Source organism: Neovison vison, chromosome 11 (assembly GCF_020171115.1).
Source record: "Neovison vison isolate M4711 chromosome 11, ASM_NN_V1, whole genome shotgun sequence".
Classification (NCBI taxonomy): Eukaryota; Metazoa; Chordata; class Mammalia; order Carnivora; family Mustelidae; genus Neogale; species Neogale vison.
The window spans coordinates 107,791,402-107,863,490 of NC_058101.1; the positions used below are offsets into that span (position 1 = coordinate 107,791,402).

General features: G+C 39.6%; 2 pseudogenes; both read left to right on the plus strand.

Moving 5' to 3' along the window:
* Nucleotides 1–25,462: 25,462 nt before the first annotated feature.
* On the plus strand, nt 25,463–26,650 carry LOC122890446 (annotated as a pseudogene).
* A 16,347-nt stretch (nt 26,651–42,997) lies between these two features.
* LOC122890666 lies at nt 42,998–43,124 on the plus strand (annotated as a pseudogene).
* The last annotated feature ends 28,965 nt before the right edge of the window (nt 43,125–72,089 follow it).

The window sequence follows — 72,089 nt, forward strand, 5'->3', positions numbered from 1 at the left end:
TCTAAAATACTTCATATCAAATACTGAAAATATTTCATATCAAATTCACAAGATGTAATTAAATCATTCTGTACAGAGAATTATATAGCCTTAAATAAATAATTTCCAAGAAGGAGAAGATATTAACAAAATGGAAAACAAATACACAATAGAGAGGTTTACAAGTAACTGAAAAGACTATTAAAATTAATAGGCTGATAGAAAAAGAGAGAAAGGTACCCAGTTTGGTAATGAAAAAGCATGGCATCATTATAGATGCCACAGACAAAAATTTTTAATTTGTATAAAATAAATTCTTAAGACATTTTAATGTTAAATTAATGAAGTCAGCAAAGTAAAACTTCCCATCACCAAACTCCAGGTCCAGATTATTTCACTGCTGAGTTCTACTGAATATTTAAGGAAAGATAATTCTAACTGTAGACAAGCTCCTCCAAAGTCTTGAAAAAGTTTTCTGTTCCTGAACAGATTCAACTGATTTTAAGAATTAGTATTTCCTGGTCCCCACAATGTCAGTAAAAGGGAAGGAAGTTAGAGGCCAGTCTTACTCATAAATATAGATAGAAAACATTCTAAATTATTAGCAACTCAGAAAGAGAAAACTATGTAAAGAATACTCTATCATGACAAAATTGGATTTATATGCAAATTACTAATTCAGTTTAATATTTAAAAATCAATCAGTTTAGGTTTATTAAGTCAAATGACCAGCAGACATATAATGCATAACTTCTAAACTAATTAAAGCAAATAAGAGAACTTTTTTAATCTTGATAAATCCAAGAAGACAGAAAAAAAATGGAGAGAGGGGAAAACACTGGAGAAAAAGAACACAGAATACGATTGTAGAAATCATTCCAGGTATACCAGCAATCATCACACATACAAATGTTCAAACTTGCCAGGTAAAGCAGTTTGTCAGATTAGAAAAAAATCAAGACCCATGAATACCAGCACATTATTTACATACATCGAAGTCGGATTCCTGCCTCACATGGAGGTCTTTTATCCATTTCGTGTTTATCTTTGTGTATGGTGTAAGAGAATGGTCGAGTTTCATTCTTCTACATATAGCTGTCTAATCTTCCCAGCACCATTTATTGAAGAGACTGTTTTTTTTTTTTTTCCCACCGTATATTTTTCCCTGCTTTGTTGAAGATTATTTGACCATAGACTTGAGGGTCCATATCTGGGCTCTCTATTCTGTTCCACTGGTAGGAATCCATAAGAATCATGGAGGAGAACATAGGCAGTAACCTCTTCAGTATCGGCCACAGCAACTTCTTTCAAGATATGTCTCCAAAGGCAAAGGAAACAAAAGTGAAAATGAATTTTGGGGACTTCATCAAGATCAAAAGCTTCTGCAAGGCAAAGGAGACAGTAAAGAAAACAAAGAAGCAATCCATGGAATGGGAGAAGATATTTTCAAATTACAGTACAGTCAAAAGGCTGATATCAAGGATCTATAAAGAACTCCTCAAACTCAACACACACAAAACAGATAATCATGACAAAAAATGGGCAGAAGACACGAACAGCTCCAATGAAGACATACAAATGGCTAACAGACACATGAAAAAATGTTCACCATCACTAGCCAATGGGGAGATTCAAATCAAAACCACATTGAGATACCACCTTACACCAGTTAGAATGACCAAAATTAACAAGACAGTAAATAACATGTGTTGGAGAGGATGTGGAGAAAAGGGAACCCTCTTACACTGTTGGTGAGAATGCAAGTAGGTACAGCCACTTTGGAAAACAGTGTGGAGATTCCTCAAGAAATTAAAAATAGAGCTTCCCTATGACCTCGCAATTGCACTACTGGATATTTATCACAAAGATACAGATGTAGTGAAAAGAAGGGGCATCTGTAACCCAATGTTCATAGCAGCAATGGACATAGTCACCAAACTGTGGAAAGAACCAAGATGCCCTTCAACAGACAAATGGATAAGGAAGATGTGGTCCATATACACTATGAAGTATTATGCCTCTATCAGAAAGGATGAATACCCAAATTTTGTATCAACATGGACAGGACTGGAAGAGATTATGCTGAGTGAAATAAGTTAAGCAGAAAGAGACAATTATCATATGGTTTCACTTAATTGTGGAGCATAAGAAATAACACAGAGGACATGGGGAGATGGAGAGGAGAAGGGAGATGGGGGAAATTGGAGGGGAGACGAACCATAAAAGACTATGGATTCTGAAAAACAATCTGAGGGTTTTGAAGGGGCGGGGAGTGGGTAAGCCTGGTGGTGGGTATTATGGAGGGCACATATTGCATCGAACACTGGGTGTGGTACATAAACAGTGAATTCTGGTACACTTAAAAGAAATTTTTTAAAATACACAGAAGTAACAACAACAGTAAGAACTGAAAAATAAAAGTTGTTGCCTCTGAGGAGTTCGATTAGGACAAAGGAGCAGTGGAGCTAGGAGTTTTCTTCTGATTTAAAGTTTTTAAATATTAGGGGCTCCTGGATGGCTGAGTCCTTAAGTCTCTGTCTTCAGCTCAGGTCATGATCCTAGGGTCCTAAGATTGAGCCCAGCATCCTGCTCCCTGCTCAGCGGGAAGCCTACTTCTCCCTCTCCCACTCCACCTGCTTGTTTTCCCTCTCAGGAAGTCTCTCTTCCTGTCAAATAAATAAATAAAATCTTTTTAAAAAAATAAATAAAATAAAAATTTTAAATATTAGAAATATCTTCATGTCACTACTAGTATTTATCAATACCTCAGTCTCATCTCCTTCCAAGTATTCCAATGATTCTCTCATTTTAAAGGTTTGCTTAAAAGTTTTTTTCTTATCTGATTTTTAATGAGTTTGAGTTTGGGTTCTTCTGTATCGCCTTATAACTATGGAAAAAAATTCTGTGCCAAGGAGTTTTAAAATAACTAAAGTCGATTCTAGTTCCCAGCAATTTTTGAAATGAGATTGCCTATGGTGGACTGTTGTCAAACATATAAGCTTTCTTCATTTGCTGACCAGGATCATAGCATGTCAAAGACATCCAGAGAATTCTGGAGTTTCTGAGACTCAAGCAAAAATAAGCCAAATGTCTCAGTTTAAGCCCAGTGGTAATCACCAAACCTCAAATTTGTGTGAGTGCCTATAAATCATATGAATCTATTGGTGTGGCTAACTGCATACAAGAAACTTTCCAAGAAATAAGATCTAATGAGAGTCTGAGTAGAGCAGGGACTGTGCATAAACTACATAAACTTACCAGTAATTTTTCCTGAGTTGTGTGGAATTGGTATATATGTGTCAAAGGGACCAAGTGATTTGATGAATCAACTTTTATATTCTTTTTATCCAAAAAAAAAAAAAAAAAAAAAGATGCAGGGGCGCCTGGGTGGCTCAGTGGGTTAAAGCCTCTGCCTTTGGTTCAGGTCATGATTCCAGGGTCCTGGGATCAAGCCCCGAATCGGGTTCTCTGCTCAGTGGGGAGCCTGCTTCCTCTCTCTGCCTGCCTCTCTGCCCACTTGTGATCTGTCTGTCAAATAAATAAAATCTTTTTTTTAAAAAAAGGTGCAGTGTTTCTATCAATAGAAAAGACATTATAGATGAGATAAGCTAAATTATTTTAAACAATAATAAATAGCAAACAGTTTTATAATGTTTGCTATATGCCATACCCTCCCATCTATGTGATTTTTTATATATTAATTCATTAAATCTTCACAACCTCTGAGAGAGTTGCTAAATTTATACTCATTTCAGAATTTATACTCACTTCAGAACTTGTCCAAATCCACCCAGGTAAGAGGTGGAGCCAGGTTTGAATACAGGCATGCAGCTGCAACATTTGTGCTCTGAACCACTGGATGATAGATAACACATAAACATTATGGAAAGCTGGGAAAGTGGAGGAAAAAGTCACCCATGACCCTTTCAGTCTTAATGTAACTACTGCATATTGGATAGTTTCTTTCCACCTTTTTGATACTCATGATTTTGTATCATGGTTATTATAGGACATATTCTGCACTTGGAATTCGTCAATGAACATATTATAACTATTCTTTCCATGTTTTTGTATAATCATTATAATACAGTTTATCATTATAATGCAGTTTATGTCCTCATATTATCCAATCCTGGGGACGGAGTGATTCACTTAACTGGTTTATTATTGGACATTAGGCTGCTCCACTCTTTTCCTCTTGTATGTGTATATATAACCCTATCCTCAGCATCTTCATGAACACAACTTTTACCATGTGCCTAATTATTTCCTCAGGAAACATATCCAGAAGTGGAATTGTCAAGTGATCATAAGTTTTTATAATCCACTTCTTTTCTTTTTTTTTCCACTTCTTTTCTTTAAAACACCTAAAATTCTTCTATTTTTCCCAAGCATTGTGTATTACTAGGTTGTTAGTCCTTAAAATTAGTCAAATACTAAACCCCTTCATTGCAACTGCTTCATGTCAGTCCTACCTGGGGACAGCAGATTAGAAGCTCTAATTTGTAACCTTATTGAAAACCATTAATCTTTCTTTTTTAAGCTGGCACTAATGTTATCCAGTTCCTTTATTTGGCACACAGAATTTTATACAGAAGAATATAATATCTGCCAGCATAACAGAGTCCTTTTGTTTTGCCAAAGGAAGATTGAAACTGATGATTTTCATAGTTGAAGAAGTTTCTGTGGAGATGTTTTCTTGCCACAGCAGGATCAAGCAAAGCTGCCATGAAACCATACCCATTTTAATTGTACTTGCTCTGCCCTAAAAGCTGACAAGTAAAGCTCCAGAGAGCTAAGAATTTCAACTTCTTTTTTTAAGTGTACTGAATTACTGAATCAACACAAACTCACATAATAATATTTTTGTTCTGGGTCCAGTATTTTGTAAAATTATAGGGAAGACAATTTTAGAACTGAAAAAAGAACTTGTCCAACTTCTTATTTTATAGATGAAGAACATGAGGCCCAGAAAATTGAACATAAATTTTTAGACATACACAGAGAATTAGTGGCAAATTCAGGCTGGAACGGAATGTCTTCACTCTGATTTCTTCTGCCTCCACTTTTAAGAGTTGAGAATTGGTACCAACCAAGTCCAGGAAGAGCTAATTCCAGAAAAAGTAAGGACCTGCAATTGAAGAATCAGGCTCATTCTTGTATCAAGAATACATGATATTAAACAAAAATTTTGGTAAAGGAGGAAAGGTAAGTCAATAAACTTGTTGGTGTATCTTGGTTATCACACAGCAAAGGGCATATGGACATGATATTAATTAATTTAGATCACAGAATTTATTTTCAGGATGACCCAGTATAACAGAGAAATAATTGGTCTTCCTGAAATCTGTAAGATAGAACCTATGATGAAATTATCTTTAAGTAATTATTACATCCCCAAAGGAATAATTCACTAACATAGGCATAAGCTGAATCTTAATTTTTAATTACTACAAGTTAGGCAGTATTAGTACAGGTGAAGAGCTATCTGAAAGTTCAGAGACGCAGCACCATCCCTGTACTACCGTGTTCAAACCTGTAACATCAGCTGCACCTTGGGAACTTCTTTAAAAACACAAAATCAGCCTCTTCGAAGCCTATCTGCAAAGAGAGCCCAAGAATCTGTGTTTTAACAAGCTCTCCAGGTGATTTCTATGCATGTTGAAGTCTAAGAAGCGTTGTTATAATGGCAACATTCTCAACCTTTCTGCACATTGTGACTGCATGGGAAACTTTTAAAAATAGTTATGCCTGAGTCCTATCCCAAGTTCATATTTAATTGTCTGGGGTGTACCCTGAACATTGTCATGGTTGAAAAACAATACTCGCATTAATTCATTCAGAGACTTTGTGCTAGGTTTCTTTTTTAAAATTACTGAAAATAGCCTTCAACCTACCCAGCCGCCCTAAGGTTTAGAACAGGGATGTCCAAAGTGAGTGAATACAATACAGCCATTAGAATATAGACATAACTATCAGAACTTCTAATTTTATTTATTTTAAATTTCAATGTTTTAACATTATTTTTGCCTGTGTTTATGCTCTCTATAGCATTAATATAGTAACACACACCTAAAATTTATAAATATTATTATAAATACAGAGGATGCCTTTCTTTAATTATCAGAGTTCATAACATAAAATTGAATGTGCATGAAAACCACCTGGGAAATGTATTAAACTACAGATTCCTGGGACCTACCTGCCAGAGACAAATTCAATTAGTCTGAGTTTATGTCCAGGCATCTACACTACAAGACATATCCCGGATGATTCTAATGTAAATGCTCCATAAGCCACTGTTCAAGAAACACTCATTTAGAACCAGCTCCTGTTTTAGTTACAGCAAAAACAGTGTTGTCTGAGAAGGCAGAACACCCATTTAGGACCTCCAAGGGTGGTAGTATCTCAGGGGGTTAATCATGTTCGAAGGCACAAACCTCAGCTATGAGGAACAGCAGCACACTCCAAGGGATTAGTTTCCTGGGACTGACCCTGATTATAAAGACAGCTGTGTAATCAGGACTATCAATAGATAGCTTTATGATGAGGAATGTAACTTTGAGTCAGACTATAGTGGATCTTGTTAGTTGTCAATACATTATGGTGCTGCAGAAAACCAATGAAATGCAAAATAATAATAATAAATTTGCTTCTTCAGCCTAGAATCAGAGTAAAGAGAAATAATTATAATGTGAAGTTTTAACAGTTGTTGCCCTCAAAATATGATACATGGTACACTGCTAAAGGAGAGGAGGAATTTGACCAAAATAAATCTAAATGATACAAACACACCAATTTAAAGATAAAGATTGTCAAATTGTACTAAACAAAACCAACTGTAGGTTTCCTATAAGAAATCTACTTGAAAAATGTTAAAAGTAAAAAGATATAAGAGGAAGTACATGTTAACAATAATCAAAAGAAAGCTGGAATGGCTATATTAATACCTGAGTATATATTTTGGATATTAACCCTTTATGTAATAGATGATTTACAAATGCTTTCCTTTGTTTTATAAGTTGCCTTTTCTTTGGTTGGTTTTTTTGTTTGTTGGTTTGGTTTGGTTTGGTTGGTTTTTTTCCTGTGCTTAGCTTTGTAGTTTGATATAGTCCCATATGTTGTTGTTTTAAGATTAATAATGTTGATAAATCTTCTCAAGAAGTAAAGAGGGTCTGGGGGTGGTGGGGTATGACAAAAATTCAAATACCTAGAATTGAAAAGGAGACATCACTACAGAAGCTAGAGAAATAAAAAAGATAATAAGGGAATATTATAAACAACTATATACCAATGAATAGGACAACGTTAGTGAAATAAACAAATATCTTGAAAATTACCAACTGCCAAGCCTTTCTCAAGAAGAAATAGCTCTATAGGAATCGAAGAAAATAATTGTGTACTTACAAATCTTCTTCGAACAAAGAAAACTCAGGGCTTAGATGGCTTCACTGGTGAAAACTACCAATATTGAGGGAAGAAAAAAAATCCCAATTCTACACAAAAGTGCTCCAGAAAATAAAGAAGAAAACACTTCACAAAACATTTCATGAGGCTTTCATTGTCCTATAGCCAAAACAGACAAAGATATGGCAAAAAAGAAAACTATTAGTTAACATCTCTCATGAATACAGGCACATAAATCCGTAAGATTTTAGTAAATCAATTTCACGCATAATACATCCTGACAAAAAATGATTTATTTCAGGGATAAAAGATTGTTTTACTATACATATTCAAAATCAAATATTCACCATATAATCAGACTAAGAAAGAAAGACTCACGTGACCATCTCAATAGATGCAGAAAAGGCACATTTCAAAATTCAATATCCATTTACTGAAAAACTTCAAACAAGCTAGGAATTGAAGAAGTTCTCCTCAACTTGATAAAAAGCATCTGTGTAAACCTATAGCCAATACCGTACCTAATGGTAAAAAACTGAATGCTTCTCTAAGATTGAGAATGTGACAAAGATGTCTACATCATCACTTCCACTAAGCATTGTATTAGATGTCCTAACAAGAGCATTACATCAAGAAAAAGAAATAAAAGGCATACAGATTGAAAAGAAAGATAACATGAATGTCCAAAAGGTAAATTCTAAGTAATTTATGAAAATTTTAAAATTTAATATCTGAGTTAGCAAGATCACAGGATACATAGTTAACACAAATATTTCATATAGTTCTATTTATTAGTAATGAACAACCAGAAATTAAAAATTTTAAATGTATCATTTATAATAGTATAAAAATTTAAAGTATTAAGGATACAGCTAACAAAATGTGTATTAAGACCTGTACTCTGAAAAATTCCAAAGCAATGCTGAGAGAAATTTGGAACTAAAATAGGGGTGTCTGGGTGGTATGATAGGTTAAGGGTCCAACTCTTGTCTTCAGCTCAGGTCATGATCTCAGGGTCATGAGATAGAGCACCACTTTGCGCCCTGTGTTCAGCTCAGAGTCTGCCTGAGATTCTCTCTTTCCCTCTCTCTCTGCCCCTCTTGCTCATGTTCTCTCTCTCTATCTATCTCTCTAAAATAAATGAATGATGGGCATTAAAGAGGGCACCTGGTGTGATGAGCACTTGGTGTTGTATGTCTTATGTATGATGAATTATTAAACTCTACATCTGAAATTAATGATGTACTATATGTTGACTAATTGAATTTAAATAATTTTTAAAATAAAATAAAATAAATGGAAGAAATAAATCATGCTCATGAATCAGAAGTTTGTATTTTTAAGATGTCAATTCTCCCCTAAATCCCAACAGATTTTAGCAGAAATTATCAAACTGATTCTGGAATTTATATGTAAATTAAAAGATCAAAAATAGCTAAAATAATATTTTAAAGAAGAATAAACTGGGGGGACTTACACCACCTCATTATAAAACTTAATAAAAACTGAAAGTTAATCAAGAGTATGATATTGACACAAATACAGATGAACACATTTAGCATAGTAGGGAATCAAGAAGTAGACATAGACACATATATAGCAAATTAATTTCCAAGGTAGAGGTTAGCATAATTCAGTAGAGAATAATTATATTTCAGCAAATGATGTTGGGACCCTGTTTTACTATAAGCAATAAAATGAACCTGTACCTTTATCTCACACCATATACAAATAACTCACAGCAGATTATAGATGTAAACATAATGGATAAAATTTTAAAATTGCTGAAAAACAATCTGAGGGGTTGGAAGTGGCGGGGGGGTGGGAGGTTGGGGTACCAGGTGGTGGGTATTATAGAGGGCACGGATTGCATGGAGCACTGGGTGTGGTGAAAAAATAATGAATACTGTTTTTCTGAAAATAAATAAATTTTTAAAAAATGGGGGGAAAATCCCCACACTCTGAAAAAAAAATTGCTAAAATAAAATATAGGAGAAAATCCATGTGACCTTGAAGAAAAAACAGACTTATTTGATGAAATATAAAATGTATGAAATATTTTAAATGATAACTAATATTAAATTAAACAAATTTACTCTTCAAGAAACTCCATTAAGAAGATAAAAGACAAACCGGGGTAGCAGGAAAAATTTCAAAACCTGTATCTGATAAAGAGCTTGTATTCTAAATATATGTAGAATATTTAATAGTTGATAATAGGAAGATATACAACCCAGTTTTTTAAAAGAGAAAAGTGCAAACAGAAACTCCAACAAATAAGGATATTATAAGATGCTTAGCCCCATTATTTATTATGGAAATGCAAATGAAGACCACAATTACACATCCCTACACACCCAACCCAATAGCTAAAACTTCAAAAAAAATGACCATTCCAAGTATGGGCAAGGATGAGCGCCAACTATCTTTAGTTAGAAGGAAAAATGATAGAAATACTTTGGAAAACAGCCCAACAGTTCCATATTAAATTAAACATGTACTTACTATATGACCCAGAAATGTCACTCTTGGGTGTTTCCTCTTCCCCTCCCTCCAAGAAAACCCATGAATCTATACCAAGACTTGTAATGAAAATTCATACTAGTTTTATTCATAATAAGCGAACACTGGAAACAACCCAAATTCCTCAGATGGTGATGGAGAAGCACGCTGGGTGGCTGTATCTGTACAATAGATTACTACTAAGAAAAAGAAAAGAATTACTTACATAGGCAGCAGCATGGATGAATCTGAAAAGCATTTAGCATCCTAAATAAATGAAGACATTTGAGTCAATTCATGTAAAATTCTAAGAAATGATCAAACTATAGTGACAGCAAGTAGATCCTAGATTGCCAGAGGCTGGGACTAAGGAAGTGCTTGACTGTAAGAGGCACAGAGGAATTTGATGAGGTGATGTTGAGGTGACGGAAATGTCTTATACCTGGATCTGGTGGTGGTTCCACATTAAGATACATTCACTGGGGCACCTGAGTGGCTCAGTCATTAAGCATCTGCCATTGGCTCAGGTCATGATCCCAGGGTCCTGGGATCGAGTTCTGCATTGGGCTCCCTGCTCAGTGGATGGCCTGCTTCTCCCTCTTCGACTCCCCCTGCTTGTGTTCCCTCTCTTGCTGTGTCTCTCTGTGTCAAATAAATAAAATCTTTTTTTTTTAAAAAAAAGATACATTCATCAAAACTCATCAAATGATACACATAAAATGGGTGAACTTGATTAATTGTAGATTACATTTCAGTACAACTTAAAAGAACAAATTCTTTAAAGAAAAAAATAGGAGGCAAGAGACCCTGGCCATTTCATCTGTTCCTTCCCTCTGGCCACAGGGATTGTTTTGTGGACTGTACATTTGATCTGAGACACAGGAGTATCATCCTTTGTCTTTTGTAGTTCTCTTTCTCTGAGTTATTTAACCAGTCAGATGTAAGTCTGGAGCTACTTCTAGCCCTGTTACCACCACGGCATCAAACCACCCGAAGACAGAAGACGTACTCCACATTTTCATACTCAATCCTTGTGATCACCCTTGTAACCAGATATAGGTATCAGTGCTCCACTTTTTATATAAGAAAACTGAGGGCTAGAAAGTTGGCTTTCCCGAAGTGACACAACTGGCAAATGGCAAAGCAGTGCCCTAGATCTATATGATGCCAGATCTCACGCTCATAACTACTGTTCAAGGGAAAAACGAACACATCAAAGACTGTACGTTCAGATTTTTCCCTATGCCACTGGAAAACATGACATTGTGGCAGCCAATTCCTATTGGAATTGTGGAATTCAATTCCTATATCCTATATTCCAATATATCTAATTAAAAAAAAAAAAAACCTTTGAAATCACATGACTCTAAAACCATAGTATACATTGATACAAATTGTTATCATTACTGTTCATAGAGCATATTTACTAGGCTTTTAAATATTATTTAAATTACATCAATAAGAATACAAATTGAGAAAATAATTTCAGAAAGAGTCAAACCAAATCAGGAAAACAGATTCTTTTGTTTTAAATAAGAATCTCATGCACAAACAAGCTCACGCATACACAGTCATGTGAGATGTTCTATACGGATTCTGACATGAAAAAAGTGGATAAACAAGAACCTCATTAGGTATGTTCAGGAGAAAAGGACCACAGTATGTTACATTAAACTAGGACACCTGACCCGGTTAGTTTACTGCTTTTTCTTGAGCGGCATAATCATTTGAATGTCATTGTTATGCAAAAGAAAATGTTTTAAGTTTAGCTGTTACTGTGGCCATTATGCAAATATGATCCTTCTGTGTCTAGCCTCGTCTGGTTTGCAAAATTAGATATGCCCAGACATGTTTCAGAAGCTTGCTACAATAAATACAAAGCCAGAATAACCGAGAGAGGATAGTTAGCAAAAAATCTAATGACGGAATCTGAGCAAACAAAATATCCAATGTGGAAATACATTTAGTGGCAAAATTGAAAATAATCACATGCAAAAAAATATTGCTAAACTAACAGATTACAATATATGGGTTTATATATAGATGCATCTGACCTAATGAAACCAACCTATTATGTTCCCAAGGCAAAGAGTTTTTGTTCTTTCACATTTAGGACCTTAGGACTTCCCATTAGAAATTCTTTATTTCAGACTGTACAGGAAGATGTACCTACCAAAGTCACTTTGATCTATTAAATTCATTTAAGAAGAAAAGTATCACATTTTATGCATTCTCAAATTGTAAGAATAGTCACCATTTCTGGAACACTTGCTTTGTTCCAGCCATTACTCTAAGCGCTCTATTTACTCAAGCAATCCTCACAACAATCTTGGGAGGTACATAGTGTTACTATCCCTGTTTTACAGATCAGGAGGCTGAAGCTGGGAGATGTTAAGTTGTCGAGGATCACACCGTTCTTGGATGCTAGAGGTAGGAGTCGAGCCTAGGCAGCCTGGTTCCAGGGACTGCACACTATACCACCACACCCTGCTAGCCAGTGCTGGTACAAAGACTTTTTTGGCTGTTAAGGAAAATGCCGCTCTGCGTGGGGGGAAGGGGGGATATCTTGAAAATCTGCTTTCAATTCTTTTGGATATATACCCGGAAGTGGAATTGATGGATCATGCAGTAATTCTATTTTTAATTTCTTGAAGAGTACTCATACTGTCTTCCCTAGCAGCCACACCATTTTATATTCCTACCAACAAGGCACAAGGGTTCCAATTTCTCCACACCCTCACTTACCCATGTTATTTACCAGGTTTCTTTTTTAACATCAGCTGTCTTAATGGCTGTGAAATACCGTACGTGTTTTAAGTTCCTGGAAGGTTCTAGATTCTGTATTTTGATTTAATGACATGTATTGTAGAGGACTCCTTCTTGTTTTGAATGTTTACCATAACAATGTCCTCTATTTAGAAGAGACATAAAAGGACACCATCATTTATACCAGATGGCCCCTCAGACATGTGATCTCATGCTCTGTCTAGATGACCCTGCTCTTCTGGCCCACAGCTGATTAGAACAAAGGATGCCCCCACCACCCCTTACCCTCCACCCGGAGCCAGAGGTTGACCAGGTGTTTTGAAGCATAAGAAGTTTTCATAAAGGGCATCAAACCATATCTCCTCACTCTGTTTCTGTCCCACAGTCTGTCTCTGTGGTTGTCTCCCTTTACAGGAGTAAACTTACAAAGTTTGAGTTCCACATTAATTCAGTTGGTCCTTAATGGTAGGAGAGGTTGAAGCAGTTGAAACAGAGATGAAATGTCTGACACATTGTAGTGATAGAACATTTATAAACACCACCAGCTGGTAGTTGCTGAACAACCAGGTCATCAGAGCTACTCTGCTTTCCCTAATGATGTTCTAAAGATTTTACACACTCTTCTTTATATGCTCCCCGAGAACACTGACCTTTGGTACCTTGAGTATGCCTCTGTTCTTTACAACCTCAAAATGTGCCACATTTTTTAAAGATTCTATTTATTTATTTGACAGAGAGAGACACAGCAAGAGAGGGAACACAAGTAGAGGGACTGGGATTGGGAGAATCAGTCATGAGAATCAGGAGAATTCAGGAGAATCGGCTCCTGCTGAGCAAGGAACCGATGCGAGGCTCTGATCCCAGGACCCTGGGATCATGACCTGAGCCAAAGGTGGACTCTTAACAACTAAGCCACCTAGGCACCCCTTGTATATAGGTTTTGAATAAAGAAATACATTGACTAATTAAAACCAATTTTTTTGAGTTTTAAAAGTCATTCTTGACTTCTTAAAGTTGTCAAAAAGTAACTTAAATGAGATACTTCTGCTTTGCACAATTATGTTCCTGTTTGCTGTTGCTTTAACGTACATCTCAAGATATCCTTTTACGTAACTAGGAAAATCGGAAAGTCGTTATAAATGTAAGGTAACTGAGAAGAAAATGAGAACAGGATACTTTGCTCTGGATTAGAATTATCAAAAAGCAAACAGAAATTTTCCAAAATGAATACATCCACAAATGCCAGTCACCATGTACTTTGTCTGGTTAAAAAATGATCAAGAAGATGGGACATGGGAGGGAGACAAACCGTAAAAGACCCTTAATCTCAGGAAACAAACTGAGAGTTACTGGGGGAAGATGTGGGAGAGAGATTAGGTGACTGACTTGTGAATTTTGGGGAAGGTGTGTGCTATGATGAGTGCTGTGAATTGTGTAAGACTGATGATTCAAATAATACCTTATGTGTTGATTTTTAGAAATGATCAAGAAAAACATGTTTTTTCTTTTTTTTTAAGATTATACTTATTTATTTGAGAGAGAGAACACGAGAGGGCACAAGCAGAGGGAGCAGCAGGCAGAGGGAGAAGCAGGCTCCCCTCTGAGTAAGAGACCTGATGCAGGAATTGATTCCAGGATCCTGGGATCATGACCTGAGCAGAAGGCCCGTGCTTTACCGACTGAGCCACCCAGGCACCCAAGGAAAGCAGTTTCTAACACTGGATTCTAATTCCAGCTTTCGAAATATGATTTCCGTAAGTCAAATTTTAAACTGGGTAACAAGCCGAAGGCATCCAATAACCATAAGGAAAATATAATTTGTTGTAATCATTTTTTTCCCCAATTTATTTATTTTCAGAAAAACAGTATTCATTATTTTTTCACCACACCCAGTGCTCCATGCAAGCTGTTATAATCATTTTTTAAAATGATGTGCATAAAAGTTAAAAAGACACTTGCCCTTAACTCACACCTGCCCCCTGCTGGTGCACTTGCTGTAGCACCATTCTCCGAGTTCACCACTCCCTCCAAACAGAACAGATAAATGCCATTGAAGTGTCCCCTCTCTCACCAATCTGCTAATGTAAAAACAAAAAGCTCTTTACTGGCAGCTTTAACTGGTGGCAAAATGAGGGGAGATCTAGAGGTCACACTACATCGACATTTAAATACACAATGAAGATATTGGAGCTATTGAAATGTATGGGAACAAGTCCATGGTGTAGAGCAGAAATTTCCAACATTTCGATTTGCAGATCTCAGCAGAGGTAAGCTACGTCCCCTCCAATGCACTGTGTGAGGTATATGCCACCTTGAGATCCCCATGGGGGATTAAACCAGACCACAGAAAAACCACAAACCCCTTCCTTGACTAGGCTGGAAAGTTCGAGGTGGTGAACCTTCACATGTTCCATTTGTTTAAATAATTTAAAGTAGGGTAGGTGGGTAGGAGTAAATATTGACATACACGTCAACTAACTATAACTATGATGCTGCTTTGGTTTTAGCAAAGATCTTTCCTGATTAAGGGGTTGGTAATAAGAGCAACAACCATTTGTTGAGTGATATTAGGCCACCACTTTGTACTCGGGATCCAATGTAAGATCTACAAAAATCCTGAGAGCTAGGAATTGTGTGCTGTGTTTTATGCATGAAGTTCAGATATTTGGCTCGAAGCACAAAGCTAGTAAGGGACAGAACAGGTATTTAAAACCTATCTTGCAGGACCAAAAAAAAAAAAAAAAAACCCACAAAACTATTTTTCCACTATCTCACACTCATTTTCAGAGTAGGTGCTAAATACATAATAATAAATGAAGAATTTAACAAACATCTATTGAGCAAAACATGCCAAAAGCTCCAGTCACAGAATGTTATCTGTTCCGTGAAAGATGCAGTGTGTATTTCTACAGTACTTTGGCTCCTGGTTCCATGTATGCAAACAAGAATCTAAAAGGCAAATGAATTCTGTCTACTATTTCTTAGCATATATTATTCTGTTTTCAGCACAGAGCTGTTTCTTTATTTCTTTGTCTTACTTTCTTTCCAGTAAACTGTGAATTCCCTAGTCTAGACCCCAGGCACTTCTTTCGTAGGCAGCTATAACATCAGTCTACCAAAAGCAAAGCCAAGGCTGTCTCTCATGCCTGCCACTCTCACATTGTGCTTCAATAAGAAATCCCACAGGTTTCCTGTGGCTCTACTAAGTATGCAAATGAGGGCTGTTCCCTTCAGGAGCTCCCTCCACCCTACCTGTCTGGTCCCTCTGCTGCTATAATCCAGCTGTATCATGCATTATGTATTATGGAAGGTGAAATACACCCACCATCCCAGACAAGCTTGTTCCCTTACATCCACTGTCATTCCAAAAATTCAAGCAAACTGTTTTAAGTCATATTTACAACACAGTTGCCAAAGAAGAAACACAAAGTTGGCAAAGGGCTTTCTTGCCTTTTATGAAGTCTTTTGAACAGTTCTATTTCATGGTTCACCCAAGGGAATCCCTCTTTACAATATTATTGAATTTGGCAATCCAGCTGAGTCTGAGAGGCCATTCCAAATGGATTTGCTAAATCGCCTTTTATTCTGAAGCAGACAAGTGACACTGTATTCTAGCAAGACAAGCATTTCAGTTAAAAGAGAGGCTGTCCTTGGTTTGCCCTATACCCTCTACTATCAATATTCTTCTGTTTTCAAATCTATACTTCAAAGAGGATCAGTTCCAATGGAGGATTGGGAGACAGATCTCCTTTGAGCCAGGCAATGTTCTTTTCTATTCACAGCCACTCCTCTGCCAAAATGCAGTGGGTTTGTTAATTTATTCTATGTGAGTGCCAACATGACAGCCAGGGAAGCAGTCTCAAGTACATCCAACAGTTCACCATTGGAATCACATCACGGTGTATGTTAGGACACTTGCAGTATCTCTCATGCTCTTTTTCCTAAGATTGCAATCTGTAAAGACATCGTTAGCCAGAACAGCCAGTGTCCATATTTGTCGCTTTGTGGAAAGGACTTGCCTAAAATGGAAAGCAATGCAAAGCAGAGCCAGGAGAGGGGGAGAACCTTGCCAACATCATGTGAGCTCTTGGAATCAACCATGCCTGAACACAGAATTATCCCTTGGACTTTCTAGTGATGCAAGCTAATAAATCCCTAGCTTTATTCAACTTAAGCAAGGTTAGTTGGAATATTTTTGTCACTTGCAAATACATGAGCTCTAAATAATGAAACAGCATACAGTTAAGAGGAAAGAAGACTGCCTGATGTGTATTTCCCAATAGGAAACAGATGGCACTCTCAAATTGGAAAATCTTAGAGGATTTTTTTTAATTAAGGTTCTATTTCCAAAGGTGTAGGTACAGTGGATCAGAACCACAAGGGCTGTGCAGTAACTCAGAGCTGGTTAGAACAGTACTATAATTTCCCATAGGCCTAAAAGGACAAGAGGAAGGACCAGATCAGAACACAAAAGGAGAGAGTCATACAGAAAAAAAGTTACCTTGAAATAAACAATGATATTGAATCAAGGGTGGTTTAAAGTGAATTCATAAGAGAAGAGGCATGGGAATAAACAGTCGCTCTAGTTCCAATCTCCTGCCTGAGATCCCTACTGGCCATACCCAGCTAGAGTTCAGAGAAGCCCAGGATGTAGCCTACACAAACCATTCTCCCAGGACAGAGATCAAAGTTAAGCAGGGTGGGAAAGTTGACCTGCAACTTCAAATGAAAGATATTGAACAAATCCTCATGCTTCGCCCCTCACCATTCATTCTTTTCCTTCATCCATCTGAAAAATACTTGTTCTTATCGCGGGGGACATATGAAATCCCATCAGCTGTGGTACTTTCATGGAGTGGCAGTGACTCCATCATACTGGCACCTGTCTTTCAAGGTCACCACTGAGTGTGATTGTTGTGTAGTATCTGTCCTTCTTCATCTGGTGCCAGCAAACTGTGGAGGTCTATCCATAAATCAGGCCCCTGCTTTGCCTCCACAATTAAGTAGTTATTTTGAACTCTCCGTGCAGTTGTAGGTGTGGATGAGGAAAAGATGACAAAGCAAGAGAAGCAGATACAATATGAATCGGAACCACCAGCCCCTATAACTGGTGAAGATGCTCAGGACCGGATGTGTATATACTATTTCAATTTTATCATTTATGTTCAGGTTTAAATTCTGTAGGCCAGCTGATACCCATCTACACAGTGTTCAGATTGCAAGGTCATTTTCTATCCCATGGTCAAGTGGTTAGTGTCTCTCAGAACCTGCTAGCAAGCAAGGAGCTGTTTTTCAAATGGAAAATAGTTGTCAAGAAAGAAGGACAGGGCCTCATTCCAGGTCCCTGTGTTGTGATTTTCCTACTGAGAATTTGCCAGAGGCTCAACGAATATCTTGTCTGCCACAAATGCTCCCTTTATTTATAGTGTCCTGTATCATTAGGCCCGGATAACAGAGCAACCTGTGTTGCAACCCAGACCTGCTTGCTACCAAGCCCATTCTTCCTACAGGTCCCACTCAAAAACTGTAGCCTTATGATTTGCCAATAAATGGTGAGAGGCTCATCCCCAAATAGAGGTGTCATCTGCAAAATCCTGACTGGTTTTCGATGTATACCATTTTCTAAGTGGTGAGTGTTGGGTAAAATGTAGCAGCTTCTTCCTTACTTCAGAAAAAAGATGACATTATGCTCAATCATATTTTAGACCCTGAAATTTCATACTTTTTATTCCTAATGATCTAGAATGCATACATCTTATTAAGGTAACTTGAGTGCTTGACACTTCCTACTTACCAGACCCAGTTAACAATGTCATCGTTATGTAGTAGACAGGTGAGATGTTCGGTGAAATAACAAGATGATTAAGGTCCATCTAGGTTGCAACATAGAGTAAGATAGTTGACAAAGCCCTTGGGCAAAATAGTGGAAGTATGCTGTACTCTCTGCCATGTAAACGCAAACTGTTTCTGATAGCGCCATTCTGATAGAATGATAGCACTGCTGCAAATATTATCACCACACAGTCAAATTTGCTACAGTCTACTATTTTTCTTCATAATATATCTGACTTTTTTAGCAACCCCAAAGAGTAATGTTAAGTAACATATGGCAAGTAGAGCCATTTTGTTTCTCAAAATTTTGATAACGATAGTAATCTCTGCAATATCTCCAGGAATTGAATATTGCTTTTGGTGTTATGGGAGGAAGAGCAGGTAGAGTTGGAGGCAGTTTCTGGGATTTCTACTTGATCTTTTCTACTATAACATCCCTCCCCTGCTCCCACTTCATAGGTCAGCAGGTCAATACGGGGATTTTGTCTCTTCCTAAAAATATTAATTATGTTAAACTTTCTGGATAAGGGAATTAATTGCAGTATTTTTCCCCATCCTTCTGCTCATCAGAATGCAGAGCTGTCTGGGCATTTACCCATTTCTCCATGAATGGTCACCACAATAAATGGCTTCAGGTCTCCCAGGGAAGTCTTGGGTAAAGAGTCATAGGACTGATAGCTCCATACTAAGTGTCTGTCTTTAAAGAGACCCAGACTACTCCTTAGTTAAGAGACTGCAGGTATATGAACCGACTTAGATTTAGACATTGTATCAAAGGCATGAAGTCTACTGTAACAATCTGAGTTAGGTTTCTGTACTGTGGACCAAAACTTTTCCCTCTTACATATGTCAAACATCCTGTACATAGGTTACCATTTATTTTATTACTAGGAATTCCCTCATCAATTAAGCATTGTCACAGATTCCTCAAATGCAAATTCCATGACTACCATTCAAATCCTGTGGCTTATTATAGTAATAGCACCCACCCCTTCTCTGACAATGAATTGTTATTAAATGTCCTCTACAAATCTGAGATTTCCATTATTCATAGTAAGATCAGCATACCCAATTACATTGCATCATCTTCTCCATTACCTGCAGTGCAAGAGGAACCATCACAGATACTTTCATTCTGATGTGAAACAATGCATTTCTTAATGCTATGATAAATGATGAATTCTCTGAGTACTCCGGAAGGATATGACCAGAAAGTGACTAAGCAGTTTTATTTATAATATCTTTATTCCAATACTTATCTGTTGGAATAAACATAATTATAAGACTCTTTCCTCTTCAATATATCAGCGAGTTCCACATATCAGTCTAGAATTTTGATTAAGGAACCTTATAGATTATTAGTGCCATTTCCAGGTCCTAGAGATAACGCTTTCCATCTAACTGTCAGTTAAGTTGGCCCACGTGATGATGTTGACCTGATCCAGCCTTACAGTTTTCTCCCCTGCTCTAGAACCTTTAGAATCCATTCTCACATAACCTTTTCAGGCAACTGGTGATACAGATTAGTCAATTCTTCTGTCCTTCTCTATATGCACTTCCTCACAGAGGCAGGTCTTAAGCTTCTCAAACTGTGCTATGTTGTAAAAGAACTCTCATTTTAGGTCTAGAAGGAGTGACAGGTGGCAAAGTTGGGCTGTGAGGAAAATTAACCTCAGGTTATGAGACGACAACTTTCGGCCGACTCACTTCAAAGCTTTTCTGCAGGGGAGGATTATTTAGAGGAAGGGAATAAGGCAGAAACTACCTTTCAAGGCAAGAAAATTTCAGAATAATTTTGAGAGTCAAAATTTTCAACCCAGTGTCTGCTCAAATGTCCCAATTCCCTGCCTCAGGGTGCAACTCCTTTTCTACCAGTTGCCTTAGAAGAGAAACTTGACAGACCTGAGTATTTAACTCTGCAATACCTCACCCTTTACAACTACATTTTGGGCTTGTGCCTACACCAAATATATCCTGCAACAGTAGGAGAAGAGGAATTCCTTCAAATCTTCCATAGAGGCCATCTGGTTCTCCACATGTGTTATATAAGTTTGTATCTCTCATTTTCCCCTTAAGTAAGCTATGGAGAGAGAGAGAGAAGAAGTCAGTGCACTCACAGACTTTATAATCCCTACTGTTGCCATAATGACCTTCCACTGCCACACCCTCCATCTGCTTATCATTTATACCATCAGTGATGATCTGGGTAATAGTAATGCCTCTTTACTCCATGAAGTGCCTATGTCCCACCTTCCCTGGCAAGATGATTATCCCTGTGCTCTATGAATTTGGGAGAAACTCATCATAATCCTAATTTATAGGCCTATTCCTAATGGCCACTTACAGTACCATGAATGCTAAATATAATATTAATTATTGTCTCACTCAGGGCCATAGCAGGATGGCATATTCAAATTAGGACGATTGAGGGAAGGCTTGTTACAAAAGGACAATTTGCTAAGATGTGATATAAGGGAACCACAAGTAACAGTGCATTATCCCAAGTTTTCTGACCATCCATAACCCAAAGATGGCAAGAAAGGGAGGAAGCAATTATCTGAATCTGAATGTTGACAGACAAGTATAAAAATCCACCACAAGACGATCTAGTGAATGAGGATTGCAGGGAAAAGAAACAAGAAAATGCAGAGGACCCAAGATTACAGGGTACCTGGCCTTATGGAGGAAGAGCAAGTAGGCTAGCACCTGGAACTGAATACAAGAAAGACTGTTAGGAGGTAAGGGAGGTTGTAGGCCCTGCAGAATTTGTAAGTCATTTTAAGGGCTTTTGTTTTACTGTCCTTATGTTGGGAAGATTCCAGAAGGTTTCGGTAGAAGGGTGACAGAATCTGACTTCCATTCTAAAAGGATCCAAAAGGATCGCACAGGAAATTCTATGGTGTTAACAGATGTGAAGACCAGTTAGAATATTGCTATAATAATTCAGAGGCCAGCCTGGTGGTGGGAGGGTGGCAAAAAGTGGCCAGGTTCCACTTTTGAAACTTTTGAAAACTCAATCTGATAGGAATTGCTGAGGAGCTGAATATGGGCTGTGAGATAAGAAGAAATAAAGAATCACCCCAACTGTTTGGGCTGAGTAACTTAAGAATGCAGTTGCCATTCAGAATTGGAGAAGCCTTTGGAAAGAACAGGTTTGCTGGGGGGAAACAGGAATTTTGTTGTGGACATGTTAGGCTGGAGGAGATTTTAGACACCATGTGGAGGTGTGAGGCAGGGAACTGGTTATATTACCCGGAGTTCAGAGGAAAGGTCTAGGCCAGAGATGTAAACATGGAAGTGTCAGCACATGGATGGTATTTAAAGCCATGGTACCATATGAGATCACCTAGGGAGTGAAAATCAATAGGGAAGAGCATCATAAATTTGAAATATGAATTAGTCTCTGAGCAAATTTTATCCTAAAATAATTATTTGGAGGATCTTTAAAATCATGGAAGGTCGAGAGACTACTCTATTTCTCAAGGAAATTATATAAAATCCTTATTTAAGGGTGTAAAACATCATGGCCAAATTGATGAAGAAATACATGGATAGGAAAAAAATACGATCTCTTTAGACTTAGATTTCTTGATTCCCTCGGGTTTCACACACTTAAAATATGCCTGAAACACCTCATCAAATCATAATCAGTGCTTGACTATAGGCCTTTTGTAAGAAAACCTTTTGTCTGAGTAGAATCCAAAGTCATTTCTCAAGATTTTCTTCCACAATCTCTTGGAGGCCACGAGGGTATAATTAACATGCATCTATCAGAGACAGTAGCTATGCTCACAGTATGTCCCTTATTAAATCACCAAGCCCCAAAAGCGGCCAGTGAATACAATGCCTTCAATGGTATCCCCTAAGGGGATCTGAACTGTGAACTTGTTCATCCACCCAACATTCTGACATCTATAAGGAAAAGTTGCTCCCACACAAATAGTTTCAGAATCTGTCAGATACATGATACCTGGTTATCACAATGCTCCATGTCCCCCCCTGCCCTGGTGTTTGCCCTAGTTTGCATTTAGGAGATAATAAGGTATAGATATTAAATAACTTGTCAAGAGTCACAGAGTAAGCCAAAAATTGGCTATCCTGATTCTCCTCCTGGATTTACCACTTTGTCTTTTCACTTCAACAAGGGATAACTTCAAAACCACACACAATCACTACCCAATGTCAGTTTTACACACACTAATAAAACTGAAAGTAGTTTTGAAGCCAGTTTTATTTTGAACCCTTGGTCCCAGGGGCCCTTTAGCCTTAAAATTTTGAGGATTATTTTCCCAATTTTGAAAGATAAGGGAGAAAGAGCACAGAAATAAACTCTGGCTAAAACTAAAAAAAAAATTTAAGTATATCAAGCAATATACAGCTGCAAAATCTTTTACTGGGGGCTTGTCAGGGCATTCCTTATATTATTTTGTTCCCATTCTGAAATGACATAGAAATAATCATTCTTCTTGGACAAAGCTACTCACAAGAGTACAAACAGCATTCAACTAGGCAGCTGAGGAGTATGGGGGCTCCCTGTGTGAACTTGAATCACCATAGCCAAATGCTACTTCTTTGCTTGCCCAACAAGGTTATCGCACCTGCTCTGTCAGCCTTGTGAGCATCTGTGAACACCAGGCAAGATACTGCGTGAAAATGTAATCACTAATAATACAAATAAAAGTATCATAGATAATATCATAAGTGCTTATCTCTCCATCCTAACAGCCTCACGACACATCCAAGTATTATTTTGCTTGCATTAATCTATGTCATAGCTAACATGTTAGGACATTGGGAATGAGTGACTCTTGATGATGTCCTTACTTGGATGTTAAAAGTGCATCATAAACACCTTTCTCAACCATCTGGACACTGTTCAGAGATAAGTCAGTTCTAAAGAGGCTCAGGAATGCATCAAGAGCCTCTAGCCTACAAGCTGGCTATGACTAGAACCAAAACCAACCCAGGAGTGTGCACAGGAACTCAGGGTTATTGGTTGCAATGTGGATATAGTAAAGCTGCTGGTAAAGTGAGGCAGTCAGAAAATCAGTTCCAAAGCTGCATGAGTAGAACAATCACAGCTCATTTGTGTCCAATGAAGAATACATGTATAATAAATGAAATGTACACTTAATATGGATTATATATACATAATGCAGAATGTATAGAGAATGCAAATCAAATGCAGCCAAATTTTCTTAAAATGTTTTTATTCACACTCTCCAAAAATGACAGTTATCCATGTCAAAAATCTCTCTTTGGGCAGTAAAGGTTGATAGTGATTTTAGAGAGCTATAATGCACCTTCACCCACCCTCTCGCATAACCATCAGGCTGGACTGTTTAAGCAGGTGGTGTGCAGGGATAAACCTTCCCATTTCCTTCTCTTCTCTTTGTTTTTCCCCCTCTAATCTTTTTTTCTCTTCTTTCTTCTTTCTTTTCTTTCATTTTCATTTGTCTCCTCTTTTCCTTCTCTTCTTTCCTCTTTCATTATTTCTCCCTTCTCTTCTCTCTCTTCTCTCTCAACTAGCCTCTCTACTTTCTCCTCATTTCCCTTTCCTATCTCCCTTACTCCTTCTCTCTCTCTCTTTCTCCTCCTCCTAACCTTTCTTTACCTGCACCATATTGTTTGGGCTTCTGCCTCAACCTGCTAACCCAACCTCCTTTTCTACTGATCTGGGAGCATTTTTTCACACTCTACCTAAATATTACCAGAGCCTTCACTACTCCTACAACCTGACTGGCTTCCTCTTAGGAGAGCATTGTTTAATGGGACCCACAACAAAATCCTATGGCCCAGAATCCCTTCACATCATCCCATTCCACACAGCAGATTAGTCTCCTTGATCCCAGCAAAGGCATAAGTCACCTCTCATCTCCCCATATAGCTGGGACCTAGAGCACTGGCCAGCCCCAAGGCCCCTAAGAGCCCTTCATAGACAGGTCAACTTCTGCCCATTCATTTCTGACCTTGTCCTGCCACTCCCACCCTCTGCCCTCTTGTGGCCTATGTCACTGAGTTCCCCACATGTTCTGACTTTAGGCACTCCCAAGTGAAAACACCCACCCTAGAGAAGCTGATAATCCTACTGAAAAGACAGCATAGGTGTGTAGAAAGAAACTGATGACACGAAAGATAAGAACCAGTTTGGGAGTCTAGAAACAAAGGGGAGGACAAAAGAGAGGGGATTAATATGAGCTTTTGTGGTTAAAGAAACTTCACAAAGGAGCTAGAACCTGAAATAAAATTTGGATGTATAGGGTTTAATTAAGCAGAGAAGGTAGTGGAAGGCATTCCAGAAAGATACAATATAAAAGTAGGTACAAAGATGGGAACATTTATGGCATTTGGAGGTTTGTCTTATAATTTACATGTCTCAAGACTTCAAGGTCTGCTGGGCATTCAACAATGGGCCCATGAAGATGTGGAAGTCATCCAGAAATAAATGGATGCAGGCCACAGAGACAAACCAAAGGGAAGTCTTTCACAGTAACCCCAACTCCCTTCTACAAAGGTCCTGGCATACCATAACTTTCATGAGGCAATGGTAAAGCTGGATCTTCTCTACTCTGACCCCATTCTGCATAGTCTGATTTGAGGGGTAAGTTCACGATAAGGATTCGTGGCCAATGAGCAAGACTCATGGTTCCAGAAAAGGTTTTCCAGACTGATAAAGACCCCAGCTAGTGAATATGGATCCAGGAAGCATTCGGTCATCCAGCAGACATTTACTGAGAGTCCAACAATATCTTAGAGTGTTGACCATGCAAAGATGAATGCTTTGGTTCTTATCTTGAGCAATTTCACAGGCTATGAGGGTGGGAATGGGATGGGACAGAAGCAGGATCCTACTAGAAACATATATACAAACAGGAAATTACAGTGGGAGTGAAGAGGTAGCATGACTGTTCCTGGGTCCCTTGCTGCTTTGATTTCCCTGTCAGGTTTCCCAGCAGTGGCCTCGTGGAAAAATAAGATGACTGAATATATTCAGGTAACTGAAGATGATAATAATGAACCCGCTGAAGTATCATCAGAAGACGATGAGACAGCGTTGCTTTCTGTTACTCCTTTCTTTCCAGGGACATGTGGGCTGTGCTCCAGGAGTGTCTCAGTATAGGTAGGTGGCCGGCTGATAGAAGAAATTCTGCATGTCCCTGAGACTGGCTGGAGAAAACTAGTAACTGTTGTCAACTATCCCAAAGATAACAAAGGAAAAAAATGGACGAGACCGATACTTCATCGCTATGAAAATGAAAAGCTGTCCAGAAAACATCTGACTTAAGAATGGAAAACAACTGAACAGATCCAAAAGAATATTTTAGTACCTTTGGAGACATTTTTATGGTTCTAAGGAAAGATACTAAAAGTGGTCACTGAAAAGGGTTTAGCTTTGTTTTACTGAATATGAAGCCCAACTGAAAGGAAAGTCACAGCAACTAGGATTGATGGACGATGGTGTCACTGGGAAACTTCCTGATTCTAAGTAGCACCCAGGTGAGACTTTGAGAAGAAGGAGGGCCTTTGTTGGGCATTGTACAGAGGACATGACTGCTGAGGAGATGCAGCACTTCTTTTGCCAAGACAGGGAAGTGATCATTGTCTTTATTCCCAGACCATTCCCGTCATCTGCCTTTGTTATATTTACAGATGATCCAGTCACCCAGTCTCTCTTTGGACAGGACTTGATCATTAAAGGAATCGGCATTCATATATCCAATGCTGAACCTAAGTAGGATAGCAATAGACAGAAAGATGTGAAAGACTTGGTGGTAACCTAAGGGGATTTGAGAATCAGCGTGGATTTGGTAAAAGTAGAAGGCAAGGAGCTGGTGTGAAAACAATCAAGATAGTAATATGGGTGGAGGGGTGAACTTTGGTGCTAGGCATTATTTGGGGTATAGCCCAAACAGCACTGCAGAGCAGCTGGGGTTCGAGGGGCATGTGAGCCACTCAGCAGAACCAGCCAGCTCCATCAGGCAATAACCAAATCCAAGGTAACACGCACAGGGAGCCAAATCAGGCCTTTGATTCTGGAAATAACTCCCATAGCAGTTCTAATTCAGCTGTAGCAGTGGGTTAAGGACCCTTTTCAAATGCAAGGTCAGGCAGCGGTATTAATGGAGGCTTTGGCTCAAATGTGGATTCTAAATATTCTGGCTAGAGAATGTAGACAGTAGGGTTGGTATAGACTAGTGGGGATTCAAATTTTTCTAAACATGTGGTAAGTATATTATAAAATACATATGTACAAGGAATTTTCAGAATTGGTTTGTTCAGGGGCACCTGGGTGTCTCAGTCAGTTAAGCATCTGCCTTCAGCTCAGGTCATGATCCCAGGGTCCTGGGATCCAGCCCCACACTGGGTTCTCTGTTTTGCAGGGAGTCTGCTTCTCCCTCTCCCTCTGCCTTTCCCCCTGCTTGTGTGCTCTGTCAAATAAATAAATAAATAAAATCTTTAATTTAAAAAAAAATTGTCAGTTGTCATTCATTAAAAAAAATGGTTTGTTCAGTGTGGAGTATATTCAGCAGTATTGGGGGCCTTTTTCTTTAAAAAAAAAAAAGAGGAAAACTAAAGAAATTTTATAAGTTTTGTTACATAAAGGGTAGGAATATGTTTAAAAGTGAACTGCTGTTTGCCTGACTAGAAAAACCAACACACTACAATTGCTAACAGAAAGTTTCTCCCGTGGGGACGCCGAGGGGGCTAGTTGGTTAAGCATCTGCCTTTGGCTTAAGGTCATGATCCCAGCTTCCTGGGATTGAGTACCACATCAGGCTCCCTGATTAAAAGGGAGCCTGCTTCTCCCTCTGCCTGCTGCTCCCCCTGCCTGTGCATGCTCTCTCTCTCTCTCTCTCTGTGACAAATAAATAAATAAAATTTTTTTAAAAAAAGTTTCTCCTGTAAGAGTTTATACCTGCAGGTGTCAAGTGGATTCTTCGCATGTTTAAAATAGAAACCATTGATTAGAACTACATTCTTTTCCCTTTGTTCTTTTTTTAAAGACTTATTTATTTATTTACTTATTTATGGGGGTGGGGCGAGGGAATGCACCTGCAAGGAGGGGGAGGGGCAAAGGGAGAAAGAGAGAATCTCAAGCAGACTCCCTGGCTGAGTGCAGAACTGTTGTGGGACAGGATCTCACAACGCTGAGTCCATGACCTGAGCCATGACCTTGAACCAAAATTATGAGTCAAACTCCTAACTAACTGAGCCATCCAGGCACCCCATCTTTTCTCCTTGACTTAATTTGAACCCCACCATATGCATTTTTCCTTAGGATGATTCTCTATTTTCAGAGATCATGGCAACACAGTGTTCAGTTCTTTTGGTTTTGCTTTTGTTTTTTAACACTTATCTCTCTTCATATGCAAAAATGCACTATGAAGCCTTCATTTACTCTCTGCAATTCATCTCATTTCAAATGTTTATGGAAGAAGCACTTCATTGAAAGTAGTGCTGTGAATACTCTGCCATAGGAATATTTCTGTCCACATGCTTTCTCATTCAAGAATTTGTCAGCACGCTGCAGAGGCTGTGTTTTAGACAGTGGGTGTCCCGTTTTTATCTGCTACTCTTTATTTCATGGAGTTGTCCAAATGCTATGAACACAAGCCTGTGATATGGAGCCAGAAGGCCGTTGGAACTTTTGAAATTTTGTGTGGGACTGATGGTGACGCCAAGACATGAAAGGTTAGTATGAGCAAGAAAAGGAGAAAGGCCATGCAGAGGCATGGTAGTGCATAATGGGTATTTTTCAACTTGGCAAGGTGTGTCTCTCAGTCCTGTGGCTTTGGTGAGAGAGTGTGCAGATGGCAAAGATAGCAAATAACGTACAATTTTTTTTTTGCAGTTGAAGGACATCCACATCTGTTGGAAGAATTTAAGTGGGTTTTGTTCTTAGATAACCCATGTTAGTTGAATGTGTTAAGTGAAAAAACACTTGTAATCCCCCTACCCCTTTGCCAACTACCATGAATGCTATATGGTGTGTGTTCTTTTCTACTACTGCACTGTAAGTGTGATCATGTGAACGGAAGCTGGTGGGTTGAGGACATGAACTGAGCTTGTGGTGGGCTTTGCAGGAGTATTCAAAAACAGAGTTCACCAGTAAGTTTGGGGGTATCACAAAGAAGGGTGAAAGTTCTAATGTCTGCTAGGGACACATACAAATGCTGCTTAATGCAGTTCTGTGTCCTGTGCTTGGATGCTTTTCTAGAAGAGTTGTTAATGGTGAAAATTATTAAACAAAACTTATTTAAATAATACAAAACCGGAAATTACAATTCAGTTTACCTTGGAAGAATAAAAGAAGAAAATTTACCTAGGCTAGGGACTGAGGAAGTGATCCTGAAGGAATTGACATCTGACTTGGGTCTTCAAAGAAGTGAGTGTTTCATTGGCTCGGACATTCCAAACTAAAGTGCAACATGAGCAAAGTTCAAAAGACGATAAAAATGCATAAACAAGTAGCTATATCTTGCTAGGATGAATTTTGAGGCAGAAAATTGAGGAAGATGATCAGGACAAATCAAAAACAGAAGGAGCAAGATCCAAACACCAGGGAGAAGACATTGGCTGGAAAAGGATGGGTTCTAAGTTGGCTCCAGTGCAAAAGGAATATGCAGGGCAGATTCTTGAGGGGCGTGAAGAGACAGATGCCTGTGAACACCCAGGCACCCAGGGGCCCACACCAGGCACTTAAGGCTTAGAAGAACAGAATAATTCCTATTCCAGGAGAATGATATTCCTATGTACCCACCAAACTTCATACTTACTGATGGAGAGCAAGAGCAATGCTGTGCCCAAGCTTTTCAATACCACCTGCCACTCTACTAAAGGGGAGCCTGGAAAACTAACAGTGTATATATTTTATACATTTATTTAAATAAAAAGAGTCAATACCCAAAAAAACAGATTGGAAGTACAGGTGATGCCCTGATTTTGAAAAATAATGTTGGCCAGATGAGAAGCTTTGTTTTTTCTATAGACAAGTGGAAGGTCATTCACCACTGACCTCTTGACAAGGAACCTCAGACTGAAGCTTCTACTGACAACTCTAGTCTAAGAATACAGCTTAGGCTGGTCATATTTCCTAGGCCAAATGTACACAAAACTGAATTTCTAATTAAAAAATAAATGGAGATATGGTATGTTTTGATAGCATTTTCAGTGTAGAATTTCTTTGCCTTCCAAGCTATATCATCACTGTCAGCATCTGGATTTGTAAGCATCCAACTTTAGTGCTATTTTTAGGAATAGAGCTATAGCATGAGGTAAGGTCACCTGTGCTCAAGCTGCTCCATTTAGTAGGCAAGAAAACTACTGCTTCCCTGCTAAGTGGGGAGCCTGCTTCTCCCTCTTCCTCTGCCACTCTGGCCCCACTCATGTTCTCTCTCTGTTCCAAATAAATTTTTAAAATATCTTAAAAAAAAAGAAAAGAGTAAGAATGCAGAACTGCCACTGCTAATGCAGATATCAACATAACAACAATAAACAACCATCAGGCAGGTTTTGTTGTATTCCTGCAGGAATGCTGACCGAGAATCCGGTGATGCTATAACCATGTGGGGAAAGAGGATACTTTGTTTTGAAACATGGGCTATAACCAGTAACTACCTCACAGGATTGTAAAACACATGCAAATGCAATGTAAATACTTTTATCATTTATGTACTTCTGTAAATAATGATGTGTTTAGAAGCATAATGTCTACCTTTAGGCAAGAATGTAATCTACATGAAAGCAGAAATCAAATTCAGTGTCATCAGCATTCCCTTCTACTTTCCAGTATAACACCTGAGACACAGTAGGCTCTCAGTGAATATTGGTTCAGTGATGGCCTGGCCCCCTGTGTAAGAACATCACATCCTCATTCAAGAATGAATAAACCAACAAAATCATCAATTTAGTTAGATCCTATCCTGGGCCCTGGGAATGCCTGGAAATAACAGGCACCAGAACAAGTTTTATGGTTTGCCTTAAACTCCGTGAGATCCCAGATCACCTTTCGCTTGCAACACTTAACATGCTCCCTGAATATGGTAAATGCTTCCTACCTCTCCTATCAAGTCAGGCAAACTTGAATCTCTGAAAGATTGATATAGTGTCGTTTGATAGAAATAACAACAAAATAAGAAACACAAATGCTGGCTTAAATTTTAACCCTGGATCCATGAAGCTAGGCATGTATTTAGACTTTGTGGTCCTTATTTTTTCTCATTAGCTCAGGATATAACCTTTAAATGCCTCTTCTTTTTATAGCCTCTTGAAATGTTCCTATTAATCAGAATGTGTTTGGGTTTGTAGCTGGAGAAAGAGAGAGACCAAAAAAAAGTATATATGTGTGTATGTATATTCTATGTACATATGTATATGAATGTGTATACATCATATTGCAGACTTTATGTTTCAGAGAAATGATTACGGTCAGTAGATATGTATGTTCTTCAACCAAAATAAATTTTTCTCTCCTGACAACAATATGTCAGTCCTGGCAAAAGATTTTCATTGGCCTTCCTTGAGTCATGACTCCACTCTTCAGAGGCATCATTTAGCTTAGGATATACGAATTGTCCGAATCTGGGTCATATTTTCATCACCATGGCAGGAAGGGAGCTAAGGATCTTGGCACTTGGTTGCCAAAGGAGTTGATTGAAAATATGTCCAGAGGTTCCTTAAAAAGTTGAAAATAGAGCTACCCTATGACCCAGCGATTGCACTACTGGGTATTTACCCTAAAGATACAAACATAGTGATCTGAAGGGGCACGTGCACCCAAATGTTTATAGTAGCAATGTCTACAATAGCCAAACTATGGAAAGAACCTAGATGTCCATCAACAGATGAATGGATAAAGAAGAGCTGGTATATATACACAATGGAATACTATGCAGCCATCAAAAGAAATGAGATCTTGCCATTTGCGACAATGTGGATGGAACTAGAGGGTATCATAGTGAAATAAGTCAATCGGAGAAAGACAACTATCACATGATCTCCCTGATATGAGGAAGTGGAGATGCAACATGGGGGGTTAGGGGGGTAGAAGAAGAATAAATGAAACTAGATGGGATGGGGAGGGAGACAAACCATAAGTGACTCTTAATCTCACAAAACAAACTGAGGGTTGCTGGGGGGAGGGGGGTCAGGAGAGGGGGGTGGGGTTATGGACATTAGGGAGGGTATGTGCTATGGTGAGTGCTGTGAAGTATGTAAACCTGGCGATTCACAGACCTGTACCCCGGGGATAAAAATACATTATATGTTTATAAAAAACAATAATAATAAATTTTAAAACTTTAAAAAAAAAAAAGAAAATATGTCCAGACCCACATGGGGAGTAGGGTAATTTCCTAAAGGAAGAGATGCTAAGCAAACAAAAATAACATATGACCTTTGCCATTGCTCTCCAATCCCCTTTTTATGCTAATAAAGTTATATTATTTAAAGTTTGTTCACACTTATTTTTTCATGAGTATTTGTTTCAACTTCATCTTTCAGTTAATGAGAGCTTTGGCTAAATGCATAAGGTATCTGGTAGCTAGAAAAAAAAGTATTGCTAATCATCTTAGTTATAGGATTTAAGGCAATAGTATTGTTCACTAAAATGAACATTATGATACAATGGTAAACATGGAACAGTGGGAGAACATGAGCATTAAACTGGGCCTTACCACTTATTAGCTGATGACCTTGGGCAGCTTGCATAATATCTCTGACCTTGTTCCACGTCTGTAAGTTATGGTAATATCCATTTCATAGGATTTTTTCAGGTGTTGAAGGCATAGGATGCAAGGTAACAGAATTGTCTAAGTCTGGGTCATATTCCCATCCATGTGGCAGGAAGGGAGCTGATAATATGTATATTACACACACAGACACACAGACACACACACAGTGTCACACTGTGTCACACACTAGAACAGTGTCACAGCAGTAACAGACCCTCAGGAAATACATGTTAAATAAAAGGAAGAAAGAAAAGCCCAGAGAACGGAGGAGGGAGACAGAAAGAGAAATGTTGCTGATTCAAATCAGAATACCAGTAGAGAAGCAAAATGACATACGATGGAGATTTCAACTATATACTAGAAGCAGAGAAGCACTGTTCAGCTAGAAAGAAAAAAAAATCTAATAAATCACTGACTCACTGTGGTGGCAGTTAATTTTTAAGGCTAAGGGTACAATAAAAAAGTTCAGTTTTAGGTATGAAAGAAACCATTGGTAGATACCATTTAAAGACAAATTTATTAAGGTGATAAGCTAAATTGCACAATTGTTCCTAGTGAATTCTTACTTTAAGTCCAAAAGAAAAATAATATATGGTACCCCACAGCTGGCAGGACTGGATTCTGTCTCATCTCCTAATGGAAAGCCACCCAAATATTGTTCGTTCTGTGCCTCCTGGGAGCTATCTAGCTCTAATCCCGGGAAGTGTGCTCACCTTACAGGTGAAAAGCCAAGGCTCAAAGAGGTGAAATGACTCATCCAATATCACTCAGCTAAGGGGCGGCATGAAATTAAAGTCCAAGGCTTCCTAGTTTAAGACCTAGACATCTTCCTTGATGAAACACAGAGGTGAGGTGTGCTCTCTTTCTGTGCAATATGAGTGCTCTCTCAAAACTACAACTTACCTTACTAAATATTAAAAGCCTAAAAACTTTATCAAGGCCTTAGACACAGTATTATTGAAAGGTTGCTTTCAAAATGAAGTGTTTTTATTTTAATCCTGTTTCCAATAGACTTCTATTATAATGCTGAAAGCACATTTCCATAGAAAAACGAGGCCTAGGGCATAATAAAAACATCCTTACTCAAACAGAACTCTTTAAAAAATCATGTTCCAGATAAAGTTAATGTATAATGATAAAATATTCATGTAAACCAAGCCACATAAATCAAACAAAGCGCAGAAATCACATTTATGCTTGACAACGGTTCAGCGGGCTAAAAAAGAAAACAAAGTACAGAAGGGCACCACCTTAAAAGTTATTCTTCTATGAAATTCCCTTACTTATATGTCACATACAGCTCTCAGTGGCTGATATAGCTTTGTTTTAAGGCACCTATAGGATGTGGAGTGGAGCTACAGGGGGAAAGGAGACAGAAAAAAATCCAAATTTCAAAATCAGTTGAAAAAGGACTAACGAGGAAATTAATTTCTAGAAACCCATAGTCAGGAGTATCTGAAATGTGAGTCTTAGGAGTCCTCGGGCAACAAGCCCAGCTTGTTCTTTATTTTAGAAATGCATAGAATTGTTGCATGTTAATGGCAGGAGGCAAGTGGAATCTTCCACTCCTTATTTGTGACGCAGAAGAGAAGCCTCCCTCAGTCAGGAGGGAGAGCACAGCTGGCGGGAAGGACAGGCGTTTGAGCTGTTCTGTTAAGGTATTTCTTGATCAGATTTACTTTTTTAAACCCAAAACTGTATTTCAACTAGCCTCAACGTGGTGGGTGACATTAACAAACTAGCCTTAATTCTTGATGACTATCTTTTTATCAAATTGTTCAAACAGAATGTTATCTAAAAAAAAAGGAAACGCTTCGGAAAACATTTAAACTCTTTGGAACAAAGATGTTTGGTAAATCTATACATAAGGTAAAGAAGGTAAGGCTAAACCGTCTTGCACTAGCAAGATTCAGCAGCAGGATTCAGAGCAAGGGACAGTGTACCCGGACAGGACAGGAGAAACCGTAGAGAAGTCAGAGCAGCTAGGATATTATTAGCAAAGTACTTCTTTAACAGAAGCATGCCAATTGGCACAGGACATACAGGGACCGATTGGGAGTGGAAAAGGAGAAAGGATCAAAGGGCCACAGAAAATAGGAGCAAATGAGAAGGAGGGAGAGATGAATCCACACAGCAGAGCACATTTCCCTACTTTGGCAGCTTCCCAGGACCAGCAGAAGATGGTTCTGTCAATGGTTGCGGCCGGCAAGAGTTTTAGAAATAAAACACTCGGCAGCCCTGCCAAGCTACATTTTTTTTTTTTTTTTTTAATTTAGAAACCACTCCGACAATTCTCTTGGGGACATGAGGTTCCAAGAGTTAAGAAAGCACAGACGCGAAGTTTCTGCTTCATATCTCCTTCCCTTTGCTGGGTTTCCTCCACAGACCAGACACACAGAGCTGAGAGATTACCAGGCAAAACCAAGATGCTCTACACTATGTTCCTTAAGTTTTGAGCGTTGTTGTTTTTTTTTAATACCATTGGCAGCGTTTTTTATTATTATTTTAATTGTCTGCAATTTCATGTTGGATGTTAGCATAAGCCATTTTCCACTTTCATTGCCAGCAGCAGAACTTGGTCGGCTGCCACTCTGAAGTAGTCGCACACTATCTCTCCCCACTATCTGTAACCTGACCCAGTTTTGGTGAGAAGAAAGAGCTCCTGACCCTTAAGTGTAGCAGCTTGGGGGAAACTCTTTGCCAGACGTGGGAAGTATCTGACCCTCCGGGAATCGCACAATGTGTAGGTCAAGTGCCGGCTCTGGGAGTAGCAGAGTATTGGGCGTAGTAATTAACAGAGGGCTGGACGTAAAGGAGGGTGTCTTAGAAGGTCAAATGAAATGAAGGAGAGCACTGCCCATGCTGAATAGTGCACAGACTGGGACTCCACATGCGGACATGACTTCCGGTGCCACTGGGGGGTCATTAGAGAGATGGAGGGGTGTGGGGCCAACACAACGGGACTACGCTCAGGGCCCCGGCAACATCACACACTTGCCTTGTGTATGCAAGGGAGTGAATCTCAATGAGACTGAATTGTAGCATCTACACATGGGGATGAACATTACCATTTTCAAGACTGATGTTTCATAGGAAGGGGCCTGTGAAAAATCCTTTGTAAACTCCAATATGGCTTATGGAGATTAGTTTTTTTTTTTAAAAGCAATGTTTATTTGACACAGAGAGAGAGCACACGCACACAAGCAGGGGGAGAAGCAGAATGAGAGGGAGAAGCAGGTCCTCCACTGAGCAGGGAGTTTGATGCAGGACTCGATCCAGGATCAAGACCTGAGCAGAAGACAGATGTCTGACCGACTGAGCCACCCAGGTGCCCCTCGAGATTATTTATTAATGTTACCAAGCAAAATCCTTTCCTTTATGAGAATATACACAACACACACACTCAAGAGGGAATACTTTCAGTTAGTGTATTATTTCAAAATATTTTTATATCCTTGGCTCCAAGAACTTAAAAGTATTCTCATATGAGTATATATATTCTATCATCTGGTAGTATGTGAGATGAATTTGTTTTCGATGAAGTTAACTGAAGTATACCCTTAGTGGGACTAATGGGGAAACCCTCATGGGTCTCTGACCATATTCTGCTGACTGGAAAATGAAGGAGCCATTTTGGGGTCCAAGTTATCTCCTTCATGCTGCAATATTATTCAAAAAGGGAAAATTCACAGAAAAGGACAAATATTGTAGGGTTCCACTTATATGAAGTACCTAGAATAGTCAAAGTCATAGGGACAGATAATACAATAGTTGTGAGCAGGGGCTGGGCCGGGAAGATGGCAGAGTCATGATTTAGTAAACTCAGAGTTTCAGTTTGGGATGGTGAAAAGTTCTGGAGATGGATGGTGATGGTTTCACACAGCGTGAATGTACTAGTGCCGCCAAACCATTCACTTAAAAATGGTTAAGTCGGTCAATTTTATGTTACATGTATTTTACCACAATAAAAGAAAAAGGAAAATTCATTCAAAATGTTTGGGTCACTTCATATTGAATAATGATTTGATTGAGGTTTTTGAGGAATTGTCAAATGCACAGAACTAAAAGGTATAGATCGTCTTTTGTCACAAATCACTGAGAAAAGAAAAACAGTTATTGATGAAGATTTTTTATATCATGGTCACTTCTGGATTGGCATGAAGCCAAACAAAGTTTAACAAGAGAAAGAGTTCACACAGATCCAATGGTCCATATTTCACTAAAACATGGCATGTTTCTACATCTTAGCATCCTTTGTTTCCTGACAGAGAATGGGGACCATGTTATCAGCTATAAGCTAGTTCCGCAATACTAGAAAACTGATACAAAACAAAAATCTGAGTAGGACAAATAAAACAATATGGTACCCAGACCATAAAAAATACCTACATTATACTGCATATATCCAAGATAAATGTATGCACAAGGAACACCAGGCTGGACCCATTATGAAAAAGTTCCATATAAAGCGAAGGGAATTTTTGCTACATATAAAGACAGAAAATATAAAATGAATTTCAAAACCATATGAAGAAAATTATTAACTTTGTATCATCGTCACTAGAAAGGAGATGATCGGGAAAACAAAGAAGGCAGCATTTCTACTATTTAAAGAGGTATGGCATTTGAACTGAGTTAGTACAGTCTATTTCAAAACAGGATATTGGTGAAATCATAGGTATAATGTTCTAACTGGAACGGGAAAAAAGGACGGAATTAAGTCAGATTAAGTCAATTCCTTGAAAAGGAGTCACTCACTATGCCCATAAAAGCAAGCTCATTCCCAATCTGAGTCATCCCAGTAGATTTTGTGAAATACTGGAATTCTCCAGTGCCCTCACTGAACAAATGGAAGTGTCAAATTGTTTCTTTTCTTAAAACAGATACTCTAGCATAATTTCCATATAAGATATTTGTTTATTTCAACCCCTACCTTGAAGGCTTTTCTTTTAAATAAACAATACTTGGTCCAAATATCTCCATTTTTTTGTCTGTGAATTGGGCAGGAAGTTTTAAGCTGTTTTATACAAGCACCTAAGACCCCAGCTAAACTCTGAAAGAATGTGGCAACACAGAAGAAAGAAATTGTATCTTTGAGCACTTGGGGGGCCTTAGAGCTCCTTGGGGCACCAAGAGTAATTAAGATACACGAGGCCCACGGGGCGAGTTCTTCAGGGACCATCTCCTAGGGAACAGATGGATTTCCTCCAATTCTTCTCAACATATATGTCTCTGCCATCTGAATTTTATTTCCCTTCTTCTCTTTTACCTTTGCTTTACAAGCATGGTAGCTTGGTCTCAGAAGAGCAAAATTTCATTTCTTTCCTAATCTTTTCTTCTCCCCTGTTTACACCTTTTTCTGCTTTGTTACTGAGGCAACTATGCTAGTTCTAGTTCTTTGGTTGTTTTTCTCTTTGTTATCTCATCTTGGGAATTGGATTTATTGATCCAGTGACTACCCAAAAGCCAGACAAAAAAACACACTTCTACTGGTTTTCTACTTTCTTCTACTATAAACAGAGATTGCTTTTTCTTCCATTAAGAATTTAAAATTCAGGGGCACCTGGGTGGCTCAGTGGGTTAAAGAATTTAAAATTCAGAAATCAATCCATCTCATTTACTGTCTTACCAGAACGACATTAAGTCCAAAATGCTTTTTATATATTTGATAATTTTCATTTTTGCAACTGTTGACTTTTTTCACTTGGTCTAATTAGATATGTATTATTATGTCTTATCTGAGATACACATGCCCATCTCACAGGCACACACACACGTCCATGAGCACACCCAACACACACCTATCTTGGTTTGAGTTCTTAGCATGCTCTCAGGAAATTCTGACAAGACTTTCCCATAAATCTAACCCCAGTAACTCATGTCTAACAAAAGACAATGTGTTGATGTAAATACACATCTACAAAGTGTTATGAACCAACTTATGGGGCATTCTCAGTCATAAACAACCATATCCTTTTTAGTATTTGTTGCTGAAATGCACAATAGTAGCAGACACAACACATGAGGCCTAAAGGAATGAGAACATTTGGCTCACGTAAAAAGTAAAGAGATTTTTCAAATATATTATTTCTCAAAGAAATAACCTGGAATGTGAGAAATGAATGGAAAGAAGCATGGTTATTAATGCATTTTCTTTTTTTCAAAATTCTGAAAACCAGCCATATGTTCCACATTATGAATATGCAGATGGTCTCAATGCAGTTATTTTTCTCTAATTTAAACCATCAGGGTAAAATAATGCAGTAGTTTAGGAAGCTAATACAGCTGGGTCTCTTTCTTGCCTTCCCCAGAAGTGCACCAAAGTCTCTACATGTCTATATAATTTGGGGATCCATGCTGGTAAATGAAAAAGAGAGACAAGCCAAGCAGCAGGAAGGGTAGCTTTATTCCTGCATGCTTTGTGGTAAATTGTGCACTTTGTGAAGAAAATGCATCTCACAGAGGGATCTATCTTAGATATTTTTGTGTAGAACCCACCTCTGGCATTTTGTAAGCAATAACTTCTCTGAATTCATCATCCTTGCTATTTCTGTCCTTGATCCAATGATGGTGTTGAAATCAAGTGTATCAGGTTAACCTGTCTGCCTATCTCCATGTCCCCTGAATGACAGCTCAGGCTGAGCATGTCAGCTGGGGCTGGCTGAACTGCTCAAGGTCAAGTTTTGAGATTCTAGTACAAGGTGTCTTACACTCCTCTTTGACTGGGATGGAAGATGGATGACAAGCATATGAGCTATTACTGTACTTGTTCTTCATCTGCCAACAACTCGAACAAAGCAATTCTGTCCCAGACCTTCTCTCTTCCCTCTACAAGTTGGGTAACTTTGGCTACCATAGTCCTATCTGATTTTTAAAGGAGTTGTTAGGGGGGCAGGCCTAGAGGTGGAGAAACTAGCCTTAGGAGGATAAGCCTAAGTTTAAATTCATATAGTTACCTTGCCTGACATCATTATTCTGATGAAACCTTTCTTTTTAACACATACATGTGTTGGGAAACATGGTACTTAATCCTCATCCAAGGACTTGTTTTAAAAAAAAAAGTATAGCCTTACATAAAATGTCCAGAATAAGGCAATATATAGACAGAAGGTAGATGAGCAGTTACTGAGGCCTGGGGTAAGGAGTGCTGGAAAGATTGGAGGGTGCTAAGTAAAGGAAAAGGGTTGTTTTTTGAAGTGATGGAAATGTTCTAAAATCGTGGCGATGGTTGTACAACTCAGCAAATTTACTATCAATCAATGATTGTGTACTTAAAAAAAAAAAAGGATGTAGGAAAAAAATGTGTGGTAAGAAAGCAGCTCTTATCAAGGAGCATCACAGAACCTGATTTTCATTAACCCTCCAAAGCTATTACAGCTGAACTGCTCATTACAGCTCCAGGGGCTGGGGCAGGATGCAAGCCCACCTCCCCCGGAAGAGCTTGAGGAGATGGAGTTGAGAAGCAAACACGCCCACCCACTATCCTGGAGGGTGGCCTCTTGTATAGCAACTTTGAATCCTTAAATGCAAAAGACGTCATTTAAAATGAAGTAATAATCCTCCCTTTCCCTGAGTACAGTAAAAAGAACAACCACCCCCACAATATGATGGTACTAGATGTGAACTGCACATTTCTCAGATTTCACCCAGGCATGGGAACAAACACAACTCCGGACCTGAGAAAAGACGAAGGGAGGAACATAATGTCTGAGGCTTACTTCAAATGTTTCTTCCAGGAAGCACTCAGCGACAAAGACACTCTTCTGCACGACAAAGGATTACCTACCTTTTTCAGACACATGGGCATCTATCTGAAGACTCTACCGGTCTGACGCAGAATGATTGCATGATTTATCATAAAGTTTTCGGGACAAAGGGCAGCCACAAATACTTCAAGAAGGTCATTTTGGCTGGTTCATTGAGCCCTGTGAAGTTCTGCCTAACCAGGTACAAGAGAGGCTATGGCAAAGGCAGCTGGGGGACAGAGATTTGAGACGTTTTGTCCATGTCTCCTAGTGTCTGACTGCTGGTGAAAGTTACTAAGGTCTCCCTTCACACTCACCTTTCTGTCTTTATTTATGACTCCGGGTCTAAGTCTGCAGCCCAAGGGGATGCTTTCTCAGCTCGGTGCCTGTTAAACTCTGCCAGTAGGGGACAAAGGGAAATTGGAAAGACTGGAAAAGGGAGAAGGCATTGGCTCCTCTTTTCTACTTCCTGGATCTCGTTTGTTTCCTGCCCCACTTGGGCTGTGGCTTTATTAGCATCCTTGAACAATCGTTCTTCAGCCCAGTCTGAGGCTCTAAAACTCAAGAAAGTAGCCTCATGGCATTCTAGAACGAGCTTTGGCATGCCCCTCTACAACTCCAACACCAGCTGACTGATACCCACTCTCAGTGTCCTGATCTGAGGGTCCCTTCTCTGTAGTCAGAGATATTAGTACCAGGTACCATCCACACTTCAGAGGCCCCCTTCTCTAAGATTTTCTATTGAATAATGTCAACCTCTTCTGGTTTTCTCCTTACCCTTAAGAATGGTAACTGCTTCCTCCAGGTAGATCCAACTGCATAATTTACAGAGTCCACTAAAAAAAAATGAAAATGTGGACCACTTGTTCAAAAATTACTAAGAATTTCAAGATGGTGACAGTAGAGTATTAAATCACTCATGGTGCTTTTACATTTGAGACCCTGTGCAAGCACAGGGGTTACACACACACACATGAAGATAGCTCTACCAATAAGGGACTACCTCTGGGACACAATAATGTTCATTTTTGACATTTTCAGTTCATTAATACCAAATTAACAGTTGTTCCCATTAAATTCTCTCTGTTAAAATAATTAGTGTAGTTTCTGTCTCAAAACTGGTCCCTTGCTAAGACCCTATTTTTCTGTGCCTCCTGGTGAAGGAGCAAGGAGAGAGTGTCTCCAGAATGACAGGAGACCTCTCTTTCTGCACCATCTCCTAACAGGAAAGAGAACTCAGAATTCAAGTTCCAACCTTCATCTTGGGGTTCTTGGGAGCAATATCCAGGAGTCCATAGTTCAAATCATCCTGACACATTTTATTCATGTCTGTTTCCTAGCAATATGGCCACCAATGTTCTGAGCATTCATGATCCCTGAAATATAGTAGCACATGGTCCTGAGTTAATACACACAAAAGTAATCTAAGTACATATGATATATACTCCTCCCAATAATTACTTAAATAGAAAAAATCTAATAGGTGGAAACTACTTAGGAGTTTAAATTCCTCAAAATCTTTGGCAAGTTGAGAATCAAATCATGCAGTAGTAAGCATTACCTTCAATAATCATTTCCCAAACTGATAAAACATTGCATCTGTCTCTTTTACCTCTTTTGGGAGCAGAGAGAAATTCCTTTGGGCAGCAGAGACTAACAGAAAGGCTATCAACTATTAACTTGAGCTCTCTCAAGGAGGGAAGCCCTTTAGTCAAGCATTCTCAACCGAAAACTACAGAATGGCATACTCTCAAGTCCCAGTTTTATTAAAAATAAAACTTACTTTACTGAGAAGTAATAAGAGAGAAAAACATCAAACACTCATGCCACAGTTACCATGTGATTGAGTGCAATTACACTACACAATCTCAAAGTTTTGTCAATAAATCCAAGTATCTGATGCCAACCTTCAGCTACCAATTATTGAACACCTATTATGCATGGTCTTGGATTAAAGATTATGTTTTTAAACATATTTTTTTTTTAGATTATGTTTATTTATTTGACAGACAAAGATCACAAGTAGGCAGAGAGGCAGGCAGAGAGAGAGGAGGAAGCAGGCTCCCCACCAAGCAGAGAGGCTGATGCCCGATGCAGGGCTCGATCCCAAAACCTAGGATCATGACCTGAGCCGAAGGCAGAGGCCTTAGCCCACTGAGCCACCCAGGTGCCCCTTGGATTAGCATTTTAACACAAATATTCTTACTTACTCTCATAAAAACTCCAAAATTGATATAGTCATGCCCCCCTTACTTGGAAAGGAACTAAGGATCAGATTGGTTAAGAAACATTGATGTGGTCACAATTAGTGGTGACTCCAGGTAACGCAACACAAAATTTTTCTTGATTTCTTTTAGAAACAAAGCCAAATTTCCCAAGATGTTTTTATATCATTTCTAAATTATTCAAATTATTATCAAATTACTTTCGGAAAGCAGCTTATCATCCGTGATGAATTAACTTAGTAGATCACTAAGATCCATTCTTCAAGGTGGTATCATTCCAAGCTAAGTAGATAAGCAGAGACCACCTAGTGCGTAATGCAGGTAAGTCTCTAATTCTCCAGGAGCTCCTCAGGTCACAAACACAGAAGAAAGCACTAGAGACCTCCAAGAATGAATGTAACCCTTTAGAGTCAGGTCTACCTCTAATGACATCAGTGTCAGATAGAATCTACTTCATTATGCAAATATTTTCATGCTTCTGGATATCTGCTATTGTGTAGGCAGGATGTGTGAATATCTATATGAAGTCTTTGGTGTTTATTTAGGTATCTGGCATTAACCTATACTTTCCCAGACAAGTCCTTGTCAGGCTCCTCAGTCATGCCACAACTTTCAATGGCTCGCTCTCTCTCTCTCTCTCTCTCTCTCTATATATATATATATAAAGATATATATAGAGAGATAAGATAGATAAATACAGATATATATTATATACACCTCATTTCCTCTTACCCTTGTCTTGCCTCCTACAGTTTCTATGAACAAAGGATTCATAGCATTTTTTCTGTAATTGATAATACTAAAAAATAATGGTAAGCAGTGGCAGTATCGTAGCCAATGAGGTTTATCCGAGGCACGATTATTGCTAATTGGAATTTGCACTTATGAGTTAGCATGGAAAACACAACTGCGAAGTTTGGTGAGTGCTGAATTATCTGGCTAAAGGAGCCATAGACTGTCCATTCAGGAAGACATAGAGCAGCTTTTCCTCTGCAGATTCCTGAATCTGCAAATCTGTTTAAAACTCAAAGTGGAAAAGCTATGCACCCAATCAAGCACGGTGAGCACAATTTGGAGCCTTTCTCTACTAAACACATACATTTTAGAAATGTAAAGAGGGTAAGAAAAAAACCTGCAGAGTCTCAGAACTCAGGGAAAATGCCTATGAAGGTTAATTTTATTATGCAGATTGATGGGAAGCAACGGGATCATTAAAACCATCTCAAGGAATCCAGGAGGCCTTTTTTCCCAAAGAGCTGTAAATAATATCAATCAGATGGAACAGGATATTGGGCTGAATCAGCAAACACTTTTCCCCCATGGTTCTCCCATTAACTGCATATATTTGCACTTCTTCAACATCAGCAAACTTCTCAGTCTAGAATGGCTTTTTGAGATATACAGCTCTGCTCATACTTTAATAATACACTAAAGTTGCCTGTGGTAAAGCCCATGCTATATTATCTGAAAATTTATTTAATGCAGTGACTGCATTTCTAATCACCCTTCCGTATATTCTACTCTTAGTTTTGAACAAAGCCATTAACACCTTCATAAAACCCTTGGTGTAAGAACGCTCTCATGCCATTAATGGCTACTCTGTGAAAGGGTGTATGCAGTGTTCTTTGCAGTGTGTATGTCTGTGTTTACTCATGTACATCTCAGCCATAAAACTAATGCTCAAGAATGTATCCAAGAGCATGTGCAAGGGTGGGGGAAAGGGTAGGAGAAAGAAAATGAAAAGAGGGTACTAGAATAAAATAACAACTAGTACCTATGAAACTGGAACTTAGAACTAGTATCAGGTACCCTTCTAAGTACTTTACATGTTACTTCATTTTGGTTTTCATAGCACCTCTAGGAGGTAAGTACCATTATTACCCCATTTTACAGTCAAGGTAACAGAGGGTTAAAACAAGTTGCCCTCACTTACACAACTGAGAAGTAGAATTGTGACTCAAATACAGGTAGCCTAACTCCAAAGTTCATGCACTTGATTATAATGTCATGTGGCCTTTCGTTACAAATAAAAAAAAATTTTTTTAAGGTTTATTTATTTATTTATTTATTTGAGAAAGAGAGGGAGAGAGAGAGAGCGTACACATGGTTGGGGGGTGGAGCAGAGGAAGAGAGGGAGGGAGAGAGAGAAAGGGAAAGAAATCTCAAGCAAGTTTCCTGATGAGTGGGGAGCCTGACACAAGGTTCAGTCTCAGGACCCTAAGATCATGACCTGAGCCAAAATCAAGAGTCAAATGTTTAACCAACTGAACCAACCAGGTGCCCCAAGTAAAAATATTTTGAAAGATTATTCTAGCAGGCCCAAAAACATGGGTGACTCTTTCTCTACTAAAGTCTATAATCAAGCAGAAACCAAAATGACAGTCCTTTCAAACCTGCTCCCATCTTACAGAGACAGACAGATAGGTGAATAGATAGAATATGTATTGTATATATTTACATACAGAAAATAAATTAACTATCAATACCTTCATACTTTCTAGGAAAAACAAGCCAGGAAAAAAGTTTGAGAATTTTTTTAAATAAAAAAGAATTTTTATATCTAATCATGCAATTAAATATCCACTGAGATGCACTACTCCAAAAAGAATAAAATACTGGGAAGAATGTTAATGGAGAACTGCAGAAGCAGGCTGAACAACTCAAGTCCTACATACTCAAAATTGAGGTAAAATTTTCGATAGTGTTCAACTCCTTGAATATGGAATAGCCCTACATTTACCTGTAAATATAAAATACCAGGGGCACCTGGATGGCTCAGTCGGTTAAGCAGCTGGCTCTTGATTTTGGCTCAGGTTATGATCCCAGGGTTGTGAGATCGAGCCTCAAGTGGAGCTCCACGCTCAGCAGGGAGTGTGCTTCTTTCCCTCTCCCTTGCCCCTGCCCTGCTTCTCTCTCAAACAAATTAATAAATCTTAAAAATTCCAAAGCCCCATGCACTCTCACAATTGGGTTATCTCTACTGACCATCTTGGACTTCTACTACCACATGTAATCAAAACTTGAAAGTAAGACTATTTCAATATATTTATACAATTCTATTGGACTAACTGTTTGGGGGCCTTGGGTATGAGCAGGGATTTAACTGAAGATATAAATATGAATATTTCCCAGATCTCTCTTAGCAATTCACAACTGAGAAGGAAGGAGATAGATACACAGTAACTAACATGAATAACAGGCAATCTCAGACAAGTGCTCATTGGAGAAATAGCAGAAGGAAGACAAGAGCAGAAGGGCATTTGAAAATGGAACAGCTGAGATGCTTGGGTATCAGTGTCAAGAGACAACAGGAAGAGGGCATCTGGAGAAGAGTCTGCAGGAGTCAAGACATGTGGGGCTGAGGGGGAGGGAAGAGGTAAGCATAGGACCCTGAGAAGCTGGTGTGTCAGGTGGGTGGACCATGGAGTTGTCTGCAGGCTGAAGAGGCAATGCACGAGCAGACCTAAGGAACTCACGTCCTTAGCTGAGAAAGCTGGACTTTTCCCAACAGCCAGATAGAAAAGGCCAAGTTATAAAACCATGTGGTTCCTTCTAATCATCCAACTCCTTTTTGACCGTGGAGAAGATCTAAACAAAAACAACAGTAACTATAGAGTCCTTTATTCACTGATTACACAGAATTTTTGAGTGTGAAACATAGATTCCTAATGCACGGTGCAATGGATCCAGAGTCAGTAAAACCAAGCTCTAGCCGTAATTACTCAAGTAATTTATGACGTGAACTTGGACAATCACCGTGGAGCTCCTTGGAGCTACAGTTACCTTAGCAATAAAGCCTGGGAACTAGACCTGCAGAATGATCCTGCCCAACCTCTCCAGTTCAAGGGAAGTGCCTCAGCGAAGGTTAGGAAAGACAGCCCTCACCCTTACTCTATACACTGGGCTACCGCACAACTCTTCAGTTGAAGAAAGCTTTCTAAGACTTAGAAATCATTTAAGAAACATCTGACTGTCTCATTCCTTGATATCTCTTTGTATGATTTGAAGGTGCATTTCTTGTTACTATCTAACTGTGCCCCTTACATATGTCCACATGCTTTCATGAATGCATTTAATAAGGCCTAACAGGAGTTCCAGTTTTGTTTCTTTGTCAAACTGGCTTTGTGATACCTTTTCTCATATCTGGTTCATGGTCATCTAGGTAGGCAAATAAACACTCCACAAACACAGGGCGTGATGAGTGGCATAGAATAACAGAAAGCAAGTAGAACTCTGAGGAAGATGAACTTCTGGCTTAGTCACTGTCCCAGCAGTGCTCAACTCCCTGGAAAACACAGACTATCCACAGGGAGCCAAATTTGCCAAATCCTCTGTCTTGCTCTATTAATCCTCAACATCCCAGGGAGCATGGTTCACAGCGAGTTGCCTAGTCAGTGAAATGGCCAGCATACAGGGAATGAGCTGTAAACATTAACTGACAAGGATGAATAATTCTGCTTGACTTCCTGAGCAATTTAGGGACTTGGGCAAGGTCTAAAGGGACAATACCTGGGTTCTGTTATGGAGGATAGACTGATTTGAGTCTAGGAGTAGTGGTGGGGATCTTCTCCCCCAGCAGATAAGACGGACAACCCAGGGCTATTTTTCTTAGAAGGGCTGATTGCTCCACACATTTGCACATCCCCTCTTGCCAATGCAAAATACTTAGGCTAGGTCCTACTTGCTTAGGACTGTTCTTTGCTAGCTTTCAGATAGGAAATATGACCAGCTTATCTATGTTCATGTTTTAAGGTGTTACTCAAAACTTGTACCAGATCCAGGAAGGAATTAACTCGACTAAGATAGCAACATGTGGGCAGTTCTGCTAACTGGGTCTGCTCCCCCTGCAGATACCAGAATCTTAACTGTGATAGCCAGCAGGGCACTAATAAAATCTAGAGGTTCTCTTTATCCCAGACTTAGTGGGTATGAAAATAAAAATGGATTTCTTTAAAAGAGTGAACCAAAACTAAAATTAGATATATTATCTTATTACACAGTTAACTCAGGCACTCAAAAAATTATAAAGGATTGGGCCCCTGGGTGGCTCTGCCTTTGGTTCAGTTAAGCATTTGCCTTTGGCTCAGGTCATGATCTCAGAGTCCTGGGATCAAGTCCCACCCCCATCAGGCTCCCTGCTCAGTGGGAAATCTCTTTCTCCTTCTGCCTCTACTGCTGTGTGTGTGTGTGTGTGTGTGTGTGTGTGTGTGAAAGAAATAAACAAAATCTTAAAAGAAATTATACAGGATATACAATGGGAATTCTGACAGAAATTTCTAGCTCCTCATCACCACAAGTTGGTGAAAATCCTTTGTTAGGTTAGGTCTGAGAGAATAGTTTCTGTTCTGATGTGGTGTGAATTCAGCTTCCCCTTGTATTGTATATCTTGCTAATCTGCCCAACATGTACTCCAGTTCTACATTGCTCTACTACGGAATGAGGTGCATTTTTATATTTGTGTTACTAGGCATCACCTCTGTATTTGCTCAAAGTTCCATTTTTAACAGCAATATCTTCAGCAGTCTCATTAAGAAGCTTTCTTAACTTCTGCTAGACAATCTTTGCTGTGACCTGCTTTCCAAGGAGCAGTGTAAGCTTGCTTCCAGTGCACGCCCGTACACACACCTGCAATTTTTATCTCTCAGAAGAGCATGCCCTGTTTCCTCCATATTCTTCCTAATTTACCTTACTGCCATTCTGAGGTGGTGATGCAAATTATAGCCTACTTGCTTTGATAAGAATTGAAACTTTCAATGTTAAGGCATATGTTTGAAAAAGTGGATTCTCCTCTAGAGCAGAATGTTGAAACTATAAAAGTTCAATGGTGATGTTATTGAATCTGGCTGCCCAGCTTCTGTTTCAAGTGGACAACCCCCGAGCTCCTGAGTCCACACGCAATTGCTTCCTGAATGCTCCAGATGGAGATCTAAAAGAAACTCAAAATCATATTTCAAATGAAAATTCTTGAATTCCAGCTCACTTCTCAAGACTAGTTCCTCCCTCAGTCCTTCCCCAACTCCGTAAAATGACACAAAGATTCCAACAGTAACTGAAGTAAAAAATACAGAAGTCATCCTTCTTTCCTTCTTTTCCTGTTTTCCACTCTTAAACCACCATAAGAGTTACAGGCTCAGCCTCTAAAATGTTTCCCACCCAAATCCCTCCTCTCCATCCCTGCAGCCACCATGCTCACCCCAGGAGCCACCACCACTGGCCAGCACCGTGCTGTGGCCTCCCCACTGCCCTCCCTACTCCCACATCTACACCAGCTCCGGATTACCCTGATCAAAACAGAGTCACATGGCCAAGGCCAGACTCTCTATATACTGAAATGTAACTTCAATTTGGGTTAGCCAGTCAAATTTCCTCATCTTTTCAACTCATTTGAATAGGTGCAAGAGGTTTAATCAAAGAAAACTAAGAAAGATACAACAGTAGTCGTAGTCACAGTAAACACATTCTGCTCTCTAGCCACATGCTAGGCACTACTCCAACCATCATACATGCATTAACTCATTTCATCTTCACAGTAAACCTGTGAAGTAGGGATATTATTTTATGTTGAACATGTGTTACATGATTGGCTTGTGTTCTCTATTGTGTGGGATACAAACAAGAGATACTGTACATTTCCTGACCTCAAAGGTAAGTTTTCTTTATGTGGAAAGTTATGTAGAAATAAAACAAATAAAAAACATTTAAAAACCCAGAGTGATGTGTATAAAACACAGATCAGATCACTTGACTCTCCTGTGGAAAACTCTTCCCATTGTACTTTGAATAAACTCACTCTTACTGTGATTATACAGGATGGCCTTGCCCGGTTTCTTCTCCTTGCACAACTCTTTCCCCAGCTCCAGTCAGAAGAAACACGGTCTTCCCTCTTCCTTTGTCATAGAACTTTGGATAGGCAGCATTTTCCCACTCTTCAAGTCCTGTTTAACTGTCACCTCCCTTCCCTGCCATGTTATCTCTAGTAGTCACACTCCTCCTTTAACCTGGTCAGACCTTATCACGTTGCCTTAGATATTTGCTTCATTGCTTTTAGCATTGTCTGATTTATCATATTTATTTATTGGTTTACAGCCTGTCACCCACTTCTAGAATAAAAGCTCCATGAAGACAGAAACTTATCCAATTCATGCATCACTCTATTTCTCGGCACATCATGGTATGAGGTATAGAGCAGATCCTCAATAAATATTTGATGACGTTGGGCATCTACTAGACTGGGATACCAGCTCTGCCACTTCCTGTATCATCTCTGTAAAGTTGTTTCATGTATATTAGCCTCAGTTTCCTTGTCTGTAAAATGAGGACATCAGTAGTACCTATCTCATTAGGTGGTTGTGAAGACTAATTGAAATAAAATATATAAAGCACTTAAGAAAGCACTATCAAGTGTTTATTATTTTTACTGGAAAAATAACTGACCCACATCATGTAAGCTCTATTATCAGTAATTGCTGTCAGAAAATGTATGAAATTTAAAAGGAATCTTGTGAAGATCATGCTAATAGAATTCTTAAAAAGGACATTTCTGAATTCATGACAAATGGTAAGTGACATAGATATAATTAGGGAGTTTCATGACTCTCATTAAACTTTTCTTCAGAATTTGCTCCTCTTCCTAAATGTAGATCTGAAACTAGCTCTTCAAGGCAAAGCACAATATTTGCTACCAAGGAAGGAAGGGAGGGAGGGAGGAAAGATAGGTGGGAGGAAAAAGAAAAGAAAAGAGAAAAGAAAGAAAAGAAGAAAAAGGAAAGGAAAAGAAAAAAATGGAATTCAAGTCTAGAAGATGCACTTATTTACAATGCAAGCTAGCCATTTAATCACTTAGCCTCCACTGTTTCATCTGTCAAATAGTAACATAAGACTATCTAAAAAGGCACAGCAAGGGAATATAGTCAATGATGTTATAATAGTCTTCTATGGTGATGGTGAGGGATGGTAGCTATACCTGTGGTGAGCATAGCATAACATATAGAGGAGTTGAATCACTATGTTGTATGACTGAAACTAATGTAACATTGTGTGTCAATATACCCAAGTAATTTCTTTAAAGAATAATTCATAAAGCTAGATGAGTTTCATAACAACCTATATAAAAACACACTGCTTCTGTAAAGACTAGCAGGGAATTGGGATTGCAAGTGATGTCTCTTCATTTACCCTCAATGAATCGAGTCCATTCTCTGCGAAGTGCTAGAAAAGTATTAGATGCTGAAGACACCTGGAGCCACTGAGCATAAAACAAAGCCTTGCTCTCAAGGAGTTCAGAGCATGGAGGGAAGACAGCCTGCACACAAAACGAACAATGTGGTAACTACGGCGAAGGAAGTAAGAGTTGCAGAGGTTGCTGGGGCAGGGAAATTATTAACTCCATCTGGAGTTGGTTGGGAGCCATGCTGGGGAGGGCTTCCTGATCTCTTCATCTGCTCAGACCCGAAGACTGGTCTTGTGGTCAGGAGCATTTCCAGGAGATCAGGAACGCACTGAAACTAATCCAGAGTTTGGCTCTGCTCGAGGAACACCTAAGCTGGCCTTGACACACTCAAACCTCAGAGAAACTCAAACCCCATGTGTTATATTACAACGTGTAAGCTGACACTGGGGCTGCCTGTACTTCTCGGAAGTTCTCTAAATTGGACATCTAGAGCCAGAACAAACCACTTGGTTTTCTTGGAATGTCCATGCTCCCTGCGATCACCTTTTATCTGTCTGCAGAAACGCTATGCTTCATTCAGGGCCCGGCCCAAATCTCCTCATCCCCAAGAACCCTTCTAATGCCCTATCTGTGTTGATCTCCCTCAGCCAGTCACTCCTTGCCCTGATGCATTTTTAAGCCCCCAAATTCATCATATCTTTCTTGGACTAAATATATATGTTGTCACATGGTTCTTGCATTTGACAGTAAAAGCTACTATAATAGAAATGTGTTCCTTTTGTTTGTTTTTATTCTGCCTTGTTTTAATGTTTAGCACAGTGTGGATGTTCTATCCCCAATTCCAATCTCATATTCTGGAAACAAGACCCTAAAAATAGAATGGATGCAATATTTTAAATGAAACACATTTAGTATTTAGAAGACAGGAAGGCAACAGGCAAAACACAGGTACATCTCTATGTAAGTAATTTAAGGAAGGATTTCCAACAGATTCTGTCACCGTGATCTGCCTAAAATTCTTTCTACAGAATACTCACCTGATGAGATACTCATTCTGCTCAAAAACAAAACAAAAAAAAGCAAATATCACTTGGTAAGATATCAGTTGCTCTTAGAAGTTACAAAGTTATTTTCAAACATAAGCCAGATGCTAAGGATAACACAAGGCTAAGTAGAGAAGCAACCAAACATTTGCCCTTTTTCAATTATTAACTAAAGAATCTTGGAAAGAACCTTCCTCATTTCTTGGACCCTCAGAAACCTTACTACAAAACAGGGGTAATGAAGTTTTTTTTTTTTCAGAAGACTGAGGTAAGGTTTATGTGAAAGTGCCTGGAATAGTAGGAACTCAAATTTGGTCCCCTGTTCCCCTCCCCTTACATCTAGCTGGTTTACTATTCATAAATTCATAAGCTAATAAATATTTTATTACACACTTGCTAAATACAAGTGCTGTGGGAACGGCAGTGAGCAAGAAAGACGGGTTCTTATCTTCATAGTGGGCAAGATGAATATATAGCAAATAATAGCATGATTAAATACTCACTGCTATGACATGAGTGTGTTATGAGAGAATGATAGGGCAGGAGAAAAGTGAATAGAAGGGGGAACTCACTCTAGCCATTGGGGATTGGTTAGAAAGGACTTCAAGAACGAGAAAGCATGTGTGTGGAAAGAAATTTTAGAGCATGAGGATTTTTGGTTGTCCAGCCAAAAAATTGCTTAAGATCAATAGAGTGTAAAGGTGGGGTGAGTGTGTTCAGAGGCACGAACAGCAGAATAGACAAGGAAAGTGTCTAAATTACAAGTGGAAGCTGAGTTACTGTTACCAAGCATGATCCAAGTATAGTCAACTGTGAGCTCTGATCTATCAATAGGAAGCTAGCAAGGTACAATCATATTTCTTTTAAAGATTTTATTTATTTATTTGACATACAGAGATCACAAGTAGGGAGAGAGGCAGGCAGAGAGAGAGAGGAAGAAGCAGGCTTCGCAAAGCAGAGATCCCGATGCGGAGCTCGATCCCAGGACCCTGAGACCATGACCTGAGCTGAAGGCAGAGTCTTAAACCACTGAACCACCCAGGCACCCTACAATCATATTTTTGAAATGTTAGTCAACACTATTTTTTCCTAAAAATTTCGTCACTGTCCCTTCTCTGCATCTTACATCCCTCACCCTCACCCCAATTCCCACAAACCCTGCACTTCTTGCCCTAGGGGAAGGATATATCACAACAAAAGAGCAAAGAACAAGAAATATCTTCCTGGATATTGTTTCCAAAGACAAAGTCTTTAGATACGGAAAGGACTGGTGACAGGGAGAACTCTTTGGGAGCAAGAGAAGTGAGGAATGTCGGGTTGCCCAATCCAGGAAGACTGAGGACAGTAGAGTTCCTCACATTGTCTCTCTCTACCTCCAATGCAAAAATGTCCCCCTGGCTGGGGGCAGAGAAAGAGCCGGTGGTGAAATGATGAGGTTAGAAACATTGGGAAGGGGCACCTGGGTGGCTCAGTGGGTTGAAGCCTCTGTCTTCGGCTCAGGTCATGATCCCAGGGTCCTGGGATCGAGTCCCACATTGGGCTCTCTGCTCAGCGGGGAGCCTGCTTCTCCCTCTCTGCCTGCCTCTCTGCCTACTCATGATCTCTGTCAAATAAATAAAATTAAAAAAAAAAAAAAAAGAAACATTGGTAAGTCTAGAGAGGGCACTTACTCTGTCCCTGAGATGTGGCCAAACCAAAAGATTTATGAAAACTCCAGAAGCAGAGGAATAGATGTCTCACCTGGTAGAACCTCCAGGAAGTGGCAGGACCCTGGGGAGGTACTGGCTGAATGGCTGGTCCAGACCCATAGTGAGCCTCACACGCGCTGTGTCAAGTGGCCTAATGACTCTTCTGTCCCAAACTCTACAGTGTTAGTCTTAAACAAAGCTGCTGGAACCAGTGGGGTTAGGTAGGTACAGAAGCATCAAGATAGCAAGTCATTTAGGCACATGGCCAAGTCCCAACAGCATCACGGGTACTCTAAAACTTCCTATTTGAGACATTTGTACAGATGATCTTGAGTCACCATCAGGATTTGAGGACACTGAAAAGACTGAGATCAAGTTACTGCACCTTCATTGCATGGGATCTAGAGATTAAAAATTGGTTGTTATAGAAATACAAAAATTTATATGTAGGTATACCTTAGTTTGCAAACGGACATTCACAACAGCTATACCTGGCCCATGACCAGTTCTTAGATGACAGAATTGCTTTTCCGTCATCTGAGCTACTCCTGAAGTTCTTCGTTCCAATTTAAGCCCCAGTTTCACTGCAAAGATTTTTTTTTTTTTTAAAGGAACATCAAACCATTATAAACTTTGCTCCTATTATTGTGAACCTATGGGTCCTGCTGTGAAGTGGCCTCCATTTGACAGGCTGCAAAGAAGATTAAAAGGACAGCAATTATGATCCTCCTCAGATGCAGGAACTGAGTTCAGGCCCCAGTGACTGGCAATCCGTATGTCCTGGTGTTGGTGGAGCTTTTAGCAGCTCTGCCTGGAGTCTCTCTTTGAAGTGTGTCCAAATGGGACTTTGAATCGCAAACACTAGCCACTCCGTACTCAACTCCAGGACTGAGAAACAGACTTTGTTTGATGGCGTTTCATCTAAGGTGGTTTTTAGCTTTTAAATAAAAGAGATTACTCCAGCTTCAAAGCTAGTTGTTCCCTGGCAAAGGGTAATACAAATTCTTGGGGGAAGAACGGATGAAAATTCAGTTCTTTCTGGTTCCTTTCTGGGGTTCCCTTTTTTAGGTCACTTTCACCAATAGGTCCAAAAGATTCTTACTGACAGCAATTTATAGATAAAAATCCAAACCAAATGAGGTCCAGCTGCAGGGCAAAAGCTTCCATGGTAAAGCAAGGAACAGATTAGAAGCTGGCTCCATAAAATACACTAAGTGTGGGAATTTAGCTAAGGAACCTCAAGGAGATTTGGGCTCCAGGGAATAAGTTCTGAGTCACTCCAGCTATTTCCCGTCTCTATCCCTGTATTTATTTATTTATTTTGAATACAGCCTGGCATGAGCCCAGACCCTAGCTTCATCTCTTTGCATGCTACATTGAGTCACCTTGGCCTCGAGGATTGAGTATGGCTTTAAGAGTTAAGGCTCATTCTAAGGTCTGTTTCTACCAACCTCCTACCATCTGCATGAGTACATTTCTATTTTATCCTTGTAAAAAGGAGATGGAGAATGTCACAGGCAGAACTTGGAGGGAAAATTCAAGCCAATGAAATGTTAAACTTCATAATAAATTGAAAGTGCTTTCAGAGTGTGTCCTAGGCAAGGCTATTCATTGTTATGGAAGAACCAATTTTTTAATAGACAAACTGTTGTACTCTACATGTTTTCTAAAATGCCTGGTTAACCCCATTATGACCAGCTTTTTGGTTAGCAGAGAATAATGGTCTTCACGGGAATCTGCCAGTAGTTAATATTCATAGAAATGATACTGTGCTAGTGTATCTGAAAGCAGACCTGAAGAATTTTTCTAAATGGCAAAAGGACCACAAGGTACTTGCAGCACCTAGAAAACCTGAGAGAAGGGGAAATCGAAAAACAAAACAGAGACCGAGTTTATATCCAGTCCATATGAATTTGCTAGGGCTGTCCTAAGGCAATACTAAGACGGAGCGGCTTAAACAACAAAAGTGTATTTCCCATAGTTGTGGGGACTGGACATCCACAATCAAGCTGTCGAGAGCCTGGCTTTCTCCCGAGGCCTCTCTTCTTGACTTGCAAGAGGCCCCTTTCTCCCTGTCTCCTCACTCAGTCTCTCCTCTGTGGGCAGAAGTCCGGTGTCTCTTTTGGCATCCTAAAATCCTCTTCCTCTTGGGACACCAGTCAGATTAGCGTAGGACCCATACTAATGACCCAATGTTTACTTACTCACCTCTTCACCTCCTTAAAGGCCCTATCTCCAAATACTGTCACATTCTGAGGCACTAGAAGGTTTGGGAGAGGGGCCACAATTCAGCTCATAATATGCACACTCATATTTGATATTGCTGAATATTTTAGCAGGAATCTGCATGGTTGAGTCTTGAGAGAAAGTAGGCCACACAAGTAGCAATATTCAGATAATGAATACTTACAACCTTTAATGTTATTAAATCAAGATATTTTCCCTCTATACTGCAGAATATGTTCTCATTCACTGGCCCAAGCCCCTCCCCAGAAAGAAAAAAAAAAAATTGTGGTAAAAATCTGTGGCATTCTGAAGCTCTCAGTCAACAGGCTCTATCATCATCTGGGGAAGTATCATTAGTATTAGTATTAGTATTTTTAAAAGGCTACTAATTCTATCAGATCAATGCTCTGCCCTCACGACCTCATTTAACTTTATTTTCTTAGAGGGCCACTTTCCAAATTCATTCACACTGGTGGGTAAGGCTTCAACATATGATTTTGAGGAGGATGCAAACCTTTTGTCCATTAAAGAAACATCCTAAGCAAGAGAGCTTGTTGTTGTTGTTTGGGGTTTTGTTTGTTGTTTTTTTTTTCCGCTTAAATGCAAACGAAAAGATAGAGGCATGGACTAAACACAACACCTTGAAAGGTTGGGACTTCCTGCACACCCTAGCACAGTTCCTGGCACACAAGAGGAGCTCAGCAAGTCTTACTGAAAGAAAGGACAAATGAGTTATTCTATTACTTTTAGGCTGGGGTCTCAAAGTCTCTAACAGATGCTTCCAGAACAGTTTTGTGGGTAATATCATCTCTTGGAGAAGGATATTCAAACTGATTCTCTTTGAAATAGACTAAGAGTTCATAAGGGTCACCTAGGATTACATGAGTGTGCTAAAATACAGGAAAATGTAATATGTTCAGTAGGTGTTAATACAGAATCAACAATGTGAGTGGAGGAAGAGGGATAAGGAGAGAAGAGGACCAAGCAAAACAGGAAAGGAAAGACAGCGCTCAAATCTGTATGATAAGATTAATATATGCGTTTATATAAAACAACATATTACAATTTTTCATATTTTTTTAAATGACAAGGGCCACCCATCCAGAAAGAATTGTTTGAAAGGGATGATTCCTCACAAATATAAGTCACAAAATAAAAAGAGATAAGATGTCACCATGATGGAGAAGATCAGATCTTCAAATTGCAAAAAGTAAGCCTGACCTCAACACAGAATTAATACAAGATGGCTTGTGAGCTCATCTAATGGCCTCGTGAAGAGCCAACACAGGCTTATCTAATAAAATTATGCCCAACAGCCCTCGTTTTCTCTTTTGAAAAAAAATGCTAGACTGGAAACTCAGCAAAATCCAGCAGGCATAGGACATGTGGATTTCAGCCAAGCATCTGAAAAAGTATTCAGTAACATTCTTGTGGGCAAGATTAAGAAATAGCCGGCTTAAACCTATATATTCTGAGAATTAAACAGATACTGTTATTATGGAAATAAAGGTGTGTAAGTGTTTGGCACAGATTTTTGCTATGGACCCTGTCCAGAACACTTTATCAATACCTTGACAATCTTTTTCTGTAAGTAAACTACAATTCTGGATTGAGACCTTGACAGGTCAAAATAATGGATCTAAACTGAAAAGATAAATTTCATAGAAAAAATATGAGAGTCATATGCATATGGTTAAAAGAATAGGACTGAGCAAATTTTGTGTGTGTGGTTCATGTGAAAAAAATAAATAAAAGTAGCTTGTGGCTTGGCTGATAGTAGGCTCAATCTGAGTCATGTGTCATTTGACCCTGGAAAGCTAACGATCTCTTTGGCTACATTGCTGAAGGTATAGGTTTAGGCAGAGGGAGATGAGGACTGACTACATTAATGAGCTGCTGGTCTGAGTGCATCTGGAACATTATGTTTCATTTTGAGCACCATATTTTTTAAAAAGGATTCCAACACACTAAAATGTATGCGAAGGAGAAAATCAAGGTAAGTAGAGATTCTGCAAGCCACACCATAAGAATTGGGAACGAACTAGGTTTCCAGGGCTTTGGGGTAACTGACATATGTCAAACCCACCTCTACATCATAAAACAAAGCTCTACCATCTTAGGCCTGTCCATGATCCTCGTCCTGGACCATTTGCTTCACCTTCTCTCCTCCCCATGATAACCTTCCCCCTGGTAAAGGAAAGTATTTATGCATTCATTCATTTAATATGTCCATCATCAACTGCATACCAAGCAATTCTTCTAAATATTTTAAGCATCAGGGAACAAGACAGACAAAACTGTGCCTCTGTGGGGCTGACATTCCAGAAAGTAACAGACAATAAACAATAGATTTTACAAATGAGTCAATTACATGGTATGTTGAAGTTGATAAATATTATGAGGGAAAGGAATAAATACAACAGTGTAATGGGATTCCAGAGTGCTGGGGGATAAGAATGTGCAATAATTTTAAGAGGTGCTTTCAGGTTAGGTCTCCCTGAAGAGAGAATGTTTGAATAAATCTTGAAAGAATAAAGAAGTTAGCTACAGGCCTGTTTAAGAAAAAAGTGTTCCAGGTCAAAAGCCCTAAGCACAGTGTGCCTAGAAGGAAATGAGAGAAGAAAAGATAGCAGGAAGTGAGCTCCAAGAGGGAAGGATTTCAGGTTTTACTCTACATAAGGTGGGAATTCACTAGAGGGTTTTGAGCACCACAAGAGCAACATGATCTGGATTGCTGACATAAATTGGAAATTTTTAAGATATAGGTCAAACTGTAAGCCATGAGACTGAATTACAGCATCAAGGGAGTCAATGTAGACAGAGAAGAGGAGAAGATCAAAGTTGAATGCTGGGGTTCTCTGGAGGAGGTCAATAGCAAAAGAAAGAAGAAGCAAGACAGGAAAGGAGAGTCTAGCCCGTGAGATGAACCACTCACTAGGAGACTATGGTACCTTAGAAATCAAGCAAAGAAGGTATATCAGAGGAAAGAATGCGACCAGCTCTATCACCTGCTACTGGTGGGTTAAGATGGAACTGAAAACTGACCATGGGTTTTGGCACCATGGAGGTCATGAGTGACCTTGGCAAGAGCAGTCTCAGTAGTGTGGTCCAGGACAAAGTCAAATTAGAGTGGGTTGGAAATAGAATTGGAAGAAAGGAAATTTTCAGCATTTGCTACAAGGGGGCAGTTGCTAAAAGAGAAAAGAGTCAAGGGAAGATTTTTCTAAAACTAGGACAATAACAGAACATGTGATAGCTTCTAGAAACCACTAGAAAGTGAAAACTTGATCCAAGATAGAAGAAAGAATTGCCGGAGGGATGTCCTTTGAGAGACAGTTGATGGGATCTAGTGAGAAAGTGGAGAGCTTGGTGGTACTGAGGGCTCAGAAATTCAGGAAAGCAGGTTATGACAGTATGGATGCTGTTTGCACTTAGATGAGGTAGTGTGCATCTGGGCAAGTTCCCTTCTGATTATTTCAATTTTCCTCAGACCTCTCTGTCTTACTCCTAACCCATGGTATGAATTCTCTCACCTTGAATGTTGTTACTGTCATTGGCAAAGACCTCAGGGATTCCATCTGGCCGGAGGACCTGACACGTCCACGCAGGCCCTTTGCGTGACACCCTTGCCTGGCCCATCCCAACCACCACAAGAGGGACCCAGAACATATGGATAGCTGAGAAAAGAGAAAATACCTATGAAGAGTCACTTGCTGTATTTTAGTATTTGCAGCATCCGTATTTTGTGCCACTTTAACACAACAGAAGGAATGTGGAAAACCCAAGCTGTGAAATAAAAAAGTATGTGACCCCAAAACTAATTCTTCTCTCTTTTTGGGAGACCTGGGGGTGAGTAAGTTCATCTGCTTAATCCCATTTCTTCATCTGTAAGTAACAGAAGGATACCCTTCCCCCATCCTTTCTGGCCTCCAAAAGTGCAGAGATCTAAGCTTCTCTTAGAGCCCATCATGACCGAAGACTCTTCAGCGTCTGAATATTGCAGAGATGCATGTTCCAGGAAATGTCAAACCGGAGGCAAGGAGCAGATCTGTCCTCATAGCAAAGCAGCCAGACATACAGAGTCACCCAGGACCCCTGCGTCCAGCTCTTGCTCTTCGCGTTTGTCGGATCCCGTCACCGTAGGCCTTTCCCTGCTCTCTGGCTTCAGCTATTCCCCAGCCCAAAACCAGTTCTTGCATGGTTTCGGAGGGGCACATTCCTCTACTGTCTGAGCCACAGCCTGCTTGTTTTTCTCCTCCTCAGTCTCCTCACCTTTATTGTCCCTTGTTCCGTCCAGCTCTCAATAGCATTACCTCACCCACAGAATGACTTGCCTTGAAAGGCAAAATTCGTTTAAAAAACGACTTTCCTCCCTGCTAACCTGCCAGGGGAGAGCAGCAGCGAGGATCACTAAGAGAATCACAAGATCGGGCACGCCACCCTCCTCACCACGGCCTACCCTGACACTTCCCCTCTTCTTTCTTCATTGCGTCTTGTGAATTAGTCACTGTTTCCTCAGGTCTCTGCACTACAAATTACAATAAAAAAGCTGGAACCCAGAAAACAGCCTAAAGCTAAATCATCTGATTTCCCCCCTCATCATTAATTGAAATGCAACAATACAAAAAAAATGGGCCATAGCTTTATCTCTGCTCAAGCCACACCAGAATGGCATTCAATTATGATTCCCCACACAGAGTGGAGAGGACAAGTTGCTGATCAATGAAGTGGTATAATGAAAAGGAGGTCTGAAGGCTTCTCAGATATATCTCCTCTACCCTCCTGAACATTATTCTGTAAGTGACAGTTCTTTGGGTTAATGCTTTATGTCTCTGGAAGGTCTGCATTAACAGGAAAATATAGAACCTAGGAAAAAGCCCATTGAGATGGCCACTCGCTATAACATATTCCAGTGATTAGCTAATCAAATTAGTAGTCTGTCACTAATGCCAGTGAGCTGTCAGGTACATGACAACATGCACAACATTTGCAAAGAGACGGAAAGGAATGGTCAGAGCATGAAGAGAAACAGGGGTTGCTGCAGAGGGCACGTGAGGACGCTGGGCCTCCAGGAAAGGAAATGCGGTAGAACCTGGTGAATTCAGGGCCTGGAGACATGAGGCTCCATAACTTAACTCCACAATTCCAATTTACTGTACAATCAGAGGAGATGTTCTACTGGTGGTGGTAAGATTGCTTAGCCGCAGAAAATAAAAGATCAAGTGGCCTTCTCTGCTGTAAATTGCAAGATCTACAAAGGACTGGCCTTACTGAATAATTTACTAGATATCCTGAAAGAGGAACGTGTTCTAAACTCTCCAAATCAGAGAAAGGTCCCCGGGTCTTTAGTCACAGTAAATACAAACTGACAGGCCGGTACAGCGGAGGAAAGAAAGGAAATTATTATTCTGGATGAGATCACTCCGGTTAGTGTTGCTTTCGGAAGAGAGGCGAGTTCTATTTTCACAGAGAAGAGTGGTATTTAACACACTCCTGTTTAATGCTGTTTCCCCTAAGACAATCACATGCATCCCTGTGACTTCTCTCAGGCGCTCTGTCCGTAATTCCTGCAGCCACCAGCAGACTGATGGTGAGCCATTAGGAGAGCATTTCTCTGCCATGGAGTCCCAGGATCCTAACCTACTGAAGTGTGAAGCCAGAGGAAGAGCAAGTAAGTGGTGCTCTGACTTCTGCTCCAGGAACGTGACATATCACCAGCCTATTTTATCCATCGAGCTGCCTTGGCAAAACTTCAAAACTAATGAATGTCTTACTTGTGAACCTGGGAGGAGGTGGGAAACAGCACAGACAAGAAGCTCGGTCGGACCTTTTGTTAAGTGAAGAGTCTGCTAGTTAGGTTTCTCTGAGGTCTGGAAACTGAGAAGCAAGATAACTGACCATGACCTAATCAAGAACAACTTTACTTCAAAATATAACCAATACATAAAGACTGTAGTAAACTCACTTCTAACTGATAAGCATAGCCCAAACAGAATAAATAAAGTTTAGAACTACAAACTTTCAAATATAAATTAAGATTTTTTTTTTCCAGTAAGTGCTACTGTTAGTCTGGTTTTCATTTTTACACTAAGGAAAACTTGAAACTTAAACTTTCATCTTGAGTGTTCACACATTCCTGACCTTGTAACCATGGACCAATTTTTTTTTTTTTTAAACTAAAGCTTAACTATTTCAGAATAATAGCAAAGACATCTAAGCACCAAGAAGTAGGCATCAGTTTGCCTCCTTACACTTTTGATTACCTCTACAAGATCCAAGCAGCTCTTTACATGCTAGCTTGGCAGCACTGTCTACTTGAATGCCAGAAATTCTTCCCATCAGGTTCATTCTTTGCCCAAACTCCAGTTTCCACTTCCTTGAGTGTCTCTTTCAGTTTCAGTCGCTATCCCTAGCTAATGTTGTCCAAATTGCACCCGTTTGCAGATGATGTGAAATATGTAAATCACATCAGGATTCCCACTGTCCAGACCCTCATAGCCCATTGCCTCTAAATATCTTCCACTGAGCAGCCCATCTTTATCTCAAGCTTAATACACTCCCAAAGGAAATCATCATATCTGTTTCAAAATATGTTCTTGTGTGACACCATTTTCCAAGAAAATCACTCTCAAAATCTTGATACCACCTTTGCATCATCTTCTTCTTGTCCATACCAAGTAAGTTTTCATGGCCAACAATTGTTTTCTCTTTCTGAATCACTCTTGTGTAAGCATCCAACTTTTCACCTATATTGACCCTCCCCAGGTTCAGGCTCCTGCTTCTCTCATTGGGACTACTGTTACACACTCTAACTGATTTCTGGCCTCCTGTGTCTATTCCTTTCTGGTTCCTCTTTCCCTCTGCTCTCTCAGAATAATTTTTTTCCTCACCCCCACTAAAATCCCCACCCATAAAGTTCAAACCCACTCTTTGCCATCTGGCATGCATTGGCTCCAGTCTTTTCTTCCAGGTTTTCCTCTTGTTATGGCCCCGTTTTATCCTCAGCTTTGCCGATATAACCACATCTATGTCAGCCAGCATGGACTCGGTTACGCTGCAGGAAAAAAACACCCAAAATCTCATTTGCTTTCAACAAAAGTTTACTTGTTGCATGTGATACCTATTCTTCTGAGCGGCCTTTGTATCTCCTCCATGGCATCCTCATTCAAGGTTCCAGGTGAAGAAGTCCTTTCTGGAACTTGAGTCTTGAGACAGAAGGGAAAGAAAGCTACAGAATGGCTCTGTACGTTTGTACGTTTATTTCATTGGTTGACAAGGCAAATGGCCGTGCCTGGTATTTAACGGAGTAGGATGTATAATTCTCCCACATGGACGGTCCCAAAAGGGAGCATCAGCAAGTATTTTGAACAAATAATACAATCTTTCCTACCATCTTTAAAACTACAGCATAAATCCCACCATGTTTCAGGGTCTCGCTTCTAGCCCACAGTTGACATATTAGGGCCAGAAAATTCTTTGCTGCAGGATTTTGTCTGTACATTCTAGGACGTTTAACAACATCCCTGGCCTTAACCCACTAGGCACCACACACATTCACCCAATCTGCCAATTCGTAATGGCTCCAGACCTTGGGAAATGTTCCCTGGATGGGGCAAAATCACCCCTAGTCAACAAGATTGCTCTGGTCTGAGTCTTTCTCGTTACTCACAGCACCAATGACTGCAAATTATACATATTTACTGATTGCTATAAAATTGAACAGAAATGACAGAACAAAATTTTCTTTATTAAAAAAGTCAAGGGGCAGCATTGTGTCCCAGATTTCTCTGGGGGGAAAAGATCTAAACTTTAGACACAGAAAGTCTGAAGGTTAAAACCCTGGCTTTACCACTCCCCAAGACTGTAGGAAAGCTACTTAACTTCAGTTTCTTCATCTCCAAAATGTGTTCAAGAGCATTTCCCTTGCAGCTTGGAGGTGATGCATCAGGACAAACTGGTTGGTGTATGGAACCTGCTGGATAAAACAGTAGGGCCGCCGCGGGCGATGGGGGCGGCTAATCACTCCCTCCAGGACACCCATTTAATAGGACATGCTTAAAAACTCTTTGCCCTTCTGCGTGGAAATGCCAAATGTTACTCCCAGAAAAAGAACAGCATGGCCCCACAAAATACTGCCTACGTCTGTTCCTCCATAAATAAGCCTCGTCGTCAAGAAACTTGAGCTCAGCGCTGGTGGATTTGCCATGAAACACATAAGCTTGGATATGAGCAACAGGTTTTTGCGGCACTTTCCTGGATGTCAGCAGAATCTCACAAATTAGGCAAGAAAAGTCCAAAACATATGCCCTCAGCAACTTGCAAAAACCAATAAAAGGATCCGGTAGCAGAGCCAAAATCAAGGAGGCGGACGGGCGCCGTGGAGGGCTGCAAACCCCAATGAATTCGCATGGAAATGCATTTCATTCGAGGAATAGCCTAACAGAAAACCATCTCAAACGATGAAAAGAGCCCTCAGAAAGCTACACACCGTGCTGTCGGAAACATCAAAACGACAACCTCCTCCAGATTGTTTTTGAATCCAGCCATTTGGAGTTAGATTTGTTGACAACTCAGTGGTTTTGCACTTTGAAAGTGTAACTCAACATCACAGAACGGGCCTTTTGTGGGACAGTAGCAGCTTGCCACATTATCGAACTTGCGGCATTTTATATCCAGGTGCAAAAATAACTGTTCTGTTTTCTGGTTAAGAAATTCATGGCATGGCGATTGCAAGTTTAAAATACGAGACAAAAAGCACCAAAGTCTCTCTCAGTTTACGAAGCAGGCTGTGCGGTCTGTTTTCCAATTAGCATGATTCCCTGTCCAGCAAAACTAGATGTGAAGGGCCTGTGGCTTTGTGTGTGGCTTTTTTCCTTTCCTTCTTTCTTTTAACAACTCCGTGAGACTTTCAAGCTGGTAGAATGATTTAGATCCAGAGGCCGCGGAGACAGAGACGCTGGAATCCCCCGCATTAGCAGCCAACACCGCCAAGGCAGCAACGGGAAAGGGTTCATGTTCCCCTGGAGCTTAGATTTCAATCCAAAGGCCGTGGTGATTCAAACTGTTCCTTTGGCGGCGAAGCTGGGGTCAGCCAGCTCAAAAGATGAAGTTTGGGTGACCCTGAGCATCAGCAGTCGGAACCCCGCTGTCCCTGCCCCGCTCCCCGCCCCCACCTCCCTGGGCGCTGCGTCCCTGAGCTGTAAGCCAATCTCTTCCTCCGCCCCGGAACTTCGCGCCCCTAGTCCTCCCAGGATACCTGCCTGCCATCTGGCCCCAAGGCTGTTTCCTCTTCGCAAACCCTGTTGTAGTAACCAAATGGCTTTTCGGCAACAACAGGCTTGACTCAAAAATGTATTTTCTTCACTTGCAACAATTCTAACCCTGCTGGCTTAATGAGCCCCATAGGGCTTTGCCTCTGCATAGCTTACTGAATCCTAATTAGATAATTAAACCGGATAGCAGAAAAAAAAATCTTTATTTCTGTAGCTATTATATTATGTGCAACTAAAATTCCCCAAGCAAAGCATTCCCCCTTTTCGAAAATAAATCATTTTAGTTCGAGACTCAGAAAGTCACACTTGCTCTGGTCAAGGTACTGGGGCTGGCATATGATATTTTTTTAAGGACTGAGAAAGAATAAATACAGAGATCCTTATTCATGCGTGCATTTGGTCAGTAAATATTTATTCAGCACCCACTTTGTGCCCACCACTTTTCCGGATACCCAATAGTAAAAAGATTCTAAGGCCTGCTTGAAGTGGTGATTTAAATATTCAAGACAAACCAATGATAATGACAACAAATAGTTATGTCTCTAATTTAGACTGAGAAATAGAAACCCATTTGCATTTATTTTCACGTTCATTTATTCTAACCTCACTGATTCCAACATGGGTAACCAGCCAGACACATCCACTTTCTTGTATACTTTTCAGTTTATGCGCTGTTTGATTTGTTCAACTGTGAATAGAATTGCGAAGTAGAGTAAAAATTATTTTTCAGGAAGTAGATTTGACATGCAAAGCAAAAGCAAAGGCTTATCAGTGTGGCTGTTTCTTCAGTGAGGATGCACTTGAATAAAAAGGACTTCTGACTGAAGGTAAAAATCACACAGAGAAACTCCTCTCATTGCTATTCTGGGAGATTTTTCGAGAAAATGGGAGGAGTTTCTAAAACCACAGGAAGACGTAAAACATTTTAAAGGAAGGAAAACTGGTTTATTTGTTTATCTCCTTTCTTTCATGCACTCTAAAAGAGACATATTCAGTTTTCTTTTTTCTTCTGTATAGATATTTAAGATTGCTCAAATTACCTTACCTATTTTTTTTTTTTTACCTTACCTATTTTTAATTTGCCCTTATTTTCTTTCTTAGTTGCCAAATCTGTGTCACTCGTTTTCTTTGGAAAGAAGATTAACAATATTTCAGAGGAGAAAATGAGTCAGGATTAGACATTACCTTTTCTTCTTCTCTTTCGTCTTCTTGCCTAATTGACTTCAGGGGATCAACGGATCCTACTAACATTCTCAAGCAAAATTTTGGCAAGCCAATGCTAACCAAAAGTATCACAGAACAATGTTACACTGTTCTGCACAATGGCAAATACCAGGTGGGAAAGTGAAACATTGAAACATCTGGAAATTTCCCAGAACATCATTTCACCTGAACAAATTCCATGAATTTTATTAGAAATCAAGTTTTTACTTTTCACCTGGATGTGTGTTTTTTAAATAGCTGTAGGGCTAGACACAAAATCTTAGTGATCCAACAACTCTTTCTTTGGTTTAGCTTTCCCCAAAAGGAAGGCATTTTTAAAAATTATTTTTATTAACATATAATGTATTATTAGCCCCAGGGGTACAGGTCTGTGAATCATCAGGTTTACACATTTCACAGCACTCACCATAGCACATACCCTCCCTAAATGTCCATAATCCAACCACCCTCTCCCTAGGGCCCCACCCCCAGCAACCCTCAGTTTGTTTTGTGAGATTAAGAGTCTTTTATGGTTTGTCTCCCTCCCAATCCCATCTTGTTTCATTTTTTCCTTTCTTAGCCCCAAAACTCCGCCTCTCAAATTCCTCATATCACTGAGATCATATGATTATTGTCTTTCTCTGATTGACTTATTTCACTCAGTATAATACCTTCTAATTCCATCCACGTAGCTGCAAATTTCATTTCTTTGGAATGCATATATATATATATATATATCACATTTTCTTTATCCATTCTTTTGTTGATGAACATCTAGGTTCTTTCCATAGTTTGGCTATTATGGACAATGTTGCTATAAACATTTAGGTGCGCGTGCCCCTTTGAATCCCTACATATGTATCTTTAGGGTAAATACCAGTAGTGTGATTGCTGGGTCGTAGGGAAACTCTATTTTCAACTTTTCGAGGAACCTCCATGCTGTTTTCCAGAGTGGCTGCACCAGCTTGCATTCCCACCAACAGTGTAGGAGGGTTCCCCTTTTTCCACATCCTCGCCAACATCTGTCATTTCCTGACATGTTAATTTTAGCCATTCTGACTGGTGTGAGGTGGTATCTCATTGTGGTTTTGATTTGTATTTCCCTGACACTGAGTTTTGTTGAGCACTTTTTCATGTGTGTGTTGGCCATCTGGATAACTTCTTTGCAGAAATGTCTGTTCATTTCTTCTACCCATTTCTTGGTTGGATTATTTGTTCTTTGGGTATTGAGTTTGATAAGTTTTTTATGGATTTTGGATACTAGCCCTATTTCTGATATGTCATTTGTGAATATCTTCTCCTATCTGTCAGTTGTCTTTTAGTTTTGTTGACTGTTTCCTTTGCTGTGCAAAAACTTTTGATCTTGATGAAGTCCCAATAGTTCATTTTTGCCCTTGCTTCCCTTGCCTTTGGCTATGTTTCTAGGAAGAAGTTGCAGCTGAGGTCAAAGAGGTTGCTGCTTGTGTTCTCTTCAAGGATTTTGATGGATTCCTGTCTCACATTGAGGTCTTTCATCACACTGAGGTCTTTTGAGTCTTTTTGTGTGTGTGTGGTGTAAGGAAATTATCCAGTTTCATTCTTCTGCATGTGCATTTTTAATCAAGGTCAACTGGGACCATAAGATTATAACATCGACAATCTTGATGTTTTTCCTTACAGCAGGCTGGAACGAGAATGGAGATTCAAGGATGAACATGATAAATGCCCTTTCTTGGGTCATTCTGTCTTGTATCCTTTTCCCTAAATATCTATCATTAGCAATTTTTGAGGAACACACATACACACACACTTCTCAGAGATAAGTTTGAGTCAAATGTCAAGAATAGAACATTATCGGGACGCCTGGGTGGCTCAGTTGGTTAAGCGGCTGCCTTTGGCTCAGGTCATGAATCTAGCGTCCTGAGATCGAGTCCCACATCAGACTCCTTGCTCCGCAGGGAGCCTGCTTCTCCCTCTGCCTCGCTGCCACTCTGCCTGCCTGTGCGTGCTCGCTCTCTCTCTCTCTCTCTCTGGCAAATAAATAAAATATTTTTAAAAAAGAATAGAACATTATCTTATTATATTTAGTGGCAGTGTCTGCTGTGGAATTTACCAAAGTTATCTTTTGAACTGTATGTCAGCCTCAATGGGGCAAATTTTGCTTTAGAACAAAAGTGTTTGCTATCCTTATGGTTTAATTTTATAGACAGCAGAACTTCCTCTATGATGATGAGAATCCAAACTTGGAAGCGCTCCAGGAAAGACCCCGTATCCAACTTCCGGAGTCTGAGGGGCAGAAAGAACACAGCACAGGCCTGGGGCGAGCAAGTGCTGAAATTGGAGCCCTGAGTCCTAGATCAGCTGCGGATTGGAGTCAGTGTAAGTGATACAGGAAACCAGGTGCAGTCCCAGGGAAAGGGGCTGATAGAAACAAAAGGAAAGCAGATTGCTTAATTGGGGTTAGAATTGATGGCCAGGAGGGAAAATGCAGTGAGATTGAGAAACCCAGGGGAAGGCAAGTGAGGCAGCTGGCTGTGAATGTAGACTAAAAAGAGTTGCAACACCACAATGCAAATGTCACAGGGGCAGCAGAAGCAGCATTCAAACCAGACACCGAAAAAGTACATTTCCAACTGTTTCCAGACCCCCCCACTGATAAGAACATGCCACCAAGGTCCTGCAAGTCCAGTTCCTCAGTGGTTCCAAGAGCAGGCAGGGCTCTGTCTGTGGCAGCAGACCTTCAGGACAGCTCAGCAACTCCTTATCCAAAACCTCTGGGCTAGAAGCATTTTGGAGTTCAGAATTTTCAGACGTTAAAAAACATGCAGCAACTTACACGAATTTCCCAAAACATCATCCTGAGTAAATAATGCCAATTGCAGACGACGATCCGGTAATGATTCCATTTATCTAGCATTGTTGAAATAATAAAATTACAGAGGACAGATTAGTGTTTACCGATGGTTAGGCAGAGGGGGAGTGCTGTGACTGTAACAGGGTAGCCCTGAAAGATACGTGGGATGCACTCTTCCGCATCCAACTGTGGTGGTGGTCATGCAAACCTACATGGGACAAGATTACAAGGAACTAAATACACAGACACACAGGCCAGAAAGTGAGGGTATATAAAACTGGCCAAACCCAAATAAGGTCAATGACTTGTATCAATGTCAATGTCTTGGTTGAACTACTGTTCTAAGGTTTTGCCAGATGTTACCAACGGGTGAAATTAGGTGAAAGGTATACTGCATCAATTATTTCTTACAACTGCACGTGAATCTTTAAGTCTCAAAATAAATTTTTTAAGGGCAGTGTTTTAAAAGGCAATAAAATGCATATTTGGCGTCTTATGTGACCCTACAAGATGCATCAAACATATTAATACTTCAGCAAAGCATGAGAGTCTTCACTCCAAGTGAAATGCAGATTATAAAATAATCTTTCATCACCTCAGGTCAGATTTTGTGACGAGGTGCATTCAGAGTTAGTCAGGTATTGCTGAAAATCAGCCAGTGAAAATACTTCAGTTTTTCAGAGCTTTTTGGATTGGAAACTACAAATAAAAAATGATAAATTCACATAGAGGAAGGCATGGATGGATATCACTGACCAATACATTTGATAGCTTCTGTTTCTCTTCTTCATTTCAAATTCTGCAGAGTAAAATGGGGGATTGCAATTTTCTAATAGAATTCTTCCATCTGGAGGCACCTGGGTGGCTCAGTGGGTTAAAGCCTCTGCCTTCGGCTCAGGTCATGATCTCAGGGCCGTGGGATCGAGCCCCCACATCGGGCTCTCTGCTCAGCAGGGAGCCTGCTTCCCCCTCTCTCTCTGCCTGCCTCTCTGCCTACTTGTGACCTCCCTCTCTCTCTCTGTCAAATTAAAAAAAAAAAGAATACTTCCATCCGGAAGGTTTGAGGAAAAGCTGTTTTTGTGCATCTTTTTAAGAAGGTAGCAGGCAATACCCAGAATAGAATATAGTGCAGGGAGACTATTGACAGAAAGGCAAGATCAGCATGGAGCAGTAGAACACTTCCTGAAGCTCTCCCAGTGTTTCTGCACAGCACTGTTTGTTTTCTGGGAATATATTTTCATGATATTACAAATTCCTAAAATAGAGTTATCAAGATAGAATTATCAAAAATAGAATTAACCAGTTGAAGTTATCTTCCACTTTGTATTATACACTTCTCTGTTTCTCCTCACTAGGGAGGAAAATAAAAATTTGACCCTATTTGAAATACTCAACCATAATGCAGATACATCATGGGCTTATAAACTTTCAGGATTAAATGGGGATTGACTTACTAAACTTACAGGCGATCTCATTTCAATTAAATTAATTCAAATTAATTCAATTAATTCAAATTAAACAATAGGGCAGGATCTTAATTCATTCACCCTTACCTGAGTCTTCAGGAGTTATTCTGTGCTCTTCTCCACACTGCAGGCAGTTATGCTACTGAACTATAAAGGTAACTACAACACTCTTTTTTGGTTTCCTTGGTACAAACAAAATAATATCTGAGCTCTCTTGGGTGAAGGAAGCCCTCAATGACCTGGCCACAGCTGATCGCCTTTGAGAGTCACATGTCTCTCCATTTTGTGCACTCCAGGCTATACCTCCACCACATTCATTACATTTTGTTTTTTGGAATAAGCCATGCTTTGTTACCCTCATGTTTTTACACACCTCCCTCCTTAGTATGGAACACTCCATTCTCCCTGTTCTTTATCTGGCCAAATCTGAAAGTCTTGCAATTTTCTAACATTGCCACTGTTTCCTGGAAGCCTCTGGGATCTCTCCTTTCCTCTACCCAAACTCATCTAGATGTATAGCCCAGGTATGCTCTTTATCAAAACAGGTATCCTGCTACATTGTACTATATATATCTTAGTGGAGGAAACAAAATATTTCTACTTCCCCAGAGCTTAGCACAGTGTCCAGCAGGTAGTGCTCTACCTTCATGACTTCTAGCCTCCAAGTCAAAAAATTCAATAAGCAAACAGTCAATAATTTGTGTTTGATGAATGGATGAACATATGATTGAATAAACACATTCCTAAAAACTATCAAATATATTATTAAGACCAGCAAGTTACCTAAGCTTTCCTGTAACTTCGTTTTCTCAACTATAGAGTGGAAAAAACATAGTTCTTGCTTCATTGGTGAGATTACAACTGCCAGTGCATGTAAAGCAATTGTAACTGAGTTCAATATGTAGGAAGCATTCAGCAAAGATTAAAGCTAAAAAGTACAGGTGTACATTGTGGGAAGGCTTTAACATGCTTGCTTTTATCTAAGCCATGGAGAGTGTGGAATGCTCTTAAGTGAAGGCACATTAAAGAAATGTTATTATTATTATAGTTAAGTTCATAAATATCAAATTCAAATTTCTTACAAATTATCAAATGTCAAACTATATTGTGTTTTTTTAAAAGATTTGTTTATTTTAAAGAAAGAGTGCACGCATGCGTGAGTTGGGGGAGGGGCAGAAGGAAAGAATCTTCACAATCCCTGATAAGCGCAGAGCTAGACACAGGGCTCAGTTCCAAGACCCATAAGATGATGATGTGAGCTGAAACCAAGAGTCAGACGCTTAACTGATTGAGCCACCCAGGGATCCCAAAACTATACTGTGTTCTAATGTTGAACATTATTTTTTCCTTATTCCAAAAAACCTACAACTACATATAGTATTTATTGGCCTTTAGGTAAGCAGGATATTCAATTAAACACTGAGAGACTGGCTCTCTGATCATTTTACAATTGTTAATTCTTTTTAATATAACTTGTATTTGAAGAAAGTATGTGTTATTATTAATTCATTCAGACATCAGTTATTTATTCAGCCAACTACTCCATGTCAGGCAATGCATTAGACAAAGGAAAAACTGTGGAATAGTCACATTTTGTGCCTTCATGGAGTATACACAGTCTTAGAGGAACGTGGATGTGAGATTCCTTCCTGAAAGTAAAAGAAAAAGAAAAAGGTATCACATGAATTAGCATATAATAAAAGAATCTGGGAGAAACCAGAGCTGAATAACCCATGTACTGCTAGGAATCACATTTAGCTTCAAATAATAGAAACCAGACTATAGTAGCTTAAACATATTGTTTTACTTGCTTGAAGGGTAGCTCTATTAGGTTCAGCAGAGACCAGGGGTCTATATCTATCTTTCTGCTCTACCTTCATGACTTCTAGCCTCCAAGCCACAAAATGATACCTGAAATTACAGCTATCACATCCTGCATCCTGCATCCCACACTCTGTATCCTACAAGGAGGGGGAAAGTATCCAATGTGCATCCCTAC